The 72089-nt window shown below is 39.8% G+C and overlaps 2 protein-coding genes and 2 pseudogenes across 3 annotated transcripts in view; 3 read left to right on the plus strand and 1 right to left on the minus strand.

Annotated features, from left to right (window-relative positions):
- Positions 1 to 8543: 8543 nt before the first annotated feature.
- LOC104605962 (uncharacterized) lies at positions 8544 to 11347 on the minus strand. The gene has a single exon (XM_010270924.3). The coding sequence runs from the start codon at positions 10267 to 10269 to the stop codon at positions 8794 to 8796; it is 1476 nt and encodes a 491-aa protein (XP_010269226.1). The 5' UTR covers positions 10270 to 11347; the 3' UTR covers positions 8544 to 8793.
- An 8265-nt stretch (positions 11348 to 19612) lies between these two features.
- On the plus strand, positions 19613 to 25796 carry LOC104605960 (succinate dehydrogenase [ubiquinone] iron-sulfur subunit 3, mitochondrial-like; annotated as a pseudogene). The gene is made up of 4 exons (XR_016078673.1): positions 19613 to 19922; positions 22459 to 22691; positions 24911 to 25125; positions 25462 to 25796. The product of XR_016078673.1 is annotated as a succinate dehydrogenase [ubiquinone] iron-sulfur subunit 3, mitochondrial-like (transcript).
- A 5078-nt stretch (positions 25797 to 30874) lies between these two features.
- LOC109115308 (putative N-acetyltransferase HLS1-like) lies at positions 30875 to 32399 on the plus strand (annotated as a pseudogene).
- Positions 32400 to 66427: 34028 nt separating this feature from the next.
- LOC104605959 (inactive TPR repeat-containing thioredoxin TTL3-like) overlaps positions 66428 to 72089 on the plus strand; it is a 5775-nt gene continuing 113 nt past the window's right edge. Inside the window, exons 1-7 of the mRNA XM_010270923.3 lie at positions 66428 to 67974; positions 68093 to 68288; positions 68405 to 68577; positions 68934 to 69267; positions 69514 to 69718; positions 71008 to 71108; positions 71588 to 72089. The exon at positions 71588 to 72089 is cut by the window's right edge and continues 113 nt beyond it. Of these exons, the coding sequence (XP_010269225.1) occupies positions 66971 to 67974; positions 68093 to 68288; positions 68405 to 68577; positions 68934 to 69267; positions 69514 to 69718; positions 71008 to 71108; positions 71588 to 71740 (2166 nt within the window). The 5' untranslated portion in view covers positions 66428 to 66970 and the 3' untranslated portion in view covers positions 71741 to 72089. The remainder of the gene's footprint in view (positions 67975 to 68092; positions 68289 to 68404; positions 68578 to 68933; positions 69268 to 69513; positions 69719 to 71007; positions 71109 to 71587) is intronic.

Below are 72089 nucleotides of genomic sequence, written 5' to 3' on the forward strand. Positions count from 1 at the left end.
ATGTGCTCTGATATCAATTGTCACAGGATAAGCTTGTGCAACAAAAGAAATCCATGTAGCCATGACAAGCCTTTTGTGATGTAAGGGCCAAGTGTAGGCTTATTGAATGGCTCCACCAAGATCAGTAGCATTGGATCATGACCTTATTACACATGACTATGAATCTCGTTTAGGTCATATTAATCAATGGACGACACTACTTACATATCAAAGGGGGATTAGACCGATAATAACGTGCTAGGCAACCGCTAGGCCATGAATGTATTAGAACATGGGATAGTTCGATCAACTTAGATATGAGGTTGGCGAAGTGAAGGAACGATTGTAAAGCCTCCCTCTCATGCACAATGCATAATGTCGATGCATATACATTGTTACATGAATTAGGATCATAAAATATTGGTCTTGGGAGTGCCAAGGATAGACATCGAAGTAATCGGCCATCCCTCCCAAAAAAACGTCAAGCTTTTGAAACTTTATAAGAATATAGGAATTTACGATAATTAATACCACTCAATGCAGCTCATTAAACGTAAATAAATTAAGTGTGATTTATGATCATAACAACATGGCACCTTCCAAGTGGCAGTTAATATTTAGCCGTATCAAAATCTAACCACTAATACTAAGCTCATCGAGAAGATTGCAGAAAAAAAAAAAAGAAAAAATTCATCGAGAAGAAAAAAAAAAGTGTTGCCGGGAAGTGATATAGTGTTTGGAATTGACTCACCCAAAGCGCTGTTTTTCCATCTTTACCAGGGGCTGTTTTTCCATGTTTACCAGGGGCTGTTGTTGGGTCGAATCGAATCACAGTAACATGTTATTATTATTGCTCACCTCCTGACCCCCCTTCGCTTCCCCTGCCAAATCCGAATGTTGTTGGTTTAGGTATACCACAGCGGCACAGCCTAGTTAATCGGGTCAATTCCTTTATTTTTTTTTGAATTCACCCCACCATTATCTATGCCACATGGATGATAGATGCGAGATTATATCCAATCCGATCCGATCCATTTGTTGCTTATAATATGTTTGGCTAAACTAGCTAACCACAGAAAACCCTTCTGGATTGGCCATGTATTGAGTTCCCTAATTTATATTAGCCCCATGTCCTATTCTATATTGGAGTTCTTCTTGAATGGTTTTCATTATTATACGTGCAAAATTTAAATTTTTAATTAAAAATACAGATTTTTTTTTTAAGAAAATATACTCTGAAAAAGAGGATTATAGTTGGCAGATGAGATGACACAGGGTTCTGGGTGAAAGTTGAGCAATTAATAAGTAAAAGGAGAGAATGGTAGGGAATATATGTGGGGGCCATTCTGAACCCAAAACATGTTGTCAAATGGAAACCGGATTGGAGTAGCAAACTTTGAACCTTTTTCGTTCATCTACATGCATTATTGTTATATATCATGTTTGATTTAGTGGGACCTGTGGAGAGCCAAATAGCTCCTTGTGACTCACACACCATTATTGCATTAATATTCGGATGTGGGATAAGGAATTATGGAATCACGGATGGGACTGGGAAGGAGGCAGAGGTGCGTGTGATGAGAGACATGGTGGTTGGCTTTTGTTCTCTCTCTCTCCCCCTGTTGTGTCTCTATTCTCTCTCTAGTTGATGATGTTCTTCCTTTAGTGTCCAAGGAGGATCTCTCTCTCTCTGCATTGTTGGGAAGAGAATCGAATGGATTGCACGAGCCAAACAAGTCCTCGTGCTTGGCGTTCTACATGCTTGCATACTCACTCATGTTTATAATGTTTATAATAATAATAAAAGTGCAGCAAAGCAATTATAAACATTACTGAGCCATTCATAAATAGGGTCTTTGTATAGATTAGAGAATAGAGACCATGCTAGAGCTGAAAGGATTTATCTCCAATAGTTCAATATTATTCTTAGAAAATTGAGGGATTCTTTTATTATTTCTTTTTCCTTCATTCCTCCAGAAAACTTAAACTCTAGGGGTTTAAGTTTTAACATTTAGGTAACTCTAAGTATTATATGAGAACATGCACAGGGCATGCGTAGGCTAGGATTGATCTAGTGTGCCTATATATGCTCAGACATGGGGGCTTGCTAGCTAGTTAAAATTGTGCCAGTGGGGGACATGTGGGGTTCATAAAAATCACCCAAAACTTAGTGAGGCAGACAAAAATAACGTGGGAATCTAAGTGATCACCATTAACATAAGATTAAGAACTAGATGAGACCCATTTCTTGAATTTTAGTATAAAACAGACTTGTGCATCAAATCAGTTTGGCATTGACAATGGTTTCCTTTGCTTTTCCGCTTTTTTCTTCGAGCAAGCAGTTTAGCTGTTGAGGCAATTAGGACTAGTTTTTGACCTCCATAGTGTAGTATAGAATATGTTGCTTCTTATGAATTATGACATAGATCGAGAGAGAGAGAGAGAGAGATTGCTTCTCTTTCTTGACATTTGCCATCGTTGTTATAAATGCCAATATTCCTATATTTTTCAATCGTTTAGACAAAACAAAAGAGGAGAATTTTCAAAATTGTCCAGAAGGTATTATGTTAAAAATACAGCTATACTTAAAGCTTTGAAGACTTTAAGAAAAGTGGTGCATTAATGTCCTGCTGGCCTCTTCATCTATAAAAAGGTCAACTGAAATATTAAAGTAGGTGTAATTGAAACTTGTAAGGAGTGGTGGACTTTGAGGGATTTTATACTTGAATTACATTTAGTGATTTGGGGTCCATGCATGTCAAGAAAGAGTTGAATACATTTTAACTAATTAAAACACCTCTAATTAATTCTTAATACAAGACTTGACACAATTAATTGTGAATTGTTTGTATTATTAGGTGGTTTGTATGACAATAACAAAACCATACTCTTTCATATATTGACAAAGATGAATTGAAATCGGGTCCCGAAACTTGTAACTGAGCTTTGTTTTGATCTTCAGGAGAACAATTTTTTTTTTTTTTTTTTTTTTATTTCTCAATACAAAGAACTATTGATTTTGCCTTTCTGCTAGGCGTTGAATTCAAATTGTAGATTTTAGTGAATGTTCTAATAAATGGTCATTCATATGCCCCCTCAGTCATGGTTAATTTAAATTGCCCAAGTTGGGATTTGGGAAACTGTTTACACCTTTATCCAGTAAACAAAAACCGGGTAAAGATGGGGCAATGGAGCCGTTCTGCAGACTGCCACAGTGCTAGACACTAGAGAAGTTGGGTCAATCCAAGCCCCAGAAAATGAAAAGGGGGGAAATCTTTTTGTGTTTTGGGATGGAGTTCCTATTAGTAAATAGTAACGTAACTTTTTTCCTAAATATCTGCATTTATGTTCGTGCACATAGATGTGAAGACATGCTTATTGATAAGTAAGTAAAAGTTGTTGTTTTTTTTTTACTTGTATTTCATGTTTTTAGATTTTACAATGTCTTTTTACCTTTGTACATATTTGGTAGTAATGGGTTAGTGGATAAGGTTGGCCTGTTGACTCGTGACCCTTCTACCACATTTATCAAAAGTAAAAAGCGGCCAAAACTCTACTCTTGTTACTTGATTAACACTTTATATGCTGAATTGTAACTAAAATACATAGTAAATTATGTGACAATGAAGCTAGTTATTTTAAAGGAAAAATATGGTAAAGAAATAAAACGGTAATAGAAAATAAGCTGGTAAACTTCATGTGTAGTGTGTGTGGGACTGTTTATAGAGTGAATTTGCTTCATCATGAGACATAATTTACGTCAAGTCTCCTTTGTGCTTGTATGGTGGAAATTTTATATTAATTTGCAAAGTTGAAAAAGGGACTCTACTCACTTAGCAAGGTTCAATGTATTGATATTTTGTGTATGGACAACTCTTTTTTTTGTTTGTTTCATACTTTGAAAGGGGTCCTTCACAATGGTCAAAACATTAAAATTATCTAACTTCATTTTAGCATATCAATGACCCTAAAAACTGAAGGCATATAAATAGATATATAGGGTTTAGTTTTATTAGGCAATCTAATGGTGTTAAGCCCAAAATTAATTTATAGGAAGGTAAAAAAGTGTGTCCGGAGACTGAGGGTTCAACTTGACCTACTTAAATAGACACTTGCAAAAACTTGTGGCTTTGAGTGTTGCTTCCAAGGGAGTTTTTCTGGAGTGGGCTACCTAACCACACTAGGATCGATAGAGACACCAAAAGAGACATGGCTAATTAAAGGTGCATGGTCTTCTATTCAATGTAAATTTGTTAACATGTTGTGGCGGAGCAGACTTTCATCCTTATAATTAAATTACCCTATTTCTATTTCTAGGGCTTGGGTACCTGGGCCTTGCCCTACCTGACTCATGTTTATTTACATGTGTTTCAATAGTTACTTCACATGATCCTTCACCTTCTTCCATCCCTTAATTTCCTCCTTGTGACTAATTAGTGATTTATGTCTGAACAACCCACGCACCTCTTATAGGCCATAGCTAAGTACGTAGTGAGTAGCTAATATTTATTTCTTCCTTGGGTATTAGTTTTATAAAGATTTTTGGGTGACGTTCAATTAGACCTTGTGAATTTCCTTTTCCTACTCGATCGAGGTAGATCACACGCTGTATAATCACTCGATGAAGGTAGATCACACGCTATATAATCAAGTCAAGGGAACAACCCACTGTTCGTCCCCGATTTCTGCAGGCATATCAGACTAGGGGTGAGTACTATTCCGTTAAATTCGAAAATTTCGGTCTTTATAATTAGAATTTCGATTAATCGAATTATTCGAAATTTTTATTATTATATGTAATATATAATATATTGAAATTTGATTTCATAATATATATTTTATAATATATTATATATTATATATATATAATAGAGTATATATTATTAAAATCTAGTTTTAATCAAAATAATCGAAAACCGAATTAGAAATTTCAGTTTCGGTTATTTTGGTTTTTCTGAATTTCAGTTTTGGTTCGATTTTTATTTTTTAGTTTGATTTTTAAAAATTCGGTTTATTCGATTCGTTTTTCAACTGAATAAATCAAATGCTCACCCCTACATCAAACGATTTGCCTATGTCTTATAACTTGTAAGGTTGCACCACCAAGTATCCAGCCATGATTCAAGGGGTCGAATCTTCAACTCTTTATAAAGATCTATTTGCGTTAAGGTTTTTAAAATCGAACCAAACAACGAACCGATCAAGGGTCCAGTTCTCAGGTCGAATGGTTCGACTATTTGAATCAAACCATGGTTTTCAAAATTGGACCGGACCAGACAGTTAGATCGGAAAAACAGGGAACCGATCAGGTGACCAGTTCTGTTTTTCCCCAAAACTGGATTTTTGCAAAAAGCCGTTGATTTGGTCAGCAAACCGCTGACCCAAGCGATTGAACCATTCGAACCGTTAAACAATTTTGACCATTTTTTATTTTTTTTGTTAGAACGGGCCGACCATTCGATTCAAACAGTTGGACCGTTCGACCCGAGAACCGGACCCCTGACCGGTTCAGTCTCCGAGTAGGTTTTAAAAACCTTGAATCAAAGGGATGACCCATTTTGACAAAAAAAAATTAAAAAAATAAAAGAATAATAAAAAACGGCCAAAACCATTAGATGGTTTGAACGGTTCAAACACCCGAATCACTGGTTTACTGACTGAATCAACGTTTTTTGGCAAAAAACGATTCTGGAATAGAACATTAACCGATCACCTGACCAGTCACCTAACCGGTTCCCGATTTTTCCAATCTGACCATCCGGTTCGGTCTGATTTTAAAAACCATGGTTTGTGTCATCTTCTTCACCTTCAGTAACCAATAACTTAATTAAACGAAGAGAAGGGGCGGAGGAAAACAAGGACGAACAAGTTCATCAATTCTTCTCGATCAAAAGAAATTAAAAGAAAGAATTCCTTGCGATGCATGCACCTTGGCAACACAAGAACCCAAAGCATTCGAGCTTTCTAGACTTAAATATCTAAATGCATATATAATAAGAATACAATGGCTACAGTTACAAATAGGGGTGTCGATTGGACTGGATTTAGTCATCCAATCCACTCCAATGTGAGTCCATTATAAATGGACCAGGTCCAATCCAATCCAATGACTTTTCTGAAGCAATTTGAACCAATCCAATTTAATGTTTGGACCGTCCAATCTGTTCAAATTCATTTTGATTTAAATTGGTTTCAACCTAAATCCGGTTCATTAACACATATATTCTTATTTTATATAAATAAATCAGATATTAACTTAATCCAACCCAATCCAATATAAATTTGTTATGAACGGGCCGGGTCTAATCCAATGTCTTATCGGTCCGTCTAATCCATTCAAATTGATTTTGAATATGTTCCCTCATCATGGTTTATATATATACATATATGTAAGTGATGAGATGCCTAGTTTTGCTGCCACGAATCCATTTATGCAGTATTAATTGACCCACCACTAACTAGACAACTAGTATTTTACATACTAAAAGTTTGGCTATATGATTAATTGGATGATCCAGACTATGCTTTTGGTTTAAATAATCAGTCTATTAGATGATGAAAATTAAAAGATGGCATTAGAGGTCTAAAAAGAAAATATAATCATATAACAGTGAGGTAGCTAGTTAAAAGGTTTTCTGATATTTCTTTTTTTTATTATTATTATTTATGCATGTGTTTTGTTAGACACGTATGAGATAGATGGCAAATGAGAAGAGAAAATAAATTTCTGTGGACATCCTTGTTGTAGTGTAGCATCTATATGTGCTAGTTAGCTTAATTAAATAATGCTCATAGGAAGAATGGGTTCTTCATGGAGGTCAAATTGGAACTTAGCTTAGGACAAGATATTTGTGTACTCTACACATACAGAGAGAAACTTTTATTTAACATTTTGTCAACCACCGCTGCTACTATAGTGCTATATAGGGGGAGGGGGGACTTGTATATATAAATTTAAGGGGTTTAAAAGGAAAGATGGATGGCCAAGGTTGCCAGCTTTTTGTTGGGGATACGAAAAGCTATTAATCTTTTGGGTTGGCTCGAAATTGTAGGGCCTTTATGGCAGTTTACAACTTTAGATGCAGCGAGAGAGGAGAGGGTCGACGGAGCTGTATATCCCCTATCCTTCCTTTCAGCTTTTTCCTTCCTTTCCTTTCTTTTTATAAGCTATGGTCCTATGGATTGGCACTGTCTCACTCACATCACCAGTCACCACGAGCTTAGGACGGACGAGAGAGAAAGAGAGAGAAAGGCCATCATTGCTAAAAACCAGATAATTCACTGGCATGGGCCACCATGATTCAAAAGGGAGTGTCACATGTCACAGCACCTCCCCGTTAAGATACCCTCTTTCATCTTCCAAAATCCCATGGCTAATCATCTCTCCTCCCCTGCAATATCGAGAGAGATGAGCAGTGATGAGATTAATGGGTGCTAGAGAAAGAGGGAATGTCATGCTTTTAATTGCTGAACGCCGAACATTGGAATAGAAAAAAAGGGAGATGATTAGCTATGAGATAGTAGGTGATTGAGAAAGGAAAAGTTTATTTTTTGAATGATATTGCTGAAGGCCGGATATGATTAAATATGGCATTTTGGGAGTGAAAGGGAGGGAAAAAAGAAAGCTGTTGCTCTCTCTCTCTCTCTGTGCGTGTGTGTGTGGTTTGCTTGCTCAGGCGCACTATTTTTGGTTTGTGATGAAGTCCATCATTCTGAACATCAAATCCTAAAGTTTTTTACTAAGATGAAAATGATCAAAACAACTATTAATCCATTATATAGCATTTTTTTTTCATGTGAATGATTAGTAAATTTCATCATAGCACCTTAACCCTACCCCACCAGAATTATATTCACCTTCAAAAGTTTTGATTAAATTATTGGTATTTTCAAATAAAACAACTACAAAGTTCAGTTCAATCTCCTGAATATCATACAATGGAAAACATGGACTCTCTATACTGTTACTGTATATCACAAGCTCATGCCTTTTCTTTTCATCTTTCAACGTAGATATTCGTGAGAATAAAGAAGATAATTTGTAAAAATAAAATGAAGGGATTGATTTTATTTATGTAATTGCTGTTAGCATTATTTATTATCAAACTGGGAGAATTCTAGTGAAGACTCAGTATGATGAGAGTGGAACAGTTGAGCAACATAAAGCTTCGGGCTTCCCTTTCATGGCTATTTTCACAGAAAATAAAAAACAGATAAAAACCATAAATCATGTGAAGACTAGAGATGCTCAACAATGCGGCTCCAAACGGTTCCCCAAATCTCGCCACCAATTCCTCCAGCACACTACTGTTCATCCAAAATTTATTTCTTTACTAATAAGAAGTTAGACTTAAAAAAACAGACAGAAGTCAGAAAACCCAAATCCGAGTTTTTCGCTTGCGTTGCACCCAGCTACAGGCATTATGAATTGAGTAGATGGGTTTGAGGCAAACCTGCTTTATGTGATGTGTGATTCATTAATCACTCTCATGCTCATGGATTGAGTAGACAAGGCAAACATTAAATTCAAATAAGCTATAAGAAGTGACTAAATTCAAATGTAATGGATGGTAACAGAGAAAATCAGAATTCCCATAATTGTGTAGTCGTGGATGTATAATCAGAATTCAGAAATATAAGAAGCAAAAAGACTATATACACATAATTTAAGAAAATTTCAACCTTTGTAAATGTTGTTGGAAGTGATGGTTAATGATAAGATGCAGAGAGAATCATTGGCATCTCCTTCCTTCTTCTACTTCTTCTTACCCTTCCCCTTTCTCTCTCTCTCTCTCTCTCTCTGACATATTTTTGCTAATCCGAAGAACAGATCCATGAATCTACCATACCTTCACCCCTGGAAGAAACATTCTCCGGTCCCTTGTCCACATGGAAATCTGACGACGACGTGGTGTAGTTGATCTTGCAGCTATTTACCCTCTGTGAATTACCGTAATTCACATTAAAGGACTTCAAATGAGCTTGATGATCTCCATCATTCAGTCCTACCCCAGCTCCCCAGCCTGAAGGGTTATTGTCGCTCCTCAGTGACATCCCATCAGAAGTTACGAGATTGGATAGCCCGCTAAGTTGTGGGTTTCCATGCGCATGACCCATGCCAAAATCCTCTAGCACCATGCCCATTTTAAGTTGTTGTGAATCCGTCGACGGACTGGATAACGACCCTTGTTGAGATTTCTCGCCGAAAACATTCGCTAATGGGTACTTGGGTTGCTGAAGAGGAGATGGTTGCAGGAGAGACTGGAATGTAAGAACTGGATTCTGCTGATGAATGTTCAGTATGCTTTGAGATTGTTTCGGAAGGCCCAAATCAGGAAGTAGTTGGTAGTTATTTGTAGAAGTTGAATTTGAAGTATTATTAGTAGTGGCGAGGGCAATGGTGGTTGTAGTGGTGGCGGTGACGGTGGCTGTGGAAGGGTTAGTGGCAGTAGTGGTCTTGCCAATATTAGAACTAGAAGCAATAGCATCGATCAAACTAGAAGAGAACGATGACGAAACAGAAGCAGCAGCAGCAGAAGATAAAAATGAGGGTGGCTGAACCTTTTGAGCAAAAGGCCGTAGAAGGTACGGCGGTGGTGGTGGATCCAAATGGGCGGACCTCAAGGTGGACGCAGTGTTAAAGAGATCGAGTCGGCTTCGAGGGAAGGGTGATGCTGAGAAAGGGGGTGCCGGGATCCCTGTGAACTCTTGCACCATCGCGCGGAAATTCGATGTGTCGGTGGTCAGAACAGTTGTGGGTGCCCTTCGAGAAGCTCTTGATCTCTTCTTCGAACTTCGAACTACGTTGGATTGATCCGATGGAGGTGGAGCTGAAGGCCGTGCACTATTTTCCGAGACTGTTGGCAATGGCTTGGACGATGAGCTTGGCAAAGAGCCCCGACTAGGCCTTTGAGCACCGGAGATCTGATGGCTCGAAGATGAGGATCCCATTATCCTACCGATTTCGGTGCAACTGGGTTCAGATCTTAGGCTTCTAGGCCACATCATGTCAAGATGCGGCTGTGAATTTGCATTTGAAGTCGACGGTGGTCGAGAGAAGGCATCCAGATAATTTGATAGAGGATCAAACAAAGACGAAGGCGAGGAGGAGGGAAGATTGAGATGGTGTGGGTTGGAGGCAGGAGTTGGTAGGTTTGGGTTAGACATGACGTTACCATGACCGACGTGGCCGGAAGAATTCAAGATAGCGGAGATCGACTCAGACCGAGAATCGTACTCTTCATCACCGCCGCTTGATGATTGCATACTACTACTGTTACCAGAATCCATAGCTCTAGAGGGTACAAGGGTATGAGAGTCGAGAGATCAAAGAAGGAACAATAAAAAAGCGAGAAGGAAATGGCAGACAGACAAAGGTTGAGCGTGTGAAGAGACAGGCTATGTGTATCTCAGGGGCAGCTGCAGAGGGATTTTCTCACTTACAATCCCAATTAAGTGAATCCTGCGAAAGAACCCATGAATTAAATGGAGGGAGGTTTTCTAGAATAGCTTTCAGAAAGTACCCGTCTCTTTAAAGCTCTGATCCACAATGGAGACAGACCTTTCTTTTTCTTTCCTTTGCCTGCCTCTTCGAAGTCGACCAGGAGAGTTGAGCGGCAAAAAGAGAGAGAGAGAGAGAGAAACAACCCAGCGATCTTAATCTAGCAGAGGAGGAGAACACCGAGGAAACAAAAAAAAGCGTCTGGAGATAAGAGTTAGACAGAAGTTTTTCCTGTTCCTTTCTGTTTCACTTTCATGGACTGGGTTCAATTTAGGGTTTTGGATAGAAAAGGAGAGGAAGAGAGGAGGAGTTCTCTAATTCTAAAAGAGAGGCGTCTTCTACTCACGTTTCCACTTAAAAAAGATCGTCTACAGATTGTAGAGTGGGGTCGCCATTTGAGAGAGATAAAGAGGGAGAGATAGAGAGCTGCTGTTGGTGGCAAGTGGCAACTGGTCAAAGAGAGAGAGAGAGAGAGAGAGAGGTCGTAGGTGTGAAAATAAGAAAGAGAAGTATGTAAGATTAACTGGTTAACGTGAACAAACGAGAAATAGAGAAAAGTTGGGGGATAAAAAAGGGAGTAAAAGTAAGAGAAAAAGGATGAGGTGAGCAAGCAACTAAAGTAGGGGCCGGAAGGTGGTTGTTGAAAGACAGGAAGGGAGGAGAGCCACCATCATCAGTCAGTCCATCACTGCCACCGCCACCACCACCATCTTCACTGTTAGAAATTGGAAAGCCTCCCCTTGCACATGCCACCACATCGACGCAGAGAGATGCACACCAGGCTGAAACAGTTCCTGTGACACTATTGTTAAGAATTACAGCTTTTTTCCCTTCCTTTTCAACTGATTGATGGGTTCTCTTAGTCGAGCCTTGTAATAACACCCCATCAATATTAAATACATAAATAAGTAATGGAAGAAAATTCTCTACCACAATCTTTGACCAAGTCAGAGTCCCTGAAAAAAAAAATCAGTCGAAATATATGGAAGCCATTATTATTGATAAACACGTACCAGAGAATCTTTTGCTTTCTTCCTTGCCCCTGATGGGTTCTCTTAATATTTTTTTTCCCACTGCTACTGATTTTTAAGACTATTAAATAAAAATTTAACGATCATGAATACCAAAGAATGCAGCTCACATTCATCTTTCTATTTTGTGTGTTTAATCTTTGGATGGTCATCGACAGGATTGCGCCCTCCTTATAAATGTGTACTTTTATTATTCTAGGCTTAAGTGGGTACTTCACCACCAGTCTACTACAATTCTTCAATGACAAGAAAGAAAGATTTTGATTGCTTGGATAGATGGATCGGTTCAACCATACTCCAGTTCGCTGCAACCATCCACACCAGAAACTAGCATAAACCAATTCTTTTCTTTAGTGGGTCCTTGTGCAGATGAGCCAAAGTTTAAAAAAAAAAAATACTGTGAAGGGGATTTTTGTGTTGTACACAGAGAGATTTGAGAGTAACTCATCAATGATCAATGGAATATATAAATGTGTGTGTGTCGCGTAGATAAAGGATAGCTGTCCTTGTCACTCAATACGTGTTATATTCTTTATATCTATGGCCAGTATTTAATATACCTCCAGTTTAATTTTAGACCCTACGAGAGAGAAGGGAGAGAGGGTCGAGGGTCGGGTCCTAAGTTCCACGTTGAGATCCCTATTTTCACGTCTCCCAAGTCCACACGGAATGTTAAAAAAGAAACAAAAGAAAGGCTGTGACGCGCACGCACTCTTTACCTCTGTCTGTCCCATATATATTTACTACTCTCCCTCTGGAAAGGGTTTACACTTGCAGTTTACAGATTGCTTGGGGAGATGGGTTTCCATGCACGGTCGTTTAGTGATGATTCCACCGTCGATCAGGCTTTTGTAGGGTTGCCAAGTGTCAAATCTTGCCTAAAATAATTTTGAGTTGGGATATTTATATTATATAGATCGGTTTTGTAGATCGAGATCGATCGGTCGGGTCAAGAATTGTGATTCTTTAGTTTGGAGTTTGGACACTGGAGTGAGGACCATGGATTTGTCTCCAGATGCTGTTTGTTGTGATGGTTGTTTAACAAATAAAAACAGCCAGACACGCCAAAACCCATAAAATTAAGTGGGGATGGGAGATGCAACAAATAGAATATGTATATATATCTATAGAGTGGAGTGTACCAGAAAGGATTGAAGCTTTCAATTAGAGGGCTTTAATTAAAAGAGTGGCAATAACTATTAACTACTACTACTAGGAAGTAACATCAGTTTCTAACTTCCAAATCTAGACTTTATCAGGGGTAAGCAATGGATATGGATCTGATCAATGTTCCCCAATCCATAATCCAACATGGAATCGAGTTAGGCCAACAGTATCCATTATCCAGCTCCCTGATTTTACAAAATATATTTGGCCACGGGCAATAGGAATGGCCAACTTGGTAGTGGGTCGATCTGGGTTGGTGTTAACCCAAGAAATTAAAGAGAAAGGGAGAGATGCAATACACATGCAGGATGTCAGGAGCCCATATTCTCTGGGTATCAATTGTGAGAAACCTATTGAAAAGCTAGTCCTGGGTGGATTGAAAAGGAAGGCTGCTCAGTTGTACCAACTAATAAGTGTATATTATTGGATATATATGAGCTATCATCCATCTAACAAGGTGTTGATCTGAATAATGGAAACCATCCACCGTGCATCCACCTTTCTTAAATTCCCACTCCATGATTGATTCCCATGTATTTGTTCGCGATTTATATAGCAAATCCGTTTTTATTAAATAACGTTTCTAATTGCATATATAATAAGTCAAGAAAAAATTAAAAAAAAAAAAAAGAACAACCAAGTGTGCAGAGGCTCCCACCAATGTGAGGTATGGGAAGGGACATATGTATGCAATCTTAACCTCTTGTTAGGGCTGCAAATAAGTCGGATCAGATCTGATTCAAATCCGAATATGATCAAATAACATTCAAATTCGGATACCTTCATTCATCCTAATAAATCGGATCGAATTTGTTAGAAAAGTCGATCCATTTAGTTAACAGATCGACTTTGGATAGACCCCGATTCGATTCACCATGACTAGATCTGATCCGTTAATTATAAAATATTATATGTTATATATTATAATAAATTATTATATTATCTAAATAATATAATATATTATTTATATTATATCATAAAACTTTTATAACAATTCTAATTGGATCATGTTCGAACCAGATATCCGAATTCGAATCATGTTCTTGAAGCCCAATGGGTTCTTGTCGGAATCAGATTGATCGGATTTCTTATTGGATCGGATTGGATATACCATTTACTAAATTCGATCTGATCCATTTGCAACCCTACCTGTTGTCTACCTGTAGATATACAGAGATGTTGTTTTCAAGATTTAAACCCTAATCACCTTAGTCACAATGGATCAACACAATCGTTGCACCAAGATTTAAACCCTGCCCACCAACCCACTTGCAGATATACAAGGAGGTTGTTTTCAAGATTTAAACCCTGATCACCCAAGTCGCAATGGAGCAACTTAACCATTGCACCAAGGCCCACCCTCTAAATTGTTTAAAAATATGTTCAATTATATTCTTACATATATTATAAAAATTCATTTAGAAATAAAGCATATCGATTTTTTTACTTTAAATTTTTACATAACTAACATATCAAACAAAAAAATGTGCATTTTGTAAAGCTTTTACCATAATGTTTATTTGACCAACCATTTTGTCATATTCCTTTTTTTATGACACTTAGGCCATGTTTGATTCACTGCTCTGACCCTCATTCTCTTAATTTTTGTTTATTGTTTTGGGTAATAATGGACAATAACGAATAACATTAGAGTGTTTGGTTATAAAATTCTTATCTTGAACTTTATTCTGAAAAAAAAATCAATTTTCAAGAAAAAAGGTATTTAATTCATAATAATATTTTCTCATTCTACCCGTGTTTACATATTCTTGTTCATTTTAAAATTTCATCTTGCACAAAAAAAAAAGAAAGTAAAACCAAACAAAAAAAAAAAAATTTCTCACCATATCAGCCATTCAGAAGAAGGGAATTGAGGAAACTGGTTTCATGTACAAAAGTGTCCCTGAAGCCTGATTAATTGTTTCCTTTTTTCGAGCAGAAACCTAGCAAACGGCTCCATGGCATGGCAGACAGCCAACCCTCTACATTTTATTGATAAGTGATAACAAAGATAAATAGGTAGGCAGTGCAAGCAAGGCAAAGGATTTGCCCCTGGAGAGAAAAAGCAAAGTGGAAAAATAAGGTCTACATCAGAATCCCAACTTTATACGTTAATGAAACTTTACTCCTTTGGCAGAAACACCCTTGGGTTGGCTTTTCTTGTTTTGTGCTATAAACGCCGGCAAGGTATAGGGCTATCATTTTTCTTTTTTGCCTTCCATGAATTTAAGCCTATCCCTAATCCCTCACTCTACTTATTAATGCATGTCTTCTCACTGTGAAGAGGGGCACTCCAGCATTAAAGGCCCGAGCCCAGTAATTGACGATAGAATTTTGATAAGAACCCACTGACAAGATGGGGCTTTCACCATTAGATTGGTTTCAGATGGGCATGGGTGTTAAGTGGATAGTACTGGATACCAATCTGAAATCCCATTTTTACCCCTCATGCATGCATGTGAGGGCTTTGTTATCTGACTGTCAAATAACTAGGTTAGGTCATAATCCATAGATAATAGTCAACCATAAATGGACAACTTACATGGGGCAGAGGGATGCACAGAGCAGAAATCATATTTTATTAATCCATTGAAAATATCGGAAGAAAAGAAAGAGATTTTTAATATGGTTTTCATCTTCATGAACAAACAAGGTTTAGTCTTTTCTATTTTTTTCATCTATTTATGATAGCTAAATTTTAAATCATAAGCTCCAAAAAATATATTGTTGTTGGTATTTCATGTATAAAAATGAAAGTGACAATGAACCAGTGACTGACTACATGTTCATGGTCATCATGGACCCAATTGCTTCCTGAATCCATTTTATATATCTTCTATACAATGAGAATCAACAAGGAATAAGGAACTCTTCTCATGGTACGTAGACAAGAGGATTCGAACTCGAATAAGTTGCTACCTTCCAACTATCATTATGGAACAATTTCTTTTTCTCCTCTTGGCCTCTACTTATTCTCCGACCATATTCTTTACTTTCGTCTTAGAGTTCCAAAACAGCTCGAAAGACTAGTACGAATGAAATCAAAATTTTGCTTTTAGCCCTTTTGGTTGGAAAACGTTCACCTCTATCACCAAAAGAAGAGAAAAGAAAACCCAACAAAAAACAAATAAAGTAATAAAAATAGACACACACACAAAAGAGATTAATTACTGATAAAGATGGCAATGGGTGAGGTTAGAAAGTGACCAACCCGATAATCAAGGGAATCAGTGTGTGAGGTTATTTTATTTAGTGAGATTTCCAGATCATGATCATTCGCCAAACCAAAGTAACTCTCTTCTTCTTGAGCTCTTCTTCTTCTTTTAATCTATATATATATATATATATATATATATATATATATATCCTCTGATGAAAACAGAATGATGATTTCCTGGTTCAAATTCTGATGATTATAGACTGAATTAATTCTCCAGATTTGGATCATGAAAACCATGAACCACAGAACTGCAGCTATCCGAAAATCCATACATGATCGAAGCGTTTTTGCCAATATGCCGGTAAATAAATGGACCCATGTGAGCCAAACTTGGAAAGTGACCCAGATTGAATTTTCTTAATCCAGGCATACCTAACCCCATTAGACTCCATTATGGGTTTTTATCTTTTCGATTCTCTTTTGTACGAGGGGATTATTTTTCTCTTTTCTTTTGATGTAAAAGGGATCTTCTAAATTCAAGAAAAATAAAGTCATTTGTAAGTAAATATGCCTTGTGTTATTTCTTTGGTGCATGTTATTAGTAGTTGATTGGGCAGATAAAATGCCAAATCAGGGTGGTTACTTCAACATTAATGTGTCGTCACATCTCTCTCTACTTTTACCGATTAGAAAAAAACAGAAAACATCTCTCTTTCTACTTTCAACTAATGCCTTCTCCGAGTTAAATTAATTTGTGAGTGGTGATCAATCAGACTATCAGAGGAGAAAGATCTCCGACGTGTGTATCATTCATTTGCTTCAAATTTTAATTAATTAGATAACAAAACAAAAATGTTTTGTTTTACTCAACCTTTTTAGCCGGTGATTGATAAAATCATAAAAGCCAAGGGGCGATCATGGTGAAAGCGTTCTGGTCTCCACCACTTAATCATTTGTTATATTTCAATCTGTGTGAACAGCTAGCCTAGCTAGACTAGCAGGGTGTTTGGTACAGTAGTGTTACATTATCAATATATAAATAAATTTGTGAAAAATAGGTATTGCCACATCTTATATGAGTGTTATTTCAATTAAAAAAAAACATTAAATTTGACGTTTTAAATAAAAATAGCAATTTGTATTGATTAATTCAAAACATTAATTTCAACTAAAAAAAATATCTCACTCTCACAATTTTGTATTAACCAACCCAATACCACGTAACAGCAACACGACTCCATTGTACCAAATGCCCGTCTACATAACTGGAAAGAGGAATAGCCCTCTCTCCAACTCCAACCCTGATGATTGATGAAGGCAGGGTTCGATTTCATGTATCTGTCAGAAACTTTACCAGCCAAAGGAAGAGCCATATTTCAGTTCACGGGGTCATTAATTTGGACTTGGAAACGAACAGGTCATAACCCTGAAGTCATGTAGAGTTTTGTTTCCTTTTGATTCTTTTCTTCTAGGAGGTACAAGTTCCTATTGCTCCAAGAGAGTGGCTCCAAAGGTGGGAACTGGCAAATTTTGTATAAAATTTTTGCCACTACTTTGGTAGACAGACCAACAGTCAACCCGGGATTGAGCCGGTTGTAGCATCCAAGTTGCCGGGTCAGTGTGAAGCATGGAATAATAGGGCAGAGTCAGATACTTGCAAAGTATAGAAGTCCAGAGGCCTGAAATATGGGGATTATATTTATATACTGTCCTGTCCTCTGTTTTCACCTAACAACAAAACTCCAAGCCGTGCACGGTCTGTTGGTGTGCCATGTGAATATTGCTTTTGGGGCTATGACTATGAGTCTCATGTTCTACGCAAGTGTTTCATCGTGCACGGGCCGCGCGTCTACACTTTGGGTGTGTTTTGAAACAAGCCACTGGCCTATTATCCTAATTTGTCTGGAATCAGAATCGAAATCAAAATTTTTTAGAATCAGAATTGAAATTGAAATGGTCTATTATTTTAATTTGTTTGGTTCATATAAGAATTAGAACATGAATTGCAATTAATTGGAATAGGACTTCAGTTTTAAGAAAATGGGAGGGAATGAATATTTCCAATTGGGAAAAATGTCATTCCATAAAAAATGAGAATGAAATTCCATCCGTCCAATCAAATAATTAGAATTAAAATGACCCATTCTGATATGCGCTTGTGACGATTAAGCAAGCCTGGGTTTGAAGGAGCCAACATGTGGTGGCGGTAGGCTTAGGCTAGGCTTTGAATTTGGATTCAACGATGGATCAAAGGCTAGTATATCCTTCTCTCTCTCTCTCTTATAATAACTATCATCTCCGACCTCTTTCTTGCCTTATGGATTTGATTCAACAGTTCAACGCTTTTGGGCCTGTGGCCTTAACCATATAAATAAATAAATACGACCCAGAAAATTAAACCTCGATTCCATCTGACAAGGGTGTCAGCACACCGGTGCCCTGTGGCAAACATTACTGAGATTCCATTTCCATGTACAATGTGTTTGGGCCGAACCCAAGAGAAAGAGAGGATTGTTTGAAGTTTGAAGTAACTTAGCCCTTCAAAGGTCAATTAGCTTACCTTACCTAATTATTATTTATTTATGTATCTTAGCAGGTGCTTTAATTCTTCTACTTTTACTATCTCATTGAGTCATTGCCATTCTTTCGTTTTTAGTCAAATGACGTAAGGGTGTCTCCCACATTTCTTATTTATCAATGATCAATAGTCTGATGGATGATCCTAGCCTTTTCTTTCTTTGTTTTTCTTCGGGCCCACAGTTAATACTGAACCCGAACCCAGACTGGGCACGGAAGACATTATAGAACTGGAAAGATTACTGGTTTATTAGGGGTTCAAACATTGGGCCAAAACTATCAAAACATTATGTGGAGATTAAAAGTGGGATTTACCGGTTCATCAGATCAACCCTCGGGTCTGGAGTAAATAAACCTTTGAATCAAATGCCTAGTGAGCACTGTGGTGTGGACGGAATCTCCAGGTCCGGGTTGTGGTTCGACTTAGGAAAGGATCAACTTTGCCATACACCAGGCAACGAATTTTCTGGGTTCAACTATACATGCTTGCTTGTTCGACCCTTGTATCTAATGAATCAACAAACAAAATAATAAGCTTGATTGTTATTTTCTAGCCCCTGGATTTTATAAATCTTTTCTTTGTTTTTATGGACAGGCAACAAGGTGGATTTAAAATTTGTCGGAAATTTTGATTGACCATTTTGTGAATCACTCCATAAGTCCATATTCGCTAAATTCAGGTCCGATGGAGGAGGGTTTAGAAGAATTCAGATCCTACAATTGATCAACAATAGAAGCCATCTGGAGTAGATCCAACACAAGACATAGGTAAGGGATGTAAGCATAAGCCGAATTGGAATTGTCTAATTGAAGTGAAAATATGGTTGGGCCGATGTAAGCATAAGCCCACATGACCGGAGTGGAAATGGAATGACCCAAGTTGTTTTCAACCGATTAATATCATCAGGATTTAGGATTCAGGACTCGGAAATTAAACTGGGCCGAAAGGCCCAACCCAGGGCACTCCTCAATAATCAAACACACCTCATTCCTTTATTTACTCAGTTTACAATTGAGAGATGTGTGACTCTAATTCACTGCGGGTAGAAAGTGGATAAGAAAAGTGAGTAGAAAATTTGGACTCCACCGACACGGACCTCAATCGGCACGATATTGGGGTTTTCTTTAACACGTTACCTTCATGCAGGGTGCAGGCACGTATGGAAGTTGGAAGTTGGAACCCAAAATTAAATAAAAATGCATGCCAGACTTGGTTGGTTCCAATTTCCAAATGCTTCACAATACAAAACCAGAGGGAGAGAGCGAGCGATGTGGAGGAAGCAAGGAATGAGAATAAGAGATGGCTTCGCCATGGCTACGACAGTGTAGTTGGTTGTTTTCAGTCGACAAAGGGAGCATTTCTAGTTTTGGAGGAGCAATCTGCTTCACAGGGGAACCACTGTTGAGGCCCAGAGTTCACTCCCAGAAAAGACCAAGGTATTGAGCATTGAAGGAGCTTATCCAGTCTTATTACTTGGACCTTACTACCTGTTCTCCCATGGTTATGGTTAGTAGTTTCTCTGCCCCCCTGAGAGAGAGAGATGCATGGTTTTATTTTTATATAGATTTTACTGACATTTCGTATATTTCCAAAGCACTTCACAGACCTCCGTAGAACTCAAAGTGCTTTTCAGTTGAATCAATGTAATTCAACTTAGATAGACAAAAATAATGAAATTATTCAAAATACTATTCATTCATGCATCATAAAAAAATAAATAAATAAATAAAGGAATGGTGATTAAAAAATCATGGAAAGTTATGAAACTATTTTTATATTATCAATCTCATCAGTTCGTTGACATTAGTTCTTTAATATTTATTAGAAAAATTATATTTAAATAATTAATTTAGTGAAGGGGATATTTCTATATTAATTAATTTCTTAATTATTAAATTCTGGTTTGTCTGCACCAGAAGTAAACAATTAAAGGAAAAAAACCAAATAAAATAGGAATTTCTAACAGTTGTTTGGTTGCCAGGAAATAAAGTGAAAGAAAGTGTTATACTGAATTTGTGTTATAAACACAATTTCTCCCTTTGTTTAGAAAAAAAAAAAAGATGACAGTTATTATTATGAATACCTGTAATGTAATGACCTTGTTAACTAATGGAAATGGAGTTGGCCGGGGTCAGACCAGTGGGCTCCACGCACATGCAACCTTATTTGGGTCCACATTTGCATTGTTTGTGGGCCCGTGAACATGTCAACTTGTAGGGCAAAAGCCTAACAATCCAACTCTAGGAACAGACCCACCACATCAAATGTCCATACTTTAAAACAATGGACCCACATTTTGGCCGTCGTGGGGCAGAGAATACCAGACTTCAGAATACACACTGAAATTTTTCAAAGAAAACTCAAAATCTGCATCATTTAATCAGACATCATACGACACTTGTTTCTCACATGTGACAAGGTACTACTTGAGAAATTTTGATCTACTTTATGCATATATAAGATGACAGGTAAGGTTCAAAGTATCGATACGTATTGACCCGTTTCAGCCAATAAGTATTGTTTCAGGAGACTCGTCTGATATGCTCTAGTGGGTGTATTGGGGTCTTGACTGTTTTAGGGGGTGGAGGAGCCCTAAACCACCTTCTGAACCGGTTTCAGAAAAAAAAACTAAAAAAAAAAAACTAAAAAAGCACAGTATCGATTTGCCCGACGTATCAATATTTTGAACCTTGACCACAGGTACTGATTCAAACTACTTCAATTATATTACTATCTATGTAATTCCCTATAATGATATCTTCCAAAAGATAAAACGAATTTGATAGCACTGAAAGATTTCGGGCCCCTTTGGCACGTCTTTTTGGAAAGATCTTCCGGTAGGTCTGACATGTAAAAGACGCATTTAGCTTTTGCATAAAAGATCTGAGCAGCCCGAAGCACGTTTGACAGATGCATGTCTTTCCGCACGAGAATAAAATTTGAAAGACATGGAAATCTTCATTTAAAGCTTTCCGAAATCAGCCCAAAATGGGTTTCTCGCATCTTTTCGGTGCTCCGTCTTTTGGCAGCTAGATCTTCCACGAACCAAACGGAAATAAACCAAAGATCGATCTTCCCAGCTTGTAAACAGTCGAAAGACCACATGGAAAGACGTTTCAAATGGGCCCTTCTTTTTCTGTGTGGCTATAAGAAAGCCACCAATAATGACCTCTGTAATAGCCTTGAGAGGAGATTACTGGTTTTGATGTACTATCTACCCCAAATTCACCTAACCTGCTGCTACTCAGTAGGACGTATTTGTTGATTCTGAGACCTGTAGGATTAGTCTGTTGACTACATAATTTGGATGCTAATGAAGTATTTATCTACATTTCATTGTTTCCTACTGTTAAGATGCATCCTATGGTTTGTGAATTGTGAGAGCTAAATCATTATTAATTTGATCACCTAATTACACAATAAATCATCAACCCATGTTTTATATAAGAATGAAGTTCCTTGAGATTCTTGGCCAGGAAAAAGGAAAAAACAGGTTCCATAAAATTATTCTGGAATTGACAGGAAAGGCAACAAGAATCTGGAAAATCATCATATAAATGTTGGAAGGAGTCATTTCATGACTGCCATCTGTACTAGAACATAGACTAGCATGTGTGATTGTATAACATGAAGACTCACCTCAATTTAACAAAGCTTGATCCCATCTATGTGGGGTTAGCTCCATTAATAATTTTCTTCCATTAATTGAGCTCCATTCAGAGCCTTCATTGTTAAAATTACTTGCCCTCAAGTCATTGTTCATGTCTGTTTTTCCCTGCTCTTGACTCTTCTACAACCTTCAATTTGTAATAAATTAATCACTTCTTACCTGTATCATGGATGGCTTTGTATCCACTTTCCAAATCATCTTACTTTACTTTTCCACCTTATTTTAAGCTTATGGGGCGACTCCCAAATGTCTGTGGACTGTTTTATCTGTGTCTTTTGTCTGTATACCTTATTTGGTTTATAATTTACATTACCCATAGGCATTCAAATATTGATTTGTGTTATTATTTTCTCTTTTCTTTTTGTATACTAGGTATTAGATGAACTCCAAAAGATAAAGTCTGATAATGGTTCAAGCTTGAGCTACAGAAGATCTTGTAGGGAAGGCGTTTGCAGCTCATGCTCTATGAACATAAATGGGACAAATGCAATATCTTGGCTCATGCCTATTTGACACAAGTACTAGAAAGAATAACTCCTCTTCCTCACATGTTTGTCATCAAGGATTTAGTTGTTTGATCTCACTAATTTCTATCAGCAGTACAAGTTATCAAAATTTCATTTTTCTGTATTTCTTTCTTGGAAATCATTTCCATTATATCCAACAAAATTACTGAAGTAGCCTAAACTAGTCTGGTATTTAAGATTATTCTTGGTGGAAGAATTGCTTCTGACCCGTTAAAAAGTTCATCATACTGCGGATTAATTTCTGTAGATTGAAATGTCCAAATATATTATGATACAGAAAACAAATATCATGTATATATGAACATTGAGTGCATACTATATGTAGGTAATGAGCTAATTAAGTAGTTCTTTATTATTACAAATGTTAGGTTGTCTTACATTGTTTAGGGCGATTCCATGGTGTGGCTAGTCACCTGGAGTATAGACAGCTTACAAGGGACTGAAGTTATAGACAACACCCAACAAATAGCCTCTAGCTGTTCTTCAATGTTCAATCAAGAAGGTGGACACGGTAGGTTTTTTTGTAAAAGCAAAAGTATTGCAGGAGTCATTGGTGATAGGGTTCTACTTTCATCTGGCTAATAGGTACTCCTAAATCTTACAAGTTACAACTAGTTTGCACCCCCTAGGTGACAGTGGCTTGTCCCTCCAATGTCCTAATAGGACAATGACCAATAATGGTGCTCTAACGTCTAGCGCTTTCTAATAAAACAACATAGATCATTATTAGTGGCAGAGATTAGATGGATTGGACTCCTGCACCATGTGACAAGCCATTTGGGATGCTTAAGAATCATGCAAATAAGAGGTAATGGAGGTGACTTAAGAACATTGGACCCTTAGAGCATTATGATGCATGCTATAATTAGGCCAGAAGTAATTTCAATGATGGTATTGATAAGCCTAAGGAGAACTTATTGGTTCTTTATATCACTGTGACCTTCATTTGCTCAAGTTAAATGGGATTACTCGAGTCTTTGTCAGACATGGTCAGCACAACTCAACCTTAATACCAACTATTTGGGGTTGGCTTTTTGTCAAACATCGTATGCATCAAAATGTTGAACCTAATTAGCAAGAATTCATTCTCATTTAGGGAAATAATGTCATACTTTCCACTTGTTGGCATCAATAAAGAGCATTGTTGTTGTCATGTAGGAAAAGACTAGTAGGTGGAAAACACATTGATAGAAGAAAGAATGAAAATTGGTGAAGAAGATTTCACAAGGAAACATGTACAAGAATCTCATCTCTCTTTATACTCTGTTTTGTCATTACTTCTCTTTACCGAAAATATTAGCTTTATTTGACAGAAAATAAAAGGCATTAAAATAATAGATAGATGGTATAATTTCCTTCTAAGCGGGGAAGAGGAAGGGTATAATTGAAACTCACCAGCTAGAATCAAGAAAAAAAGATAGATTTGAAAGTGAAATGATTTTTTTTTTTTACAGCAAGAGAATTTGTTGATGAGTGTGTATCCTATCATGGAATATTGATTGTGCTATTAGAAACGGGACCGATATAATGCTATTTAGCTTGTGAATGCAATGCTCCCAAGTGCTTGTTAGTAGCCTTTTGTGATTGAGAACAAGGCATCTTTGTCATTTAAGCTTTTAAGGTTGTAAAAGGAGAGAAGTGTAGGCAAAACACTAGTATTTCCTTTTCTTACAATATTCCTTAAAACTTAGTAATGGGCTTTCAAATATCTTGCTTTTATTTGAGTTTTTACATTCTGAATTGGCATTCGGAAGATATATTTAAACAACAAAGAAAATTGCTTTCACAGAAAGTACCCTGTATATTTATGTTTCTTGCTCATAGAAAGTCTAGCTACATCAAGTAAACTTTAGAATAACCCTTGTAGATCTTTATTGTTTTTCAGTTGTTTATCATGCCCTTTCACTTCAGGAAAGGATTACCATAGATAAACATATTGTATACCAGCATGAAACAAATAAAACAAGAAAAATTTGGCAATTTATCTGTTTACAGACATTTTCAGGGTTTCTCTTGCATATCCTCCTTTTTCACAAGGAACTGATGACTTCCTGGAATCTTGTAATCTTAAACGTATTTATATAGATCTTGTCATTATAACCTGGTTTTCAACAAATTGCATTCCTTATTTCTTGATTTTGATCTGGTAATATAATAAAATTATATATCCTTGATTACATAGATGGAGATTTTCATCTAATAGGTTTGTTAGTAATTTTCTCAAAAGCACACTAGAATATCCAAAAGGTAACTAAAGAGAGGGGGTATGCTATGAAGTTTTTATGTTCGATCTATAGGTTAGTTGAACCTTGGCTTAAGACAAAGAAGGGACCAGAAGATGGGTGAGAATTCAGGCAATCACCTGCAGATAGAGAAGGAAGTTAGATGGGTTGTCTGAGTGTATATTGTGCGCTTGTTGCAGCACTTCCTGCCCTTCCTGTTGGTGGAACCCAGAAGACAGTTCCAATGGACCAGCTGCACTGCTCCATGCCCATAGATGGGTGTCTGACAGGTTATTGAGTATTTGGCTGTATAAACAAGGCTAATTAATTTTGGTTGATGATATGAAAGGACTGATGTGCAATAAATCCTACAAACTGAAATATTAATTGTAGGACATATTGTCATTCTAATATTGATTTGTGATTACTATGAAGGGTACTACTAAAGCATTCTACTCGTTTGCATTAATTTGATTTGATGGTGTTTATATACTAGAAAGAAGGGAACAACAATTAGTTTAAATCAAAGAGTGTAAAAGGGGAAGTATACTGGGTTTGAGTTTCCTAAGAGTGGAGTCATCTGTGTTCTGGTAATTTGAGTACTGTGCATATTTAATATTTTGCAGCCGCGATGATTTCAAGGAGGAAATGCTGCAACTTGCAAGCTTTGACAGAAGACCTGAAGAGGTTGTATAGGTGCAGGAGCATAAAGAACTGCAGTCACTTGCCCAAGGAGCCTTGACCCTGCAAGTGCAATTAACAAGATGAAAACTAGATATCTACTCTCATTACCAGTAGAAAACGGTAGTGGCAGCATTCCTTATAAACGCTTTAGCATTGTTTGCTATTTCCTTTGCTGCAGTTTACTATAGTATTTGTTCTTTTTTTTTTATTTTTTCTGAGGATACTGTAGTATTCTATACATATATTACTAGTTCTAGGATTATGATATCGTACCAAACATTGAATGAGGTGACCGAGGTCTAGGCCTAATTGTTGAAACACATGGGCCATAATAGCATTGGACATGACAACTGATGCCATGAAAGTTCAGGCATGCTTTCTGCAATCGCCATTAACATGTAGGGACAGAGGTAATAGATAAATGGTCGTCGTCGTCATCATCATCATCATATATATATTATTGTTGTTGTCTAATGCCATTTCTGACATCGAATATGTAATGGTGGTAGCACAGAAACGTTTGATGATAATTTGTGTTAATGAGAAGCTACCCCTATCCCATTATGGGTAGTTGATGCTGTTGCATCTGGAGCCAACCCAGATGTGAAATAAGCAATTGGGTCCATTGAAATGACAATGAAGCTCCAATTCTATTTGTCGTAAAAAAATAATTTACTGTAGTGAGGTAGATTTTTCTTTTCTTCTTTCTTTCTTTCGTTTTTTTTTCCCAACATTTTGATAAAAAGAGCCATTAGTATGCTTCTAGGGATGATCTCAGCACGGGTCAAGCACATCATGCACATCATCAAAGTAACACCAGAGAACAACAGATTTGGATGTGGCATCGCCGGTTAGGACATCCATCATTCGGTTACATGAAACATTTATATCCGGAGTTATTTACAGATATACAGCCTCATGATTTTTAGTGTAACACTTACATCCTAGCTAAGAATCATAGAACTATCTATCCCTTAAGTATGAATAAAAGTAGAGTTCCAATTGCTTTGATTCACTCGGATGTGTGGGGACCATCCCCGGTAATTACAGTGTCTGGATTTCGCTGGTTTGTAATCTTTGTTGATGGTTGCACTCGCATGACATGGTTATATCTGCTGAAACATAAAGATGAAGTGTTGACTGTATTTCAATCTTTCCATATGATGGTGAAGACTTAGTTCACATCACAGATCCAGGTACTTAGGTCTGATAATGGCGGGGAATACATGAATCAACGGTTCTAAGATTATTTCCGGATTCATGGGTTACTTCATGAGAGTTCATGCCCACAGACTCCACAGCAGAATGGCATTGTTGAGAGGAAGAACCGGCACATACTCAAAACTGCCCGCGCTCTGTTACTTGGAGCACATGTACCTAACCGACATTGGGCTAATGCTGTTGCTACCGCCGTGCACCTCCTTAACCGAATGCCATCACGGGTCTTACAGTTTAAAACACCATTACAAGTTCTTTCATCACATGTCTCCTTGCCATCCGTTTTGATGATTCCACCTCGAGTTCTTGGCTGTGTGGCGTTCGTGCATCTACATAAAAATCAACTCTCAAAACTGGATTCACGAGCAACTAGATGCTTATTTTTGGGGTATGCGCTACACCAGAAAGGGTACCGATGCTATGACCCAATCACCCACCACACCTATGTCACCATGGATGTTACCTTTCTGGAATCTGAAACATTCTACTCTCTTTCCAAAACCAATTCTTCTCTTCAGGGGGAGAGTCAGAGTGAAGAACAGAACTGGTTTTTACCCGACTGGCTAAATACGAGTGCTTCAACAGAGATGGTGGTCAATGAAGCAACCGGTAAGACACCTACAGAGACAGCACCGGAGACATCTACAGAGACCCCAACATCTACATCGCCTCTCCCAGCAGAAGAAATAGAGACCCCAACCTCCCCAGTACCGGAAGGCCCATCTCCTGAGGATATCCCGGAAGCGCGTGAGAGCATCCCTGAGGTAATCTCTCCTACCACACCTTCAAGCTCTAACGATATGAATACTTCGGCTGGTTACACTTTACCTTTTAGGCATAATCGTGGCAAACCGCCAAATTGATATTCTCCAGATGTTGAGGATCGGAGGTCAAAGTATCCAATTGCCAATTATGTATCAACAAGGAGACTCTCCAAACCTCTAAAAACATTTGTGCAAGAATTGTCCTCAAATCATATTCTCGCCAGTGTTCAAGAAGCTTTGACAAACCCGAAATGGACTCAGGCTATACAAGAAGAGATGGAGGTACTATTGAAGAACAAAACATGGACTCTGGTTACCTTGCCCGAAGGGAAAAGACTTGTAGGGTGTAAGTGGGTATTTTCCGTTAAATACAAGGCGGACGGGACAATCGAGAGATACAAAGTGAGGCTGGTCGCAAAAGATTATACCCAGACACAGGGCGTAGATTATCAAGAGACCTTCTCACCAGTGGCCAAATTGAATACGGTCAGAGTTTTATTATCTTTTGTAGCAAACCTTGATTGGCCACTGCACCAGTTCGATGTAAAGAACGCCTTCCTCCATGGTGATCTTGAAGAGGAGGTATACATGGACATCCCACCTGGTTATACAGCGAATTCCAAGAACCAAGTTGTGTGTAAGCTACATCGAGCACTATATGGACTGAAACAATCACCGCGGGCATAGTTTGGGTGGTTTAGTCTTGCGATGAGGAAATATGGCTTCCAACAAAGCAATTTAGACCATACACTATTTCTGAAGCACCAACGAAGGGAGGGTGACAGCTCTAATAATATACGTGAATGATATGATTATCATAGGGAATGATCCAGGAGAAATAGAAACACTACAAAAGCAATTGGCAACTGAGTTTGAAATGAAGAACTTAGGCGGGCTCAAGTATTTTCTAGGAATTGAAGTTGCTAGATCAAGGGAAGGTATATTTCTGTCTCAACGGAAATACACCTTGGATTTGCTCTCCGAAGTGGGATAGTTAGAGTGCAAGCTGGCAGACACACCAATTGTTCAAAACCATAAACTTGGAGAATACCCAAACCAAGTGCCTACCAATAAGGAGAGATATCAAAGGCTAGTTGGTAAACTTATTTACCTCTCATATACTCGTCCAGACATCGCCTATGCTGTCAACGTAGTAAGTCAGTTCATGTATTGCCCAAGCGAAGATCACATGAATGTTGTAATGCGAATTCTTCGATACTTGAAGTCCTCTCCTGGAAAAGGACTTATGTTCTCAAAAAATAATCATCTAAAGATAGAAGGCTATACAGATGCAGATTGGGTCGGAAATATCTCAGATAGAAAATCCACCTCGGGGTACTTTACATTTGTTGGTGGGAATCTTGTCACGTGGAGGAGTAAAAAATAAAAGGTGGTGGCCCTATCAAGTGCTGAAGCTGAGTTTCGAGGAATGACTAAAGGGCTTTGCGAGCTACTCTGGCTTAGAAGATTGATGACTGAAATTGGTTTCCCCCCAACCTCTGAGATGGACCTATTCTGTAATAACAAGGTTGCCATAGACATCTCTCAGAATCCCGTCCAACATGATCAAACAAAGCATGTGGAGGTGGACCGGCATCTCATCAAACAAAATATCGAAGACAGAATCATTCGATTTCCCTTTGTCAAGTCCGAAGACCAACTGGCAGATATACTTACAAAAGTTGTATCCAGTAAAAACTTCTACAGCTCACTTGGCAAGTTGGGCATCCAAGATTTGTACGCACCAACGTGAGGGGGAGTATTGGCGTGATATGTAAACTAGGAGAATATCCCTTAATTCAGGGATAACTCTTATCATAATAGTTTGTATGTAACTAGGAAAGGTAGAACAAGATAGTTCGGGTGTAACTAGGAGAGGTGTGTATATATAACTCATTCTTTGCAAAGAAAATAATAACAAGAAGAAGAAGAAAGAATCAGAGTTTCTCCTTCTACTCAAGTTATCAGACATGACATGTTTAATCATCGATATCGATTCAAACTGTTGATTCAACTAAACTCTTTCATGGAGCTGGAGGCACTCTTGGTTCTGGGTTGGCCAAAGAAGTTGCAACTGGAGATAGATCTGTTAATATGGTTGTAATTTTGATGGAGAGAAGTCGGTCTCTTTGGGTGACACCGAAGTTTCAAGTGTAAATGTCTTGCATGATCTGGGCTGATAATAATTTGGGCCTAGAAACCAAATTTGCCAGAGGCTGGATCAATCTTCAACTCTGATGCAACTCCAAATAGATTTCATATATCTAGTGGTGTCAGATTGGGTTTTGGTTTGACCCTATCCCAATCAAAATTAATTTGAAAGGATTAGACAGACTGATTAACATATTGAATTGGACCAGTCTAGACTTAATGGTTCGAAATATTTATTCAAGGGATTGGGTTGGACTTGGTCCCTCTGAAATGGATTTATATTAGAATGAGTTGGACTGAACCAATATCTGGTCTATTGACAGAAGATAAGAGTATGGGTGTTAATGGAGCAGGTTTGAGTTAAATCCAGTCTAAATTAAAACCAATTTGAACAAATTAGATCGTCCAAACATTGAATTGGGCTGGACCAATGCAAAATATTCATCGGATTGAATTGGACTTGTTCCATTTGTAATGGACTCATATTGGACCAGATCTTTTACCAAGACCGGCTAGGGTTAGACCAGTACCCGGTCCTACATATATCTACCAGTCTTGGGGTGTTGGGCGTGAAGTAAAAGACTAAGCTGAATTCATATGATAAGCAGCAAAGAGGAAAAGCTCCATCTGATTATGCTCTTTGCTTTGGTTTGGGATTCTTTACTGAACCAATAACCGATAGGCCAATTTGGTTAAATAAAAGAACTTGGCTAATTCTATTTTGACTGTTGGGGAGCCAAAGCTATTGGAAACGTTTATGGGCATGGCACGTTATGGATGTGGGGTAAAAGAGTAATTGTGCTCAATATTGTTTTTTGTGGGTAAATTACAAAGACCCCCCTGTAATATGGGGTCTGTTACAAAGACCCCCTTGTACTTGGTTTTGCAACAAAGACCCCCTGTACTATGACCATGAGACAAAGATCCCCTTCCGTTAGCCTTCCGTACAAAAATGCCATTACAATATTTTTTAATCCCCATACTACCCTTTTAATAACTAGACAAGAAAAACATTGTTCATCTTTCCCAACCTTTCGATACTACCCTTCCATTCCTTCACATTTCTCTCTCTCCCCCTCTCTCCTCTCTCTCCCCCGATCTCTCTTCTTGCCCTTCTCCTTAACAGCGTCGGGATTGAATCCATTTAATTCAATCCCGACCTCTCTCTCCATTACTGCTCTCTTCAGATCCCGATCTTTCTCTCTTTCTCTCTCCATTTGCAATGCGTATCTCACGGGAGCTCAAGGTTGTTAAGCTTAAGAAAGAAGAAGCTGAGTACCTATACAGAAGATTTATGGGCTCCATTGAGTTCTTTCCTCATGACATAGACCGAATCCTGAGGAACAAACTGAGCTTGGGTACGTGGGTCGCTTACCTACGAGACAAGTCATGGGATGAGTTGAGATTAGTTGAGCTTGTCCCTTCTAGCTGGGCCATGGTCAGTGTATGTAACAACGGAGGCATATTCAAGCTAAGGGTAGGCAAAGCACCTCTTTCTTGCTGATGCTGCACGATCTGGGCACTCCTAGTTGGCTGAGACTTGGCTCCTAGCTGGGACGGACGACACCTAAGAGGAAGAGGAGGGTGAAAGGTTCCCGGGGAGCTCTCCCGGCGGGAACACTCCGATGGCTAAGTTAGAACTCTAAGGAAACTCAAGGAAAACACAGAGAGTTAAGAGTGCTGAAAGTGCTAGCTTCAATACCTTTGTTTCGTGAGGGTCGGGGTCTTCTTATACCGGAGCTCAGTCACATCAGGCATAACCACCACTGCCCTAGCCGTTACTACCAGGACTAAGGTGGCCAGTGCAGGCTGCTGCTGCAGGGTACGGACTTGCCAGGCGTGCCATGCTTTTCAAAGACGGCAGGCACGATGCCGCCTGGCAAGAGATGTGGGCACTGCCACCAGATCCGGAAGGTACAAATGTCAGGCAGATCTTCCCTGCAAGCTGCCGAACTACTTTGCACTGAACCACCTGAGACTGGGTTGCCTTGCACCGAGGTGCCGAGGTACGCTGAGGTGCTCGCACTAGAAGCGAGCCTTGAGCAAGTATGAACAGGAGTTTCGACGGTGCTGCCCCGAGGTGTTTCTCCCTCGGGACACTTAGCCAAAAAGCTGGGGTGCTCCCTTCTTAGGAAGGGAGAGCTCGGAGCCCCTTAGGAGAAGCTCGGGGCACTCCATCCTCAGGCTTGGAGTGGGTTGGGCCTCGCTTCTTGGCGAGCTGCCCCACTCGCCGAGTCGTTTGGTCGGGCTTCGGCGAACTTGTTGCGCCGAGTTGCGGCCAAGCTATCGCTAAGTTGTCACTTATGCCAGGTCACGTCCACGTGTCCCCGTGCTACAAGGTCGGGCCAAAACACCCTACATCACTTGCCATAAAGAGCTCAACAATGATGGGTCGAATCTTCCCCTGCTTGAGGATACCGGCCTTGCCGGATGTCTTCCACCCCTTTGGCTTCTATTTCATGTATGGCATGCATGGAGAGCGTCGGAGGTCTGGTGAATTGGTTCCTACACTATGCTAGTTTGTACATAACATGACTACTAAATGTAGGGATTGTAAAGTAATCATAACGGAGGTAGGGGTTGTGATAGAGTGAGACTTGAGGAAATCTCACATTGAAAATTATTATCCTGAAGACTTGTGGTGCATAAAAGCGTTGAGAAAGGAAGGTCAAGATATTATAATGGGATGGACAAAAACCCCAACCACAACTACAAGAGGACCCTTCGTCAACCCTAGAGAAGTTTGATTTTTGATGATTATTGAATCCAAAGGGCAAAGGGGACCTACAGCTACTACAACCCAACCCCCACTCAAATGTAAAATCTGTGTGCCTGCAGTCCATCTCCATCCCAGACCCTCCTTATAGGATGCCTTGCTCTTGTTCCTTTCAATTCCACGACATAGAATCTCAAGAGATCTCTCTCCATTACTGCATACAAGAAACAGGCTAGGCCAAAGCATTATAGGTACACACAGAGATGGCTTGAGTGTGCTAATAGGAAGGTAGCAGGGGACTATTCCGAGTCCTGTATTTGGGCCAAGGTAGAGGAGCTCTACCTTGCTGCTGTTGGAGGAGAACCTCCTCAAGAAGTGAAATCCATGGTGGTGGAATTGGAGAAATTAGTTTCAGTTGGGAGAGAGAAAGAATGGGAGAGGATGGTGAGGGAGGAGAAAAGAAGAGAAGAAAGGGGAAACAATAGGTTAAATAGGTTTTAAGAGAAAAATGGCAAAAAAATAAAATAGAAAAAGTTTAGTAGGGTATTTTGATAATTTATTGCATTCCGTCATCTGACTTAACAGTTAAGGAGGTCTTTATCGCAAAACAAAGTACAGGTGGTCTTTGTCACAGACCCCATAGTATAGGTGGTCTTTGTAATTTACCCTTTTGTTTTTGACCAAAGAAAGACAAGCAGGGGACTGAATGAATTTCCCAATAAAACGAAAAATCCAACTTTAGTCTTCTCTAGCTCCTCTTCTTCGTCCAAGCCATTTAAACGTCAAAAGACTGAAAGAAGATTGGATGTAGTAGTTGTAACTTACTAACTTAAGTATGGAATTTCCGTCCTACTGCAATACCATCTACCACTACCAGCCTAGACTAGCGTAAATTGCTTAGGTCTCACCAATCTAAAGGAATGAGAGATCCATCATATGGATGGCCGAACCCTGCAAGTAGGTTAGGCGAAATTTCAAAAATTTCCTCTCCCCTCATCTGGGAATCGCATTCCCTGTTTTAGAAAATCTACATTTTCAAAGATCAATCTTGAACCCTAATCGAACCAGATCTGAAACTAGAAGTAGAAGAGGGATATACCTGATACGGAGAAACAGTATCTCCCAACGAAGGTGTTCACGCCCAAAGAAAGACTCCAAAGACTGCTCTCATTGAAGATGACATAGTGAATGTTGGAGCAGAATCAACAGTGTTCGTCCAACGAACCGAACCCTTCACAAGAATTCGTTGGAGGCTGTGAGCACAACTTCAGATCAGCCTTTCCCCAAAGGCTGATATCAAGATCTGATCTTGATCGCTCCTGCTTGAAAGAGGAGATCGAACTGGCAGTTAAGGCGGCGGCAGGAAGGAGGCGGCAAGGAGAAAATAATGTAGTCTCACTGGATGCTATGTTCTCTCTCTGAAATTGAGAATGTGATCTTCTAATAGGCTACCGCCCCTCCTTCTTTTATAACCTTAAAGGGATCATCTCCTAATCCCATTAGGAGTTGCTGATCCAAATCATATTTGGATCTGAATTCCCTTTAAGTGATAAGGATAAACCCTTATCTTATTTGCAGATTAGATCAGCCCTCTCCTGATCTTATCAGGAGGTTTCTAGATCTGAATCTGTATTTAGATTTGGACTCTCTGAGTGGATAGGGTAAGACCCTATCCTATTTGCTAATCTAATCTCAGATCCACCCCTTTATTTAACTGATCAAATCAGCCTAGTTCGAAATGGGCTTTAGGCCTATGAAGTCTTAGTGCTCAGTATGCTTCCAAACTGCTGCCCAGTTGGGCTTCTTTGTATGGCGTGGGACCCAAACATTGATCTACACATCAGCCACATGGGTTCAGCCCAGCCTTTGTTACAAAGCCTGGCCAAATACACTATTATGGACAGTGCACCCCCTGAGCCCATCACATGAGCTCCTAATGGGCCCAACACTTACACTAAGTGGTCCCTAGGCCAAGCCACCTTATAACACCTAGGGATTGGGTAGATGCAAAATTAGCCCATCAGGTATATCCCTCAATGGCCTTACACTTAACCTCTCAGCCCATAATGATCATACACTGCCTGAGAAGAGATGACCTCTCCCTCGGCTGCAAGGAACAATGCTACACTCTCTACTCACATGGATCCCGGGAATTAAAACCTTTTTGCAAAAAATTTGAAATCTTAATATATATATTTATATCCGTATATAAAATATATTTTGCAAAACAAATTTCAACGATTGAAATCGGCTGCCGGCAGTCTTGGTTTCCATCAGAGAGAGTGCATCCCCGATCATTACTTTTGTTCGACAAAGGGGTTGATCATGTCACTATGATCACCCACTCAGATAAATTATCGGACTGTCCCAACATACCCAGGTTTTGACCCCCGCTAAGGATCTCACTGATTGGCATATCAAAGACATCCCAATCCGACACCTAGTGCAGTATCATAATCGAGTCTAGGGGTCAGGTGTAACTTTCCAGTTTTGCCCACTAATCACCAAGGTCCAGAGCAATACTGAAAATCTGGTCCGATTCAGGGTTTCAAGTAAACCTACATTGCATGTACCTCGAGCATCACCTTGGCAGCTGAGATAGGCCACCCCAACACTTGACGGCACACCAGTGTCAGCCTTAATAGGATAAATCTTCTTAGACTTATCCAACGGCTGTGAACATTCTAAAATAACACGAGTCTCATTAAGTGTCTAGTTTAAGGGTATTACACAGAAACACCTCTATAACATGAATCAAATATGTACTTTATTCATTTACAATAAATGTCATAAGTACATCAATCTGATTGGAGCTAAGAGCATACACTGTCTAACACAATCTTCATTTAATTGCATTGGAATCCAGAGACCCCCGCTTGTATTAAATTCCTTTCTCTAAACTTCAAAAACGCCCTTTAATGGATGAAGATGATAAATCCAGAGGCCCCCGCTTGTATTAAATTCCTTTCTCTAAACTTCAAAAACGCCCTTTAATGGATGAAGATGATAAATCTGTTCAGACCAGAGAAGGCCAGGCCAAGAACAACTCTACCACCAATAAAGCCCACTCTCATTGGGCTTACAGCCCAGACCTTTCTATTGGGCTCTCAAGGTGGGAATTCATCTTGGCACTTGGCACTTGGCACTTGGGACTTGGGACTTGGGAGGGGAGTTATTCAGTTCACATCTCCGCCGCACAAGGGAAAGCTCTCTCAGGAAGAAGAAAGCCGCCTGTGCTATGGTCTCTCTCTCTCTGCCCTGTTTTTTGATATCCCCTCTATCTCTATGTCTAAACTCCAGACCCATAGGCGGGACTTGATGGGTTTCAGAGGAAGCACTACTGCGCACATTGCTCATTCCTGAATCCTAACATTACCGACTGACAAATTACAAGTTGCTCTCAAAAGTCAAAACCGCGCCCATGTCCCGTTTGTTCCACTTAAATCGCTGAAAGAAATCTCTGCGTCTATTTTGAGGGTGAGTTCTATAATGTTTTGTGTCTATTTTTTTAATGTATTTCTTAAATTGGTTTTGAATAGGAAGATGCCATACGGATTGGAATGCAAGTGGCATTATTTCAACTGCTCTTCTTGCAGAATACTTGATTCATTTCTTCATATATACGGATCGTTTGTGAGTGGCATTGTTTCAACTGCTCTTCTTGTAAATTACTTAATTCATTTCTTCAACGCATTTGTGAAATTTCTTATGCCATGCTTTGCTTGTTACAGTTTTTTTTTCTGGTTGACATTAGTTGGATGGCAATGGAGAAGACTTCAGCATTACTCGAGGAGAATGTTTTCTTGAACATGCAAGAAGGCACCATTTAACTTTATTTGTGAACTTGGGTAAATCTCAAAAAAAAATAATAATAATAATAATTAAAAAACAAAACAAAACACAAGACTCCTTGTTAGGTTCAGTTTGGCTTTACAAATTGCGTCATAGCTAAGCAAAATCCACACAACAATATTAAGGCCATTCTCAGTCCTTCTGTTTTTGCGTGTCGACTGATTGTAGCATCTGGGATCTCTCTATGGTTCCACCTATTACTGGTTTTCTCTTCAATTGAACAGTCATATGACTACTGATTAAGAGGGAAGTAGGGAGTGACTGCCATTGGTCCATTTTCCATGTTAATCGGGAAATAATAAATTGGTGGCAACTTATGCTACTTTCACATGACTGACAGAGAAGCATCATTTAGAAAGACAAGTGAAATTATGAACTAGTAAATCCAGGGTTTACATTTTGAACCTTTAATTTAACTGATTATTTACTGTCAACATCTTCTCAAGGTAAATCTTCTTAGATGTCATAGGAATGTGGAAGACTTTTGAGAATGCAAGGAAGTTTCACATAAAGCATTACATAAAAAAGGGCAGCCCAGTGCCCAAGGCTCTGCCAATGCGGGGTCTGGGGAAGGACAGATGTAAAGTCTTATCCCTGCACATACAGAGAGGCTGTTTCCAAGATCTGAACCCTCGTCACGCAGGTCGCAATGGAGCAACCCAACCGTTGCACCAAGGCCCACCCTCAAGTCTGCATTTGTATCAATGTAATGCTTCAAATTTCTTTCTACATTGTCTGCATTTGTATCAATGTATAATGAATGGAATTTTTCCCAGGCCTAAAATTTTATATTTTCACCTGTTTTATGATGAGAACTTGGTTTTCCTTGCCATTACATCAAACTAAATAGTAAGTTTCATATCTGAATTCAATCCACTAAACCAAACAGAGCTTGAAGGATATACCAGCTCTCACTACCCTTGATCCCCCACAAGATTTTCTTTTACAACTCCAGTCTACCTCTGAGATGGTCTGTTCTTGGTGTACAAGGGGAGGTAAACTTTCTTAACTCCCCAAATATACAGAAGAGAATAGATTACAACATGGCCCAAAAAGCTGTGCTTCTTCCCACTCCCTGTTTGGCCTAAGGATCAGCCAAACAGTTTGCATCCCTCTTAACCCAATTCAAAATATCCATTCCTTGTGTCAAGCATCTAAACTTCCTTATCTCATTAATGTATTCCCACATTTCCCACTCCTCCTTTTGGAACCAACCAATAACCAACTTAGAATCCCCTTCAATTGTCAGCTTGGAGAGATTTAATTCTTATGCTTTCTTAATTCCTTCCATCACAGCTAGGATTTCAGCTCTCAAAGAATCCCCCACACCAATAGAACCAGAGTATAGAGCTATTATTCTGCCATCTTTGTCCCTGAATGCTCCTCCAATGCCTGAAGCTCTAAGATTACCTTCACTACTGCCATCAAAATTCAATTTAATGAATCCACTTATTGGGGGAGTCCAAGTTGGCACAAGAATCTCTTTCAAGGAAGCAGAGTCATCCACTTCTCTCCATTTTCTCATCAAACCAACAGCAGGACCATCAAAGGGCTTCAAAGTTTTTACCCAGTGAATCACACTAACTGTAATGACTTCAATTAGGGCAGCCATACTTCTTTCTTTGTCCTCAATCAATCTCTTAATTTCTCTCTTCCCATAAGGTCCAGCAAACTGCAGCCCTAGTACATCTCCATAAAACTCTTCCCCTCTTCTTATGCCAACTAAAAAAAGTAGGGTCAAACAGTCTTTGTATATTTGGCGGGGGGTTCTACCTCCACCCAAACAAAAAGGAAAACCATTCCCAAATTGACAATTCAAGGGGATAGGAGGTTAATAAGTGATGGGAGGATTCCTCAATAGCCTTACAAAGGAGACACCAATGAGGGGATAAACACCATTTAGGTCTTTTCCTTTGGAGAAGATTACAAGTATTGAAGGGTCTAAGAGGAAAGAGTCCAGGCTCGACTATCATTCCATGAAGGGTCTAAGAAACACCTTCAAGGTTTTGAAGCAAAGTTACAGCACTGTCAGCTTCACAATCACGAAGACCAGGGTTCAAATCTTGGAAACAACCTCTCTGTATATGCAGGGGTAAGGCTGCGTATATCTGTCCCTCCCCAGACCCCACATTGGTGGGAACCTCATGCACTAGGCTGCCCTTATTTTTAATACCTGTTTGTTGCTCTACCTTGATTGTAGAAAATGAAACTCACTCTCTGTCATTAACTGCAGAATTTGACCTAAGAGTGGTGGGATTAGCTGGATCAATTACTCCTATAAAGAAGACGGCTCAGGAGTATCATTTCCTCTTCAAGAATGTTGAAGAAGAGGTGAACTACCATATCATTGAGTCTTCCCACAACATGTAAGCCTGAGGGTGCCTGAAATTTCTTTTAGAGTAGATGTAAATAAAATTTATGGTCTTAATAAATATTAAATAAACAGGTACATGTTGAACCAAAGCATGGAAATAGCAAAATGTTGTGAAGTATGACATAGAACAACTCTTTGAAGCAATACTCAAGGAGATGAAGCATCACTATAAAATAATGAAGGCAGAAAAAGATTATAATGAGTTTAAGAATGATTCATTGATTCTCATTTGTTTTTTTATATATAAAAGCTGAACTCTTAATGGTAAAAATTTAGAACTGCAAGGATTTATAAAGGTTTTGGAAGTATATGCATATAAAATGTGTGCGTGTGCGTGTCTGTGCACCCAATACATAGAAGTAGTCAATCATGTGATTGAACCATGAAAGGGAAAATGCAAAATTTTGAAAGCACCATTACTAGTGAAGCAATATAATCAGCTCTGAAAGACAACCAAGCCTGGTGCTCAATACCCTGAACCTCCAATGGTTGAATCAGACCCAATTTATAGACTCTCTCCGCCCAAGAAAGTTTGTATGGAGGTCATCTTTTCTGAAATAGAGAAATTTTGTTTGAGCAAATACAACAGAAGAGCTATCAAGTTCCAGGGAGTCGCAGATATAAATTTCAGTCTTGATGATTATGAGGAAGATTTGAGACAGGTGAGAGCAAAATGGAGATGAGCTTATTTTTTCCTTTTCTTATTAATTAATCTTCTACAGTCAGGCCTTCTTTGGATGTGGTATATTTAATTGTAATTGAAAGAAGAGGTAATCTAACATGATGGCAGTGATAGATGAGCAATCTAACAAAATAAGAGTTCGTTCATGGATTTCTGTCAGTTAATCTTGCTGATGCTTAGTCCTAATTGGTGTTTTATTCTGGGTTCACATCTACAAGGCTACAAGTAGAGAAATTCTTGATCTTTTATTTCTTTTGCCCGTATTGTTAATTTATTGCTTGACATCCGTGTAGGGCTTATGATAAAGTTGCAAGCAGGTGTAACTGAAAGGAAGCTGTGACCATTTTTAATGGAATATACATGAAGAGGAGCTCAATGCTACTGGTTAATGATGAAAAAGATTCAAAATGAAATTGTTCAGGTAATGATGTGGGTCACAATCTCAATTTAAGCCTGGTGTGGCTGAAGGTAAACAAATTGCTGAGACATTGGCAAGTTACGAAACGCCAAAGGTGAGGCAGCAACACGCGCACGGTAGGCACCGCGCAGCGGCGGCACCATGAGCCACGCACGGCACCGCGCGCGTGCACCACGCAGCAGTGGCACCGCGCGCACACGCCGCGCAGCAGCGGTACCATGAGCCGCGCACGGCACCGCGCGCACGCACCGCGCAGCAGCGGCACCGCGCGCACACACCGCGCAGCAGCGGCACCATGAGCCGCGCGCGGCACCGCGCGGCAGCGGCACCACGCACAACACCGCGTGCACCACGCGGCGGCAGCACCACGAGCGCGCGCACGCAGCAGCAGCAGGGCGGGGCCCACACGACAGCTCATAGGATGGGCCCACCCTTATCCAAAAACGTCAAGAGAACGCATGTTTCCCTCATCCCTTATCCCATTCGTCCTTATCTTATCCCCTTTTCTTAGAAGGATTTTTAGTACCATTAAAAGCAAGTAGTTTAATTAGGAGTAGGAGTTTGAGTCCGTTAGGACTAGTCTAGCCGAATCTAACAAAGAAACCTCCTCTTGTAATCTCCTATTTAAAGAGACGCTATTACTGAATGAAGTATCGAATTTTGCAGTCAAGAAAGGAAGTAAGGAGAGTTCGGTGATCTCTTGGACAAATCACCCCCCACGACAGTCAAAATAGGGCCTGTACGCAAGGCCAAGGGCAAGGAAAGGTCCGAGGCTCTGACGGCGGAACGACCCGTGACACGATCCTACGCTCGGGCCCATAACATCTTGGTATCAGAGCCAACCGTCATGGGAGAACAGGAGCCGCTGTCTTGCAGAGTCCATGAACTGGAGCATAGGCTCACTGAAACCAATATGGAGGTCCGAGAGGTCAAGGAGGACGTTCGGGAGCTACGTCGCCTATTAGAAGCGTTCCTCTCCAACAAAGATAAGAACTCGGAAGGGCTAGCCTCTACCAGCAGTCGCCGCACGGATGGGACAGGATCAGCCAACGAACATCAAGTCGCAGCACCGATGGCTGCAGTTGTTCCCAAATACAGCCGGCTTGAATTTCCATCTTACGACGGCACCGGAGACCCATTAGGATGGTTGTACCGCTGCGAGCAGTTCTTCTGCAGCCAGCGCACGGATGACAGAGACAAGGTCAGCCTGGCAGCCTTCCACCTTACGGAAGAGGCACAACTTTGGTTCTACCGCGTGGAGCAAGAAGAACCAGGGCTCAGTTGGGAGCAGTTCAGGTCCTATTGCCTCCTTAGGTTTGGACCCCAAATGACGAGCAACCCGCTAGGAGAGCTCATCAATCTCAAGCAAGGGGGAACCGTGGCTGAATACCAACGCCAGTTCCAAACCCTGCTTGCCAGAGCAGCCACAGTTAGGCCGGATCAGCAAGTGGACATGTTCACAGCAGGGCTGATAGAGCCCCTAAGGGTAGACGTTGAGATGTAGCATCCCCCTAATCTGGTTACAGCAATGAACCTCGCCCGCGCCTTTGAGCGAAAGATGCAGCTCGCTCAGGGACCCTCTAGCATTAGATGGCCAGCCACGACTTGGGCACCGTCGAGGCCAGCGGGAGTGTCTACCCCTGCGCCCAGCAGAGAACAGAGGACCCACCCGGGTTACCCCTCCAGACCGGTATCACAGACAGGGAGCAGCAGGGTGTCACCCCCCATCAGGCGCCTGTCCCGAGCCGAGATGGCAGAACGGCGCGCGAAGGGACAATGTTTCAACTGTGATGATCTATACTCCGCAGGGCATAGATGCAAGAAACTGTTCTGCCTTCTAGTAGACGAGACGGAAGAGGATGAGGAAGAGCCGTCACCAACTGAACCAGAGATCTCGCTCCACGCCATCACGGGTATCAGAACCTCCCAGACAATGCAGCTAAAGGCTCTAGTGACGAGGAGACCCGTGCGCATTCTGGTGGACTCCGGGAGCACCCACAACTTCATCAGCAATCAGGCGGCCCGCGAGCTAGAGTTGCCCATGGAAGCCAGGCCACAACTACAGGTAGCCGTGGCAAATGGGGAAAGAGTGCACAGCCCCGGTATCTACAGGAACACCGAAATTCAGGTGGGAAAAGAATCCTTCCGGGCAGATTTATTTATACTGTCCTTGGACGAATTTGACATCGTCCTAGGCATCAAATGGCTGATCACCTTAGGCCCAATTCTGTGGGACTTCGCTGCCCTGACTATGACTTTCCACTTGGTTGGCAAACCAGTTACCTGGCAGGGAACCAGGACAAGGACCAAGACACAATTGCATGCACTCCAGGGGGAGAATTCGCACGCTACGGATGTGGAGAGACTTCTCACCGATTACTCGGTTGTTTTCCAAGAACCCAAGGGCCTCCCCCCTCCTAGAGCCTGCGACCACCGGATCCCTCTAATTGTAGGGTCAGACCCGGTCGTGGTGCGACCCTATCGCTACCCCCACCGGCAGAAAGATGAGCTAGAGAAGCAATGCGCAGACATGCTACAGCAGGGGATCATTCGGCCCAGCCACTCCCCTTTTTCCTCCCCAGTTCTGTTGGTACCCAAAAAGGAGGGAACTTGGAGATTTTGTGTAGACTATAGGGAACTCAACAGCCGAACCATCAAGGATAAAGTTCCCGATCCCCATCGCAGATGAATTATTGGACGAACTCCACGGCGCACAGTTCTTCTCAAAGTTAGACCTCAGATCGGGCTATTTCCAGGTCAGGATGTCTTCTGCGGATGTAGAGAAGACAGCCTTTAGGACGCATCATGGCCACTTCGAGTTCCTAGTTATGCCATTCGGCCTCTGCAACGCCCCTTCCACATTCCAGGCTCTGATGAATGAAGTCTTCCACTCTCAACTCCGAAAGTATGTACTAGTCTTCTTCGACGACATCTTGGTCTATAGCAAGTCGTGGGTGGAACATATACAACACCTAAGGATCGTGCTCGAGCTCCTTAAGCAACACCGACTCTTCCTTAAAAGATCCAAGTGCTCCTTTGGGGAACACCAAGTCCTTTACCTTGGACATGTAATCAGTGGACAAGGTGTATCGGTAGACAGCTCCAAGGTGCAGGCCATTAAGGACTGGCCCCGGCCACAGTCCGCCAAGGCCCTCCGCGGGTTCCTAGGGCTAACAGGGTATTACCGAAAGTTCGTCCAGAACTACAGCCTGCTAGCAGCCCCGCTTACCAACCTGCTCAGGAAAAACGCATTCCACTGGGATAGCATAGCCGAGGCAGCCTTCGTAGGCCTAAGGGAAGCCCTCTCCTCCACACCAGTCCTCCAGCTACCGAACTTCGACCTTGAGTTCACAGTCAAGTGTGACGCTTCTGGCACGGGCATAGGAGCCATCCTTCAACAGCAAGGGCACCCGATAGCCTTTTTCAGTCGCAAGCTAGCTGACCGCCATCTCAAACTACCCGCCTATGAACGCGAGCTCATTGGCCTGGCCAAGGCAGTACAACACTGGAGGCCGTACTTGTGGGGCAGACCCTTCGTCGTCACGACAGACCACTATAGCCTCAAGTACTTGCTGGAACAACGGCTGACCACCTCTCCACAGCAACATTGGGTCAACAAACTTTTGGGGTTTGACTTCCGAGTGGACTACAAGGCAGGATCCCTGAACGGTGCAGCAGATGCCCTGTCCCGACGAAAGGAAGACAGTATGGTCCTCCATGCAATCTCCCAACCAAGAGCCACCCTGCTAGAAGACATCCGGAACGCACTGCCGCAGTCTTCCGAATGGAACGACCTAGTCCAACAAATACAGTCAGGGTCTGCTAACCCAAACTGGGCCTTCCACGATGGGCTGATATTTTACAAAAAGAGGATATACCTACCAGCCGATTGCCCCCTCATCCCCTCCATCATCGCCAGCATACACCAATCGACTCACGAGGGCATTCAGAAAACGTTGCATCGCATTCACACTGACTTCCACTGGCAAGCCATGAGGGCCTCGATACGGGACTTTATCCAGAACTGTGCGGTGTGCCAACAACAAAAATGGGAGAATCTGCACCCCGCAGGCCTGCTCCAACCCCTCTCCCTCCCAACACAGATATGGGCCGATATTGCCATGGATTTCATCGAAGGGCTGCCCAAGGTCGGAGGGAAGTTAGTACTGTTCGTGGTAGTAGACCGGTTCTCCAAATATGCTCACTTCCTCCCGTTATCCCATCCCTATACCGTAGTCTCGGTCGCCCATACGTTCTTCACCCACATTTTCCGCTTACATGGACTCCCCGAGTCCATCGTCAGTGACCGGGACCCAATCTTCACAAGCACATTCTGGAAGGAGCTCTTTAGATTACAAGGCACGACCCTCTCCTTCTCCTCAGCCTACCATCCACAGTCAGACGGCCAAACAGAGGTGGTGAACCGGACAATTGAGATGTACCTACGCTGCTTTGTGGGAGACCAGCCGCGACGCTGGGTGGAGTACCTCCCATGGGCTGAATACTGCTACAATACATCTTATCACTCCTCCCTTGGAATGACCCCCTTCAGAGTGGTGTATGGTCGAGACCCTCCGCGCCTTCTGTCCTACGAACCGGGCTCAACGCGGCTGGAAGAAGTGGACCGCAGCCTGCAAGCTCGCGACGCCCTCCTGGCCGAGGTCTCCTTGCGCTTACAGCAAGCACAGACGCGTATGAAAAATGCCTATGATCAGCAACACCACGAAGTCACCTTCGAACCAGGGCAGTACGTTTGGCTGAAACTCCGACCATACAGGCAGCTGTCCCTCAGGCGCCGGGGGCCCCCTAAGCTGGCCCCCAAATTCTACGGGCCTTTCAAGGTTTTAAGGAAGATAGGAAAGGTAGCTTATCAACTCGAGCTTCCGGAGCACAGCAGGATCCACGACGTCTTCCATGTATCCCTCTTAAAGCTTTACGTGGGCACTCCGCCCGACCATGTACCTCCCCTACCCCCTTTGCAGGACGGCAGACCTATCCTCCAGCCCCGCGCCCTCGTCGGGTCCCGTGTCCAGCAAGGCACCCTCGAGGTTTTGGTCGAATGGGAGGACCTTCCCCCAGCAGAGGCAACTTGGATCCCCTGGACCGACCTCCACAACGCTTATCCAAACCTCGAGCTTGAGGACAAGCTCGTAGTCCAGGAGGGGAGTGATGTTATGAGCACCCACACCACGCGGCAGCAGTTGAGGCAGCAACACGCGCACGGTAGGCACCGCGCAGCGGCGGCACCATGAGCCACGCACGGCACCGCGCGCACACGCCGCGCAGCAGCGGTACCATGAGCCGCGCACGGCACCGCGCAGCAGCGGCACCATGAGCCGCGCGCGGCACTGCGCGGCAGCGGCACCACGCACAACACCGCGCGCACCACGCGGCGGCAGCACCACGAGCGCGTGCACGCAGCAGCAGCAGAGCGGGGCCCACACGACAGCTCATAGGGTGGGCCCACCCTTATCCAAAAACGTCAAGAGAACGCATGTTTCCCTCATCCCTTATCCCATTCGTCCTTATCTTATCCCCTTTTCTTAGAAGGATTTTTAGTACCATTAAAAGCAAGTAGTTTAATTAGGAGTAGGAGTTTGAGTCCGTTAGGACTAGTCTAGCCAAATCCAACAAGGAAACCTCCTCTTGTAATCTCCTATTTAAGGAGACGCTATTACTGAATGAAGTATCGAATTTTGCAGTCAAGAAAGGAAGTAAGGAGAGTTCGGTGATCTCTTGGACAAATCACCCCCCACGACAGTCAAAATAGGGCCTGTACGCAAGGCCAAGGGCAAGGAAAGGTCCGAGGCTCTGACGGCGGAACGACCCGTGACACGATCCTACTCTCGGGCCCATAACAGGTTCATATCCTGCTACTTCAATCCTCCAAATTATGAAGTGGGTTTTGTTATATATAATTAGACACATGTCAACATTATCATCATCATCAGTTGGATGTTGTTGCTAACAATTTAACTTTACTTTTACTCTTTGGTTGTAGTATATAGAGGTGTAAATCGGTTCGTGCCGCCCGTGACCTGGCACGATGGCACGCGGGCTATGCTGGGCCTAGGGTTCCAGGTCCACGGGCCAGCACAATACATGCCATGCTGCCCGCGGCCCACATGCCGGCATGGTCCATAATGGGCCACGCTCAGCCTGTCCGATGAACTAGCTGTTGGGGGGGTCCCCAACGACTAGTTTCAACTTTTTGGGGGGGTTTTTTACAGAAATCCCCCCCCCTAGGTATATAGGGGGGTGTTTATGTATTTTGGTTTTGGGGGGAGAAAGAATGATGCAAATGCCTCCCAAAAGCTAGTTAGGGGGGCATTTTGGGTAAAGTGATAAATAACTTTACAATGACCAAAATACCCCTCCTAACAACTAAAAAATGACTAGTTTTTAGGGTATTTTGGGCACTTTGAATTATTTTTAATTCTTATAAATAACCCTATCCTCCACTAGGAATGGCAATGGGGCGGGTTTGGGGTGGGGCACCCCCTCCCCGTCCCTACCCCGAACTCACATACCTTGCCCCATACCCACCCCATCCCCGATGGTGGGGCGGGTTCAAGGCAGGGCATCCATTCCCCATCGGGGACGGGGAATCCCAAATTTTCCCCACTTCAAGGCAATTACTTAAAAATTATCTATTTTATGGACAATTTATACATAGGATATAGGAATTTAGGGGTATTTTAGAATTGAATTATAATACTTTAGGGGTAATTCAAAAATAAAATTATGGGATCCTAGGATTTTAAAAATTTAGGGAAAACTTGGAGATATTTTAAATATCAATATTAAATCTAGAGATATTTTACTAATTTACCTTCGGGTTCGGGGAATTATATACAAAACCTGTCCCCACCCCGTACCCGATTCGGGGAAAAATTATTTTCCTCGTCCTTGTGCCGTCCTTGTTTAGGGTTGGGGAAAACCCGCCCCGTTCAGGGCGGGGCAGGGCCCTGGTTTTACGGGGAAATTGCCATCCCTATCCTCCACCATTCTCATCACACAAATTCAACAGTTCTCTTAATATCTTCTCTAGTTCTCCTACTCTCTCAAATCTCATTCTCTTAATCTCTCATACATTCTCTGATTATCTAATTCTCAACTTTATTGAAGTTTCAACAAGAAGAAGGCTTTTTCAACAGCTCAAGTATCTCAACTCTCAAGTTAGCAATTTGAGAGGCTTGGATTCTTGGAGTTGAAAGACTTCAACCATTAAAATCAAGTTGGGATTCCGAACGGAAATCTAGGTAAGTGCAATTAAATTAATTTTTACTTTTTTAGAATTTAAAAAAAAATGATGGCTCCTCCCAAAACCAATTCCCCAACAAGTTCAATGTCGACGATATTCAGTCGTAGCCAAAGTTCAAAATATTGATACGCCCCTACCAACGTATTGGGCGATATTGATACTTTTTTTTTTCAAAACCGGTTCAAGGGGGTGGTTTAAGGCTCCTCCACCCCCCGAACCGGTCAGTACTTTGATACACCCACTGTAGGGGTGTATCGGGGATGTCTCAGAACGATACGTATCATTCGATACGGGCCAATACGTGTTGATACTTTGAACCTTGGTCACAGCATGGTAGTATTAGCATCAATATAGATGCTATTGATACTGATGAAACTTCCACCTCTAGTACTAATACTAGGGGAAAGAAAAAGAAGGCCACTAAGTTGATTAGTCCGATTTGGAAAATATTTAAAATAGAGGAGGTTCAATGGAAGGGAAAATGAGTTGTTTGCCAAAAATGTAAGAAAAACTTTAGCTATTGTAGCAATGGTGGTATTGGCCATTTGGGCAAACATTTGCTCACCCATGAAGAAGAAGAAGAAGAAGAAGAAGAAGAAGAAGAAGAAGGGAGAGAAACAACACAAACACAAATTGAGCAGGGGAGGGGGGCGGAGTTGGTACTTCTAAATATTCTCAAGAAAAAGTGAGGCAAGAATTAGCAAAATACATTGTACATGCTAAACATCCATTCTTGTTAGCTGAATATACTAAACTTGAAAAATGGCTATGTAATTCTGTAAATCCACAATTTAAAAAAGTTTTTAGAAATACTATTAGATCAGATGCTTTAAAATTTTTTAATTCATATAAACAAAATTTAATTTATATACTATCAAATCTTAATTTTAAAGTTGCAATTACTTCTGATATTTGGACTTCTAAATTTAACATAAGTTATATTTGTGTTATCGGTCATTTTATTCATGAAAATTTGTTTTTAAATAAAAGAATTTTAAGTTTTACTAGGCTTGAATGACCACATACCAGTTCAGCTATTGCTACAAGTATTTTAAAGACTTTATATGTTTATGGAGTTGACAATAAATTATTTTCATTAGTTTTGATAATGCTAATAATAATGATTCAGCAATAAATATTTTAAAATCTCAATTAAAACCATGTTTAAATGATAAATTATTTCATATCAGATTTGCATGTCACATCTTAAATTTATGTATTCAGGATGCTTTAAATAACATTTCTACTCATTTTTAAAATTAGAAATTGTATTATATATATTAAAAGTTTGGAGAAGAAAATAAGAATTTAAATATTTATGTCAAAATTATGGTTTAAAATATAAACATTTTATATTAGTTGTTAAACATAAATGGAATTCTACCTATGCTATAATAGAAAGTTGTATTTTTCACAAACAAATTCTTAGTGATTTTTATAATGCAAAAATGCCTACTGATGTTATCGAATATTTATTATCCAACTAGTTGTAATTTAGCTTATCAATTAATGATGCTTAGTGATTGTTTTGAAAAATATAGAAAGAATCTGCAGTTTAAAAGTATTGTTGAAATATTGAAAAATAAATTTAAAAATATTGGGAGAACATTTATTCTCTTTATTGCTTAGCTACAATATTAGATCATAGAATCAGGAAAGATGATTTAGATATTTTACTTGAAACATATTGTGAAAATATGAATATTGAAATTGGAAATAAAAAGAAGAAATTAATAGTTTATTATTTAAAATGTATATTTTATATGAATCTGAAGTAACAGAAAATAATAAAATTTCCATAACTTGTACAGTTGCATCTTCCACTTCTGAACTTGAGTCCAATAGTAGAAGTGAAAAACTTTTTTATTTAATAAGAAGTAGAAATCCATTGTCTCAACAACAAGTTCATTTATTAAACTTAATTTTTATTTACAAGCAAATTTTTCTACTTTATGTAATTCTTCCTTCACCTTAGAGGGAACAAATAATTTTGATATTTTAGCCTGGTGGAGTGAACATGCAAAAAATTATCTAGTTGTCGCTACCATGGCACGTGATCTACTAACCCCTCCGGTGTCTACAGTTCCATCAGTTTTATTTTAGTGCAGGTAATAAGGTGTTGGACGGCAAGAGAAGTTGTATGAATGATGAAAGTCTAGAGATGTGCATCTGCTTTAAAGATTGGCTGGATGTTGAAGATAGATTATAGGAAAAAGGAGGGCATGACACTATACCTAATGTTTCACCTGAAGCAGATGATCAAAGTCAAGAACAATAGGAGAAAAAGAAGTCAATATTTTTTGTATACTCAATAGTTGTATAGCATTTTTCAAATTATTGTAAATTTTATTTAATTTATTTGATATTTTTTAATAACATAATTTTAATTTTCAATTTGTAACTATATTGTATTTTTTATATTTTATTAATTTATTCCATTTTTCAAATTTCATATTTCATTCATCCAACCGTTGTATGCTTTGTATCATTTAAATTTAAATGAAATAAAATTCCTATTTTTCTTACAATTTGTTATTCACTTTGAGTCTTTGTCTCTTTGACTTCTTATTTGGTTCAGTATTTTTTCAATTCTTTGTTAGATTTCTTATTTTTCAAATAGTTTCCAAAGGAAAGTTAAATATTTTAGTTTTACTTAGCAAAGAAATAAAAAATCAAAACTGTAAAAAAAAAAACAAAACAAAAACAGTTTGGCCAAGTTCGGCCCATGCCCAAGGCCCGGCCTGTGGCCCAGGCCCACGGCACAGCACGGACCCACATGGGCTTGGGTTGTGGGTTGTGTTGGGCCAACCCCCTAAATTGTCCCTAGGGAGGGGCGGCATGACCCAGGATGGCCCGCGGGCCGGCACGATATGGCCCGCACTTTGCGCAAGCCGCAGGTCTAGCCCGGCATGACCCGTTTTACACCTCTAGTAGTATACAAATGAGAGGATGGCCAGATTATAGTCATAAGAGGTTTGTTGCTAGCAATGGGTGATTTGCAAAAATAGCAATCATCAAGGTATAATCGAGGTAATAATAGCAGTTGGGCTTTGCTAATTCTTCTAGGGATGCAAATGGATCGGATCATGATCCGATCCAATTTGGTCGAATTTGGATCACCCCTATTCGGATCTTCGGATAGGATTCGGATCACCCTTATCCGACCCAATATATATTATATATTTATCAATACAACTATATTTAATACATATATATATATATGTTATTTATTTTTTATATTATTTTTTTATAATTTTGTTATATTATTTATTTTTTTTTATAAAAGACATGTGTATATATGATGAAAATAATTAAAAAATACTTGTATTTTTTGTTTTTACTTTATTTAAATTAGTATATTTTATTTTTCTTTTAATAATTTATTGATTTTTAAAGAAAACAAATAAGATTAGACCAGATCCGAATATTCGACTTACAGATAAGACTCAAATTCAAATTGAGTCATATCAGATGCGATTGAATCTTCAGATCAGATCAGATCCAACATGAATAGTGTCAGATCGAATTTAAATATACCCCGACTCGAATCCGATCCGATCCATTTGAATCCCTAGATTCGTTACCCCTAGTGTTGGCCGTAGCATCATCAGAATTCCATCCTTGCAAATGATAAAATCCCCATGTTAGTTGTAAAAGAATGAGCTCCTTTCTCCGGAGAACCACCTGACTTCAACCTTGTTACTTGTTAGAGTCGAAAATCTTTCTACATCAACCGTCTCTCTCTCTCTCTCTCAACCTCAATCTTTTTTCCAATCTATTTATTTGTCACTCCACTTGTAAAGACGAAAGATCTTGAGCAAGCAATGTTAGTCATTAGTTCAACACACAAACAAACATGAGCCCTTCTAATCTAATGAGACACAATTAATTCTAACTTTTTTTGTTTTCTAATGGTTGATCTGATTTGTTTTCATGTTTTGCAAAATTCCCTTGTGTTGTATTTGAAGGGATGGGAGATCCATCATATGGATGGCCGAACCATGCAGGGTGGCTGGGCAAAATTTCAAAAATTTCTTTATCCCATCCGGGAATCCTATTCCCTAATTTAGAAAATTGCATTTTCAATGTTTGTTTTTGAAACAAATCGGACCAAATCTGAAACCAAGATTAGGGAGAGGAATACCTGATACAGAATCTACGCAAAAAGCTCCTCCCAATGTAGGTGTTCATGCCCAAAGAGGGTGCCAAATCCTTCCTCCACTAAAGATGACACAACTTAAAGTGAGGCATGACCAACAAGTGGTTCTTCAGCAAGAACCTCAGATTCTTCACAAGAATCGAAAAAGGTAGTGAGTACATCTTCAAGATTGTTTCTTCTACCAAGAAATAATATCAAGATCCAATCTTGATCACTCCAAGAGGTGGAGATCGAACAGGGTAGGGCGGCAAGAGCAGAGAGAGAGAACTGGAAGCAGAAAGCAGTATAATTGTGTGTGTTATTCCAGTTCGCCCTCCTCCTTTATATAGACCTTAAAGAGTTAATCTCCTAATCTGATTAGGAGTTTCTTGATCCAAATCTTTATTTGGATCTGGACTCTTTAAGTGATAAGGCTTATCTCTTATCTTATCTGCAAATTAGGATCAACTTCTCTTAATCCAATTAGAAGTTTCTTAATCCAAATCTTTATTTGGTTCTGGACTCTTTAAGTGGATAAGAGCTATTATCTATCCTTATCTGCTGATCCATACGCAGATTCGCCCCCTATTTAATTAATCCAATTAACCCAATTCGAAATGGGCTTTAGTCCTATTAGGCTTTCAAGCTCACTTCCTGTAATACTGGCTAACTTGGCTCTCTTTGTATGGCATGGGTCCCTATCATTGATCTCCACATAATCCACATGGGTTCAGCCTAGCCTCTGTTACAAGGCATGGCCGAATTCACTGTCGAATACAGTGAACTTTTGAGTCCATCAGTATGGGCTCTTAATGGGCCCATTTACACTAAATGGTCCTTGGGTCCATCCATCTCATGAAGGCCCAAGGACTGTGGGCAGATGTGAGATTAGCCCATCATGTTTATTATCCCTAAATGGTCTTACACTTAACCTCTCAGCTCTTAATGATCAAATACTACCCGACAAGAGATGACCTCTCCCTCGGCTACAAGGTACAATGTTGCACTCTCTGCTCACATGGATCCCGGGAATTAAAATATTTTTGCAAACATTTTGTGAAACCATAATATATATGTATATCTCTATATAAATATATTTTGTGAAAACAAATCTCAACAATATGAAATCAACTGCCTACAGTTTAGGTTTCCATCAAAGCGAGTGCATTCCCTGATCATTAACTTTGTCCGACAAAGGGGTTGATCCTGTCACTATGATCACCCACTCAGGTGAATTCTTGGACTGCCCCAACATACCCAGATTTTGACCCCCTTTAAGGATCTCATTGATTGGCATATCAAACACAACTCAACCCAACACCTAGTGCAGTACTATAATCGAGTCTAGGGGTCATGTGTAACATTCCAGTTTTGCCCATCTGTCTCCAAGGTCCAGGGCAATACTGGAATTTGGTCTGGTTTAGGGTTTCAAGAAAATCCACACTGCATGTACCACAGGTCTCACCCTGGTAGCTGAGACAAGCCACCCCAACCCACTTGGCAGCACATCAGTGTAATCCTTGGTAGGATAAATCTCCCTAGATCTATTCAACGGTTGTGAAGATTCTAAACTAACACGAGTCTCATAAGTGTCCAGTTTAAGGGTATTACACAGAAACACACCAATATAACATGAATCAAATATGTACTTTATTCATATAAAATAAATGTCATAATATACATCAAGCTTATTGGAGCTAAGGGCATACACTGTCTAACAGCTCCCACTTGCACTTAGGTTCAATCGGGTACAAGCTGGAGTCTCATACTTTTCACGTGTTTCTCAAACACTTTTTGTGTCAATGGCTTAGTCAATGGGTATGCCACATTCTCTGCTGATGCTACCTTTTAACACCAATCTCCCGTAGATCCAGTGTTGTCACACAACAGTAGAATGGGTGATGTACTGAATTCCAAATTCCAGAATGAACACCTTCATCCATTAGACAATCTCACTTGCGACAATGTGCTTGACTTGGGTTATAGACTGTTATTCTTACTACATAGAACCCCATCGTAAAGATGTAACCGGATGTAGACATTCTATCATTTGGGTCTGATTAGATGTCAGTATCAGTATACCCGATGATCTGTAGTGAACTACCATCGAATACTAGACAAAACTCTTTTGTCCTTCGAAGGTATTTGAGTATGTTCTTCACAGCTATCCAGTGCTCTTGTCCTGGGTTAGACTGGTATCTACTTACCACACTTATGGCTTGAGCAATGTCTGGCCGAGTGCACAGCATGGCATACATGATGTTCCCTATGGCTGAGGCATAGGGAATCTCTCTCATACCCTCAATCTCTTCGGGAGTCTTGGGAGACATACCCTTGGAGAGAGTGATTCCGTGCTTGAAAGGAACATTTCCTTTCTTGGAGTTCTCCATGCTGTATCTCTTGACAATTTTGTTAATGTAAGTAAACTGGGATAATCCTATTATCCTCTTCGATCTATCTCTATAGAGTCGAAGACCCAAGATATAAGAGGCTTCTCCAATATCTTTCATAGAAAATTGTTGTGAAAGCCATGCATTCACCGTAGTTAACATTCCTACATCATTCTCAATGAGTAGAACGTCATCTACATACAGAACCAATAAAGTAACCTTATCTCCCACTGTCTTCCTGTAAACACAGGGCTCATCCGGATTCTGTTCAAAGTCAAACTGTTTGACGGTAGAGTCAAATCGGATGTTCTAGTTCTTAGAAGCTTGCTTAAGTCCATATATGGATCGATTAAGTTTACACACCATATGTTTCTGACCTGTAGCAATGAACCCTTGTGGTTGCTGCATGTAGATATCTTCAGTAAGATCTCCATTCAGGAACGCGGTTTTGGCATCCATTTTCCAAATCTCATAATCATGGTGTACTGCTATAGCTAGCAGGATCATAATGGATTTAAGCATGACCACGGGCGAAAAGGTTTCATCATAGTTAATTCCCTCTTTCTGAGTGTACTTTTTCGCCACAAGACGAGCCTTGTAGGTCTCAATCTTACCATCGGGGACCTTCTTCCTCCTATATATCCATTTGCAACCAATTGCTTTCACCCCAAGGGGTGGATCTATTAGAGTCCAGACTCCATTGGTCTCCATTGAGTCCATCTCAGTTCTCATGGCTTCTACCCATTTCAAGGAATCTATGTACAATATAGCTTCCGTAAAAGTCATGGGATCCTCCTCACTAATTGTGGCTTCTATCAAGTAACTTTCTTGATTGTAGCTGTAACGAACTGATGGCTTGGATACTCGGGTAGACCTTCTAGGTTGGTTATTATCTGGAGCTTGTGGGACATCTCCCACTACCCCTAAGCTCTCCTCATCAAGAACAACTTCCTGATGATGATTGTTCAAGATATAATATTTTTCCAAGAAATAAGCATTTTGACTGCAAAACACCTTTTGCTCTTTTGGGTCATAGAATAAATATCCTATAGAGCCTTTAAGGTAGCCTACAAATAGGCAACAACTGGTCTTGGATTCCAATTTGTCAGAACTTGTTCTTTTAACATGTGCCAGACAACCCCAAATCTTTAAGTGTCTTATACTTGGTTTCTTATCGGTCCATAGCTCATATGGAATCTTAGGAATGGATTTGGTTGGAACCCGGTTCAACATGTATATCGCAGTCTCTAATTTATACCCTTGAAAGGATGTAGGTAATTTCGAGTGTACGAGAAGTGATTGGACTATATCCAATAAAGTCTAGTTCCTCCTCTCTAACAAACCATTTAATTGTAGTATAGCAGGAGGAGCTAACTGTGAAACAATCCCATTGTCCCTTAAGTAGTCCTTGAATTCATCGGAGAGATATTCACCTCATCGATCTAATCAAAGGGCTTTGATTTGTCTCCCTAACTGTTTCTCGACCTCTTGCCTGAACTTTTTGAACATTTCAAATGATTCAAACTTATGTCTCATTAAGTACATATAACCATACCATGAGTGAACATCGGTAAATGTTATGAAATAAACGTGCTAGTTACGTGTCCCAACATTCAGGGGACCACATACATCAGTATGTATTAGGTCAAGTGTGCCCATAGATCTTTCAGGCTTACCTGAAAATGGTCGTTTCGTCATCTTACCCTAAAGGCAAGGTTCATAGGTTTTAAGATCTTCTATAGTTAAAAAATATAAAAGACCATCCTTTACCAACCTTGTGATACGGTTAATGTGGCCAAGTCGGTAATGCCACAGGCACGTGAGATTAACTATTTCATGTGTTCTTTTCATGGGGATTATTTCCGATGTAATTTCGGTTAAGATTGTTTCATAGAGACCACTCTCGAGTTCTCTGTCTGTAAGTGAGGAGTTTGTTATTCCGTTTGATATCACATTACTGAATAAAATAGAATAACCATCCAAACATAACTTTGAGACAAAAATCAAATTTCTTCTTAAGTTTGGTACATAAAGACAATCTTTAAGTGCAAAGATTCATTCTCTGAAAACTAATCTACAGTTCCTATGGTTGTACCTACAATTATTGTAGAAGTCCCTAATTAGAGTGTAATTTCTCCATCACTCAATCTTCTGTTTGCCTTGAACCCCTGCAATGTATTACATGCATGAGTAGAAGCCCCCGGAATCAATACACCAGGAAGCAGAAGTGACCAACAAATTGGTCTCTATGACAAAAGATTCAAAATTACTTTGTTTCTTAGTCTCTAGGTACTGAGGACAATTCCTCTTCTAGTGGCCGGTCTGTTTGAAAAAGTGGTAGGCATCCGATGTCTTGTCATTTTTCTTTTTTTTTTTAAGTTTGCTAACCTTTTTCTGAGGCTTTTTCTTTGCCTTCTTCTTCTTCTTGCCTGACTTACCACCTTCAACGAGCATGGCTATGGGCTTATCATTCTTTATCAGTTCTTCGACCCTCTGCAATAGGGTTGTTTATAAGAAGGCCCAACTCGACCAAACCGACCAACCCAGACCGACCCAACCCGAGTCGGCCGGGTTTTCATCAGCACTAGTCGGTTTTGGGTTGGGCAAATTCATAAACCGATATATCGGGTTGGTTTCGGTTTTCTTGTGTGAAAACCGAAACCGACCCAAATCGAATCGAACCAATTAGTCTTCTAGTTCAATAGTTCCTACTTAACTAAATTGTATATATCCTAGTTTCTATAGTCTTTTACACCAAATAGGCAACCCATTAGGCAATTACAATTAGAATTAGGTGTCCTTTTTTACCTAGATTAGAATTTAGAAAGTTTCTTGAAATATAAATATTTCAGCCTTCTTCTATAAAACAGTTTGACTTTCTATTTTATTGATAACTTTTGTCTTCTATTAGAATTAGGTGTCATTTTTTACCTAAATTGTATCTATCCTAGTTTCTATAGCCTTTTACACCAAATAGGCCCATTAGGCAATTACAATTAGAATTAGGTGTCCTTTTTTACCTAGATTTGAATTTAGAAAGTTTCTTGAAATATAAATATTTCAGCCTTCTTTCTATAAAACAGTTTGACTTTCTATTTTATTGATAACTTTTGTCTTCTATTCTCTAACTTGGTCCGCCCCCCTCAAGTCCTTAACTCAAGACATCATTTGATTTTTGAACTTGGCTCTCCCAACTCTCCCATCTTCTCAAATAAATTTCCTTCTAGTTCTAGGCTTCTCTGTCCTTTTTATACAGGAGCAAAACCGAAACCAACCGAAACCGACCCAACCTAACTCAAACCGATCAGGTCAGTTTTGCCTATCGGTGGGTCGGTTTCGGTTTCCACCTCAGGTAACCCGACCGGGTCGGGTCGGTTGGGAAAACCCCTGTTAACTGACCCAACCCGACCCGTGAACAACCCTACTCTGCAACATATCATTGAATTCCTAAAGACTAACATTTAGCTTATTCATGTTATAATTCATGATAAATTGATTGAAAGAGAGAGGCAAAGAGTTTAGAATGGTATCAAGTTTGGTGACATGATCAAGCCCTAACCCGAGAGCCTCTAGTTTATTGATGTAGCCCATCATCTTTAGATAATGGTCATGAACCATTTGGTTCTTAGTCATTTTAGCGGTTATAAATAGCTTTAAGACCTTTTGTCAAGTAGAACGATTATACTCTTCATACATCGTCCTCAGACTATGCAGGGTATCCTTGGACACTTCAATCTGATTGAATTGTCTTTGTATCAGATTGTCGAGGGAGGCTATGATGTAGCACCGGGCAAGGGCAAGAGAGTTATTCTCTTCCCATTCTTGATATTCCTTCCTACGGGCCTCATAATCTCTATCACCTAGACAATCCAGAGCAGTGTTTTTAACAACTTTGTCCAATTTCTCGAATGTAGCATAAGGTTACGAAACCAGTCAGTATAGTTTGGGCCCTTAAGCTTATTATCGTCCAACAATTTAGCGAATTGTCCGTTTGCCATTTCTGATAAAAGGCAAAGCAAATTATTAGTCAACAACCTGATTTGATTCATGTTATCTACATATAAATGACTTTTAATCTATTTCCATTTCCATTTATTCATCTCTAAGATTTTCCTCCCATCTCAGTAACGGAGACTACGGTTATGTCTCTAGAAATGTGAGAAATCACATACAATGCATGGAGCCAAATGTTTTAGCTATATAACCCCACCACCTTCTGTGAATGGTCATATCTGCTCATCTTATGAGCTTTCCCTTTGGCCTCTACCAAACAACGTTCATTGCCATTTTAGGTTAAACCTTTCTGTCGAGTAAGTGCTTACCCATCATATTCGTAAACACCAAGGTGCCATGAGAGAGTCTTCCATTTTAGGATAGGCCCCTCCTACATCGATCTATGACGCCCCTATCATCTTATGAAACAATCCAACATACTCACTAGCAAATGGATAACCTAATTTTATGGTGCATCTCCTCATTACTGATAAGGTCATCTTCATGCTAATAATGGAAGGCCTTTAGAGAGTTCATCATATAAATCTCCCTATCACATGCACTTATATTTTGCTAGAGGGGACGAGTAATTACGCCCTAGTTCTTTATTTAAGTCAAGGCAAAGTAGTTCCCATTGGCTTTCTCAAAGTCAGATTTAGGTGGGCTCTAAATGGGCTAGGGTTCTGTACGGTTCCTCTTGGGGAGGAAGATGATGCAAGGCCCATCAAGAAGGGAGATCATCCAATGATCTTAAGGACACCATGGCAATGATGTACATTCAGCCATGGTGTGCGAAAGAGCCACTATCGAATTAACATGGGCCAAGTGCTTATGGTTCATGTACATAGTACATCACACATCATACATCATATGCATGAAACAAACACATAATTAATCTAATTAATTAAATCATCTGTAAAACCCTAAATTAATTAAGATAAATCAATATCAGCCCATTAAATCCCATAATATTATCATATAACATTATCTAGGTATATGGGCTGAACTGCAAAAGGCAGTTCGGTCCATATAGCATTTATGCTGAATTAGGGCTAATGCAGTTTTAACTTAATGAAACTGGGTTTTATAGGGTGGGCTGAATTGCATATTGTAATAGGCCATCAAACCCCTGGCTCAAATCAGAATTTGGGGCTGAGAACAGACCCCTATTGAACCACAGGTTCAGTCCAACCAGTTTAGACCAATCTTGGGTCAAACAGGCCTAGGGTTTGGTGTCCATTGCAAGATTCAATTCAAGATTGTGATCTAAAATTAATTACAGCCGATTAAAGACAATCAAGAATCAACAAGAACATATTTTAAAGGGCTATACGTGTGATTTCACACCTGCAAAACAAAGGGTTAATCACAAATAAAATCGCTATCTGCAAATCGCAAATTGCAATTTCTCAAACTGCAAAAGGTATTCTCTTCCTCTACGCGTTCCGGCAAGTCTTTAGACGTAAAAAAAAAAATAGAAAAACCTAATTTTCTATTAATTACATTACATCAAATCCTATACATTTTGTCTAAAAAAAAATTATTTACAGACCAAAATGAATAGAATGAAAAATTGCAGGGTGCACAAATCTTGGTGCCTTTAAAGAATTCGATCTTCATCACACGACAGTCTAAGAATCCAATAAACAATTATAGAACCATTCCATAATTATTAAAGAATAATAAAGAATTGATTTCAGATCTACACGCCCATAACTAAGAACCAATTTCTCAGAAAAATAGTAAACTTGCGCAAATCGGGTAGAGCAGTTTCTGCCCATTTGCGCAGGTTTAGATCTGGTCTAGATTTGATTCAAAACTTGAACCTGGCTCTGATACCATTGAAGGGATGAGAGATCCATCATATGGATGGCCAAACCATGCAGGGTGGCTGGGCGAAATTTCAAAAATTTCTTTCTCCCATCTGGGAATCCTATTCCCTAATTTAGAAAACTACATTTTCAATGTTCGTTCTTGAAACAAATCGAACCAAATTTGAAACCAGGATTAGGGAGAGGAATACCTGATACGGAATCCATGCAAAAAGCTCCTCCCAACGTAGGTGTTCACGCCCAAAAAGGGTGCCAAATCCTTCTTCCACTAAAGATGACACAACTCAGGGTGAGGTAGGATCAGCAAGTGGTTTTTCAGCAAGAATCGGAAAAGGTAGTGAGCACAACTTCAAGATTGTTTCTTCCACCAAGAAACAATATCAAAATCCAATTTTGATCACTCCAAGATGTGGAGATCGAACAGGGTAGGGGGTAAGAGTAGAGAGAGAGAGAACTAGAAGCAGAAAGCAACAGAACTATGTGTGTTATTCCAATTCACCCTCCTCCTTTATATAAACCTTAAAGAGTTAATCTCCTAATCTGATTAGGAGTTTCTTGATCCAAATCTTTATTTGGATCTGGACTCTTTAAGTGATAAGGCTTATCCCTTGTCTTATCTACAGATCATGATCAGTTTCTCATAATCCAATTAGAAGTTTCTTGATCCAAATCTTTATTTGGATGTGGACTCTTTAAGTGATAAGGCTTATCCCTTATCTTATCTACAGATCATGATCAGTTTCTCATAATCCAATTAGAAGTTTCCTAATCCAAATCTTTATTTGGATATGGATTCTTTAAGTGGATAAGAGTTATCCTCTTATCCTTATCTGCTAATCCATACCCAGATTCGCCCCCTATTTAATTAATCCAATTAACCCAGTTCAAAATGGGCTTTAGGCCCATTAGGCTTTCAGGATCACTTCTTGTAATGCTGGCTAGCTTGTTTCTCTTTGTATGGCGTGAGACCTTATCATTGATCTCCACATAAGCCACATGAGTTCAGCCTAACCTCTCTTAGAAGGCCTAGCCAAATTCGTTGCTAAATACAGTGAACTCCTGAGTCCATCAGTATGGGCTCTTAATGGGCCTAACATTTACACTAAATGGTCATTGGGTCTAGCCATCTTATGAAGGCCCAATGACTGTGGGCAGATGTGAGATTAGCCCATCGAGTTTATTATCCCTAAATTGTCTTACACTTAACCTCTCAGTCCTTAATATTCAAACACTGCCCAATAAGAGAGGACCTCTCCCTTGGCTGTAAAGTACAGTGTTGCACTCTTTACTCACATGGATCCCGGAAATTAAAACATTTTTGCAAATATTTTGTGAAACCATAATATATATGTATATCTCTATATAAATATATTTTGCAAAAACGCATCTCAACAATTTGAAATTAACTACTGATAGTTTAGGTTTCCATTAGAGAGAGTGCATTCCCCGATCATTCACTTTGTTTGACAAAGTGGTTGATCCTATCATTATGATCACCCACTCAGGTGAACTAATAGAAGATGTATAGTTGCAAACTTCATTGGTGTGAAGGGACTTATTTAAGATGTCAAAATACAGCTGTACAGGAGATGTTTCATCATTTTTCAGGAAACCTATGGCCATGGAATGTTTATGTAATTTATGAAAACATAAAAAAATAAAGACTTTATAATGAGACATAAGATGCTAACTCAGAAAATAAACTTTGTAGTTGAAGAAAAGAGACAAGTACAAAGAGGGTGAGTAGCATCATAACATGTGCCTTAAACCAAAATTGACGTGATTCAATTAATCCTCGTTGTTATGAATTGTAATGGATCATTCAATAAAGAGAGAATTTCTAACTCTTGCCTCGAAAGTCAAAATATGACTCTAATCGTTTTGCATGCAGACATTTATAAAAATAAATGCCATTATATCAGCTTCACATAGGCATTGGTGTTTATTATACCTAAAACTATTGTTTAATTTTAACATTTATCAAATAAACACCAAAAAAACAAAAAAGCTTTGATTTATATACATGAGGTATTAGGAAAACATCAAATTTCTCCGGGCATTTATTAAAACGAAATGTTTATATAGTACACTTTAAGCTAAGGTGGAAAGTAACTGTATAGTATGTTATTTGAAATATCCATAAAACAATAAAAGTAATAACCATTTAAAATAGCGTTTTTTAAATAAACATTTATATGATAAACACCCATTAATAAATACCCATAGTACCATAAATTGCCATTTAATTGATAAGGTATTGGAATTCTCGCTGCCCCTGAATTGGGGGTTATGGGTTGATGTATAAATTACCCGCTGTATAGTCCTTCAAAAGATATATATATATATATATGAAAGAAAATACGCAGGCACATGCATATATATGTTCACGGGGTTATTGCCTCTTCGAGTATTGGGTCTTTTGACTCCTATTTAGGCTCTTTCTTACTACGCCCAAGAGAATGAAAGAAGGTTCTCTTTTGTCGGCAAAAAGACGATGAAACAAGTTAAAGACACCCAGAATCCTGGTCATTTAAATCATCATCTTACTGTCCTATCCACCACGTAGATATTGGGAAATATATGCATCCAATGCAGCCAACAGACATGGGTCCCTCAATCTCCATGTATCATCAGTTGGATTTCCCCACATCCTCTGCTTGTTCTGAATTTTATTATACCTATAAAACGGGCCATGTTGGGCCGGCATGTCACGGCCTGTATGTGGTTTGCGTAAAGTGCGGGTTGTCTCAGGCTGTGTCTCTCTTTCTACAATATTTTGGGGGGTCGGTTTGATATAGTCCATGATTTGAGTTTGTATTTGCTCATGCCGTGTCACGGGCTGAATTGGCTTGTGGGCCAATTCTTAGATTAAACTGGGCTATGGATAGAGGTGTCAGCACGACACGAAGGTCCGTGCCATATTTGGCCGGGGGTTTGAGGTCCATGGGCTAACACGGCACTGCCCAGCCCGCAGCATGGCCCACCACGGGCCAGTATGGCATGGCAGCCCGCCCGGATTTGGGGCCCAACTGTTAGTTTCAGCTTTTTGGGGGTTTTTTTTACAGAAATACCACCCAACAGCTATAAACAACCATATTAGGGGGGTATTTGTGTATCTTGCTTATGGAGGGTTGGAAAAATGACATAAATGCCCCCCAACAACTATATAACAACTAGTTTAAGGGGCTTTTTGGGTAAAGTTATAAATAACTTTACAATGACCAAAATACCCCTCCCAAAAACTAAATAACAACTGGTTTTTTGAGTATTTTGGGCAATTAAATTATGTTCAATTCCTATAAATAGCCCTATCCTCCACCATTCTCATCACACCAATTCAACAATTATCTTAATTTCTTCTCTTTCTCTCTTATACTCATACATTCTCAATTCTCTGTAATATGAGTAATTTTGATTAGTTGATTGTCTTATTCTGCATTCTCCAATTCTCAAGTCTCAACTTTATTGAAGTTTTGACTTTCAACAAAAAGAAGGCTTGCTTAACCAAGTTAAGTATCTCAATTTGGGAGGCTTGGATGTTGAAAGGCTTCAACCGTTGAAATCAAGTTGGGATTTTGAACCGACAATCCGGGTAAGTTGAATTAGATTAATTTTCATCTTTTTAGAATTAAAAAAAAATGACTGGCTCTTCTAAAAACCGATTCCCCAACATGTTCACCATTGATGATATTCAATCGCATCATATGATAGTATTAGCACTGATGCGATTGATGTCGATGGAAGTGGAGCTTTTCACCCCCGCTACTAATACTAGGGGAAAAAGGAGGGCCTCTAAGCTGAGTAGCCCGGTTTAGAAAATTTTCAAAGTAAAGAATATTGAGGGGAAGGGAAAAAGGGTCATTTGCCAAAAATGTAGAAAGGACTTTAGTTATTGTAGCAAGGGTGGTACGGGTCATTTGAGCAGACATCTGTTCACACATGAGAAAGAAGAAGATGAAGGGAGGGAAACAACCAAAACACAGATTGGGAGGGGAAGTAGTTTTGGTACTTTTAAATATTCACAAGAAAAAATGAGGCAAGAACTTACTAAATATATTGTACATGCAGAACAATCATTTATATTAATTGAAGATTCAAAGCTAGAAAAATGGTTGCGTAGTTCTGTAAACCCACAATATAAAAAAGTTTCTAGGAATACTATAAGAACTGATGCTTTAAAAATTTTTTATTCTTATAAACAAAATTTAATTTCTTTGTTAGCAAATCTTAATTCTAAATTTGCAATTACTTCGGAGGTTTGAACATCCAAATTTAATATTAGTTATATTTGTGTTACCGGCCATTTCATTGATGAAAATTGGCTTTTGAATAAAAAAATTTTAAGTTTTACTAGGCTTGAAAGGCCACATAGTGGCCTAGCTATTGCTGCAAATATTTTAAATACTTTGCATGCTTATGGAATAGAAAATAAATTATTTTCTATTAGTTTTGATAATGCCAACAATAATGATTCTGCAATAAATATTCTAAAATCTCAATTAAGACCATACTTAAATGGTAAATTATTTCATATTAGATGTATACGTCACATCTTAAATTTATGTATTCAAGATGCCTTGAATATTATTTCTACTCATATTTCAAAAATTATAAATTGTATTATATATATATAAAGTCCAGGGGCAAGAAAACAAGAATTTAAATATTTATGTCAAAATTATGGTTTAAAATATAAGCATTTTATATTAGATATAAAGCATAGGTGGAATTCTATCTATGCTACGTTAGAAAGTTGTATATCTCATAAAAAAATTCTTTCTAATTTTTATAATTCAAAAGTGGCTAATGATATGATATTTGAGGAAGACTGGGAAATGACAATTTGTATAAGAGATTTTTTAAAACATTTTTATGATGCAACTAATGAATTATCTGGAATTTATTATCCAACTAGTTGTAATTTACCTTATCAATTAATGGTAATTAGTGATTGTTTTGCAAAATATAGAAATAATCCACAATTTCAATGTATTATTGAAATTATGGATAATAAATTTAAAAAATATTGGGAGAACATTTCTCCCCTTTATTGTTTAGCTACAATATTAGACCCTGGGATTAGAAAAGATGGTTTAGATATTTTACTTGAATCATATTGTGAAAATATGAATATTGATATAGGAAATAAAAAAGAAGAAATTGATAATTTATTATTTAAAATGTACAGTTTGTATGAATTTAAAGTTGTAGGAAATATTCCTACAACTTGTTCATCATCTTCTTCTACTTCTGACCTTGAGCCCAGTAATAGAAGAGAATTTTTTTTATTATTTAATAAGTAGAAGACAGAAATATGCTAGTTCTACAACAAGTTCATTTATTGAACTTAATTTTTATTTACAAGCAAATTTTTCTAATTTAGGTGAATGATCAAATAATTTTGATATTTTAGCCTGGTGGAGTGAACATTCGAAAAATTATCCAGTTCTCACCACCATGGCACATGATCTACTAACCCCTCTAGTGTCTACAATTCCATTGGAGTCTTGTTTTAGTGTAGGTACCAGGGTGCTGGATGACAAAAGACGTTGCATGAACAATGAGAGCATAGTTATGTGCATCTGCTTCAAGGATTAGCTAGATGTAGAAGATAGATTACAAGACAAGGGAGGGCATGATACTACACCAGATATTTCACCCGAAGCAGATGATGAAAGTCATGAATGATGATTCATGAATTTGACTACTTGTATAGAATTTTTTATTTTTTCAAATTATTGTAATTTTTTTTAATTTTATTTAATTTATTTTATATTTTTTTAATTTTTTAACAATGCAATTTTGTATTTTCAATTTGTAACCATATTGTATTTTTTATATTTTATTAATTTATTCCATTTTCATATTTCATTCATCCAAGTATCCAATGATCAAATCATTGTATTTGTAATTTGTACCATTCAAATTTAACTGAAATAAAATTCATATTTTTCTTCCAATTTGTTATTCTATCATTCTTATTTCAATTTGGTTAAGTATTGTTTTCATTTATGTGTTAGATAATTTAGATTTTTCATTTCTTAACTTTTTAAATAGTTCCCAATTCTCAAAGTTCAAAGGAAAGTTAAATATTTTAGTTTTACAATTTTACTTAGAAAAGAAATCAAAAATTAAAAAAATATAAAAAAATATAAAATACAGTGCAGCCCGATTTGGCCCAGGCCCAAGGCCTGCCTTGTGGCCCAGCCCAGCACGGCCAAAGCCCACGGCACGGCCTGCAGCTTGGCCCGACCCAGGCCTGCAACACGAGTTGGCACAACACGGGCCAGCCTGGGCCTAGGCCATGGGCCGTGCAGGGCTGACCCCCAAAATTTCTATCGGGGAAGGCGGCACAGCCCATGACGGCCCGCAGGCCAGCACAGCACGTCCCACCTTTAACGCGGGCTACCCACAATTATTTATTTTATTAATATTATATATATATACACTGCCGGAGTTACACCTCTATCAATACATGATGTGAGGCCCTCGAGACCCCAATAAGAATAAATTTCTTACCATTATGATACATATATTCCATGTTCCATCCTAACCCGAACAGTAACACCATCTTCTCATCAACAACTCACAACTTCCAACTGTACTCATTATCAATTATCATCCCTCAGTGCCGGCCAATTAATCCCGTGGAAAGTCCACCCCAATTCGGTTAATCTGTTCCAGATGAAGCCAGGTCGGCACCGCCACATATGCCCCCCGACCCCGATGCCCCAATTTCTCACACAACGTCATTCCTCATTCTTCCGCTTCAATTTTCCTATTAATTTTGTCATCCATCCTCTCTTTCACGGTAAAACCTGTAAATGCAATAAAAGGTAAAAAGCAAACTAACACATGCACAGCTTCAATGAGAGTGAGAAAGAAAGAGAGCCATGGTACAGCTGGCAATCCTACGTGGGATGCTTACTTTTGATGATCCCAAATGATTCTTAATTACCTGTAAAAGTCAAAATAACAATAACAATAACAAAATCCGGACCCAAATTTTTTGGCTTTTTTGCTAAAAATCTAGAGATCCAATTTTTTTCAACGACCGTATCAGCCGCTTACTCTCACTCCTGTCCCAACAAAATCACAAATCACATTACAATAAACAACAAATTTTTTTGGTATTGAATAAAACGTTATTCTCTTTTCTTTGATTATTTTTTCTCCTCTCCTTCCTTCTCATCGTCCAGGCGGAAAGAAAATTAAAGAAGAGGGAGGAATAGTTGGTTTCTTGTCAGCCACTCCAGGAGGTTGTGTGGGATGAAATATGCACACACCTCCTGGGGTAGGCTTCTTCTGATTCAAGCAATCTAACTCCTTTCTTCTCCTTCTCCTCCTCCTCTTCTTCTTCTTTTAATTTTCGTTTATTTCTGAGTGGGGTCCATTAATTTTTCTTTTTTTTTTATCTTTTTTGCTGTTGAGAAGCTTCAAATGGTTCAACTTTTTGTTTTACCTTCTATGTTAACAGAGCTGCCGAGGACATGGGCTTTCCCGGCAGTTTTTGGTCATTTTATTCAATTTTTTAATTAGATTTTTTCGTATTTTCGACCCTCCCCGGCCCCCTTTTTTTTACATATAATGTTTGAATTTCCTATAAAACGCCACTGTTTTTAGAACCATCCAAAAAGAGAGGAAAGGGAGATATCCATCATGACAGAAATGGCGGAGTATTCGCCGGAAAAGAAACCCGGCTGTGGTGTTATGGTCTTATACAGTGGAGTCTTCCGACGCCGGAGCTTCTGGTCGAGAAGATCAGCCTGTGCATGCGATCTCCCCCCACCCAGCGACAAGAACGGTAGTACTTGTTCCAAGAGGAGACGAGGAGACTCCGATGAATCTACCTTCCTCGGCTCCTCTAATAATTTGGCCGAACCTCCGTCGAAACTACCGGACAAGCCTGTCGTAGAATCTGTACCATCTTCCCATCATCAGAACCAAGTCAGAAAACCTTCAGATGGAATAATCACGACAAACGCCCCATCCAACATGGCTTCAATCCAAACATCGGCAACAACAGCAACCATAACCAAGGTGTCACCAACACAAGGCGTCGGCCAAGGCAGAAAGGTACCCAAGGAGGCCATTAGCATCTCCGGCGAGCTCGATAGCATGATAACCGATCACCAGAAAACCAAGGGAAGTAGCGGTCTTGTTCGAGCTTCTTCAAGCAATGTAATGCTCTTCGGTCATTTAGGTAACTTGAGGCAGTCAGGAAGCGGCAATTCTAATTCAAATAACCTTCCTGATTCCACCATGGACGTCCTCGATTACCTACCTAAAACTGCAAGGGAGACTTCGTCCAAACATGTTAACGGTGGCAACGTTGGAATGGGTAATATAGTAAGGGCAGAGGCCCATCATCCAAAGGAGCAGGCAGAGCCCTTATGTCGAACTCTGTCCAAGGGATTAGATCCCGAGGAATTGAAGTTGCAGGGCAACGAGGAGTTTAAGAAGGGGAGATTCGTAGAGGCCTTGGCCTTGTATGATCGAGCCATTGCGCTCGACCCAGAAAAGGCTTCTTACCGTAGCAACAAGAGTGCTGCATTGACGGGTATGGGTCGGCTTATCGAGGCGGCTTTGGAGTGCAGAGAAGCCATTAGAATCGACCCTTCGTATCACAGGGCTCATCACCGTTTAGCAACTTTGTATCTCAGGTACTTAGCTAGTAAATTACAAGAGGCTATCTGCCTTACCCTCTCTACATCGATCTTTGAATAGGTGAAAACTAATATTCTAACTACATTAATTCACGTTCACATGTTGGTCTTATAGATTAGGAGAAGCAGAGAAAGCTTTGAACCACTACAAACAGTCAGGACCCGAAGCGAACTCTAACGAGATTGCTCAAGCCGAAGTTCTTCAAACCCATCTCAACAAGTTGGCCGAAGCTCGCAAGCTAAAGGACTGGCAGATGTTGTTGAAGGAAACTGAGTGCACCATATCCTCTGGTGCCGATTCAGCTCCACAGGTCAATCACCAAAACTAGTCGATTTGTAAACTCGATCGTTAGGTTAATTTGTGTGCGGTTTGTAAACTTACGTGGTGGGTCTTTGTGTGGTTGTTTGGTTTGTTGTGGAGAAAAAGGTATTTGCGTTGCAAGCAGAGGCGTTGCTGAGACTGTGTAGGCACCAAGACGCGGATGCCACGTTAAGCAAGGGACCAGAGTTTGAGATGGAGGCCTGCACCAAGTTCTTTGGCCCCTCCGTCACTGCTCAGCTATTGCTAATACGAGCTCAGGTTGACATGTCCGTCGGCAGGTTGGCTGCTTTAACTATACTCAACGTAACAAGTTTTACAAAGTCAACAAACTTTATGGAAGGAGGCCCCGTAGCTTTATCATCTATGTGCTGCCGGATTCTATTGTCTGAACTCTGAACTGAACCATATATGAGAGACGTGGCCTAGCTGTTGACCGTGAAAGTGAAACTTAAAAGGAGCACTGCCTCCTTTTTTTAGTTTTTATAAGTAGAAGAAGTAGAACTGTAGAGAGAAAACAAATAAGTTTGTTTTTTATACTTAATTTTTATTTATTTAGGGATTAATTTGTAATTATCTTACTATATATATAATAAATTAAATTAAATTAAAAAATACATGGGTTGGCACTTGGCAGGTTCGATGACGCGGTGGCAGAGTCTCAGAGAGCGATTCGACTCGACTCGAGTAACAACGAGGTGAGTGCGGTGGTGAAGAAGGCCAGAGCGGTGGCCGCGGCCCGATCAAGGGGTAACAACCTTTTCAAGGACTCAAAATTCTTAGAGGCGTCCATGGCGTACAGTGAGGGACTCGAGTACGACCCGTTCAACTCGGTCTTGCTTTGTAACCGAGCCGCCTGTCGATCGAAACTCGGTCAATTCGAGAAAGCCGTTGACGATTGCACAAAGGCGTTAAACGTGCGCCCCTCTTACAGCAAGGCCATATTAAGGAGAGCTGACTGTAATGCTAAGGTAAGAGTATCTAACCAACAACCTAAGGCTCAGTTAATTTGGAAGGAGTGGAATGTACAATACAAATACATACAAAATAATACAAAGTGTAAGGTTTTGCACTCTACGTACATATTTGTATTTGTACTCCTTCCAAACTGAGCCTAACGTGCGTATAAGACATTACGGACGGGGGATAAGCTAAGCTAAGCTGTCAAGCTGAATTGAAAATAATTAATTTTGTTTTGTTTACTAATTATTACAAAGCTGGAACGTTGGGAGGCCTCAATACAAGACTACGAGACGTTGATAAGAGAAACGCCAGGAGACGAAGCGGTGGGCCGGGCTTTGTTCGAGGCCCAGGTGCAGCTCATGAAGCAGCGCGGTGAAGATGTCAAAGACATGAAGTTTGGTGAGGACGTGGTCATCGTCTCCAACAACGAGCGTTTCAGACACTTCGTTACGTCGCCTGGTAACCGAAAATATTTATTAATTTAACTATGCATGTTGCGACATTTTGCACGTGAGTAATAGACGTTCCCAGGTTCGTTTGGTTGGGTCATGGGTGCATCTCATATTTCCCTTGATCAGACAAAATGTGATTTTGCGCGATCTGATTGCTCCTTTGTGGAGTATGATCTAGCTTCTAGTCGGACGGTGAGTTAAGCGGATCTGTAAAATAAAATCAGAAAACCCGGGGTGGTTAACCTGGCGAAGTCGCTTCGATGCTTAAATTAGTAAGCTGTTACGAGCTGAAATAGCTTCAAGAATGTAGAGAGCTAGAGAGCAGAGAAATCATGCGTACCTTGAACCATCGGGGTTGGAGTCTTTATATAGTTGAGTCATCGCGGGTTTTGCGAATTGGTTCCGGGATCTTCATCACAATGGGATCTGTTTCCACTTTAATTGGGGGATAACGTTGTCAATTGATAACGTTTATTAATTCCGCCTAAACTGGGCGGGGAGGAGATAAGGCTTGCCGTTACGTGGCGTGATCCCGTGAGGTTCGGAATCCGTTGGAGGGATTTTCGGGATCATCACGTAGTGGTTTGAATCGGTATCCCCGATCTGATGCTTTTTAGTTCCGAACTGGATTAAATGTTGAAGTGCCTTGGGGTTGAAGTGATCATGTTGCGATCTTGTACCGAAGTGATCCCGAGGTGACCTTGTTCCGAGGTGGTTGAATATCCAAACTCGATCTGTTACGGACTAGGCGTGTCAAGCTGAATTGTCATCTTAATCAAATCGCATCCACATGTCTCCTTTTTACTAGGTCGGGCCAAATCGCCCTTCATCAAAAGGCATGGACAAGATGTCAAGAACCATTGGATCTCTTCATGTTTCCTTATCGGGTCAGATTTTGATATGCGTAGTCTCTGTCCGTGGTATGAACTGCCTAGTGTCAAATAGATAATGGGATTGTTTATTACGTTGAACCCGTTGTCCTGATTTTGAAATCTGATTCCGACCTCAGTCAGTCGGATTCGAATTCGGAAAATTGGATTTCACTGCCAGACCCACATAAAAAATCCGACGGGTCATGACTCGTGAGAGCCGAGTCAGTGGGTTGTGTTGTGGGTGGTACGTATCCGAGTCAGTGGATTGTTTCACTTTCACAGTGGTAGAAGTAGAAGAAGATAAAAAAATATATTCCCTTCCCTTTTTCAGCTTTGGTGCGAGAATTTAGGTAACAGCATGGTAAATATAGGTGATGTGGTGGTCAAATTACTGAAAAATCCATGATCATATTTTATTTTGCAGGAATGTCGGTCGTGCTTTTCTGCAACAAATCCAGCGACAAGCCAGCATTTGAGTTTATGCAGCAACTGTGCAAAAGATATCCATCTGTCAACTTCCTAAAGGTCTCTCTCTCTCTCAAACAAACGTTGTTGTCATTTTCGTATTGGATAGTGGAAACTGGATTTTTTAAAAGCTGGTTTAGTTAAGGGGAGGGGTTAAGAAATAAGATGGAGAGGGGACCAATGGACCTGCGCTACCGCGCAACGGCTTTCGCGCGTCAGCGCTCAAGACCATAGACATAGGAGCAGTTTAGGGCTGTAGGCCAGTGAGCTTTTTCTGAATTCTGACCCAGTCGTGGTCGTGCTCTCGCAACGCGCGTGAGATGAGACACAAGAGACCCATTAATCAACTCGGTCTCGGATAAGTAGTGGGACCTACTTAAACATCCCCAACCACCACCAGATTGGTGTTGCATGTTGATGGAGGAATGACATGTCAACCCGATGAGGTCAATAATAATTACATGTGAATTAAGATAAGATAATAAATAAATAAAGAGATAATTTTAATTAACAAAAATAAATGTGGGTTGCATTTGCAGGTAGAGGTAGAGGACCATCCTTACTTGAAAAAATCAGAGGGCGTGAGTGCAGTACCAAGCTTCAAGATATACAAGAACGGGTCAAGGGTCAAAGACATCCCTGGCAACAACCTTGAGTTGTTAGAGAATTGCATCAAATTTTACAGCGCTTGAATTTGAACAACACATCCCCCATGCAACAGAATAACCATTTAGATTTAGATTTGTGGTTTCACTACACATATTGCATATATGCACGCAGAGGCAGCACATAATTAATTAATAAAGATCAATGTAAGGAAGACTACGCAATCAAGAGGAAACATGTGATCAAACCTCTCTACAGCATCTGCCAGAATTGCAGTCCAAGTGCAAAAAGTGGAAAACTAGAAATGGAAGCCACATTTGAAGACTAGATTAAACCCAAGAAGAAGAAGATCGATGGAGAAGGAGGAGGATTCTGTTCAAATTACTTAATAATTTATTTTTTTATGTCTTAATTATATGCATGTTGAGTATTTGA

The sequence above is a fragment of the Nelumbo nucifera genome, chromosome 1 (genome assembly GCF_055504915.1).
Source record: "Nelumbo nucifera cultivar China Antique chromosome 1, China Antique-T2T, whole genome shotgun sequence".
Lineage (NCBI taxonomy): Eukaryota > Viridiplantae > Streptophyta > Magnoliopsida > Proteales > Nelumbonaceae > Nelumbo > Nelumbo nucifera.

Coding starts and splice junctions, on each gene's coding strand:
- LOC104605962 (XM_010270924.3), bottom strand. CDS start 10,269: ATGGATTCTGGTAACAGTAGTAGTATGCAATCATCAAGCGGCGGTGAT.